This window comes from Ananas comosus, linkage group 10 (genome assembly GCF_001540865.1).
Source record: "Ananas comosus cultivar F153 linkage group 10, ASM154086v1, whole genome shotgun sequence".
NCBI lineage: Eukaryota > Viridiplantae > Streptophyta > Magnoliopsida > Poales > Bromeliaceae > Ananas > Ananas comosus.
In genome coordinates, this window is record NC_033630.1 from 2096219 (window position 1) to 2167539 (window position 71321).

The window sequence follows — 71321 nt, forward strand, 5'->3', positions numbered from 1 at the left end:
AGTGAATATTCGATAAACGTAAGTGGGTATCTGAATTTTTTTGTATATAATTTAACGAAATGTTAACTGAGGAGTTGACGAAAAGAAAAAAATGAAACCACATGGTGCTAAATTGACACACTTTAAACTATAGAGTACTAAAGCGAGAAAGTACGAAACAATAGAAATAATATTTAAAGTTTACTCTAAAATGATATTTAAAGATTGCCCTAAACATAAATATTAAAAATTAAATTTATAAAATTTATATATATATTTATAGGGAACTATAATGCAATTAACACATTTTCCCCAACAAGCGTACAAGTGCAAAACGATCGAAAGTTGTGACTGTAAGGCTCTGTTTAGTTCGGAAATTAGTAAGAACTAGTTATACCGAAAATAGATACCAGGATGGATTTTTGTAAGAACAAATGTATTTTTTTTGGATAAAAATGTGAGTATAAGCTGGAACTAGAAAAATTATGTTTGAATGAAAATGTGAGTATAAGGTGGAATAGTTGATAGTTATAAATAAAAAATAATGATATTATCCCTATAATTGAATTTAAATTTTTAAACTTATAAATTTAAATTGAAAATTTTAACTTTTAAATTTTAAAATTTGAAATTAAAATTTAAAATTTTAATTTTCAAAATTTTAATTTTAAATATTAAATTTTAAATTTAAGATCAAATTTAAATTTGAAAAATATAAAATATCAAATTTAAAATTTAAAAACTAAAAATATTAAATTTAAAATTTAAAAATTAAAAATATCAAATTTAAAATTTAAACTTTAAACTTTAAAATTATAAATTTAAATTTTAGAAATTTAAATTTTTTAAAAAATATTTCTCTCTCTCGTGGGGGGTTGGGAACAAGTTTTTCCCACTAACCCTCCCCTTCTTGTTTGGGTACAAGAGGGGGTATAACTTCCTTAACCCCCTTGTACCCAATCCAAACGCAACGTAAGGGTAGGAGTGTAAATTCACGCCCCGCTCCCAAGGTCCAGCTGGGGTCTGATGGGAGGTGCGCTCGGCCGCGGTTTGGGCCGACAACGGACGGCAGGGATTTTGAGGCGCGACGCGGTCTTTCACGCAAAAGGACATGCTCTCTCTCTCTCTCTCTCTCTCTCTCTCCACTTTTACCGAGAAATTATTGTGCGTACACCCAACTCATCCTTATACTTCAAGGAAAAAAATTGTAGAACGCACTAAATATATTTCTCATTTTAATTAATAAAAATATTTTTATTATAATTTAAAAAATATATAATTAATTTATTATTAATGCAAATTAATAATACTTTAGTAAAAAAAATTAATAAGACTTTAGTAAATTTTTTTTTTGATGTATGTAAGATTTATATCTACTTTTTAAGTGCTCTTTTGATTTGAAAGTAATAAATTTTACCTCACTATTCTTAAATAGTCAATAATAAAAATGAAAATATATTTATTTTATAATACTGCTATTTTTAAAAATTATTAAAATGATAAGTTATTAATTTTATAAAATAGTAAAGAATAGTAAAAAGGAAAGTTAAATTTGATATAAAATATAATTTATATAAATAATTTAATATAATATTCATTAAAAAATATTAAACACCCCCTTTACTCTACTGGAGGGCGATCCGTAGTTTATATTCACGTTATTAATTATCGTGAATCGTGAAATGATGGGAAGGACCTGTGTTTTCCAGGAGAGCATTTATTCTCCTTTTTACCAATTGTAAAGACTTTTTACCCGCCTAATCAGCTGTAAAAGTTATTATTCCTCCATGCATTGAATTGTTTGATATGCAATGACACGGTGAAAAACTTTAGAATAAAGCACTTACATTGTTGATATAGTGTCTCGAATCAATCAAAAAATTATCATAAGATTTACCTATTTCATCATTTTTTTAAAAAAAATATATGATTGACTGAAAATAAATGATCTGATGTAAATATTTGTAAATATTATAATGGAACCCTTCATAATATCTTCTAAAATAATGAAAACTAAATCTCACAAAAGAAGAAAAGAAAAAAAAAAGTATACTAAAGAATACACCTATTCTAGAATAAGCGTAAATCTTAAATCTCAGTACTTGAATGATTATATTTCACTTTTCTATCGTATCAAAAAAAAAAAAAAAAATTTCTAATGCACTGAAGTCCGAAGTATTTTTCAGAGGAAAAAAATTGAAGCCTGATCTGACTACAACCTCTTATCTATAAATGTAAAAAATTTACTAACATATTTCAAAATTTTACTACAAAAAGGAGTGATAATACTTATGAAAAAAAATATCTTTAAATAAGATTCTTGTAGAATTACAAATAGTAAATTTAGTAATGCTCTGATTATATTATAGCTTATATGATATATGATAATAAAGAATCTTGCCGAGACAATGAACTAATTTCATATTAAAATGATGTTTTAAATTATTATTATTTTTTTTTTAACTTGTGCTCAATATGGGAATTTAATTGACTACCCTCACCAACGAATGAAGAAACTGAAACAGATTGTGATACACATTTCAATTCTCTAGGCTCTTGAATCCATTTACTTAAAATAGTGTGATAAAAAATTTATTCATTTCGTAAATAATAATAACATGTGCAAATCACATAAGTATCCAGATATCTGTTCTGTGATTTCATAAAAAACACAAAAATTATATTTCCATATACTCTTTTTTCTAATATATATACATTTTTAATCTACATCGAAGGTGTACATATATGTTTTTGTTCTAATAAAGTTAGACCAATATAAACATGCCCTAGATGGAAGCAGCAAATTCTCCATGATTTCTCCTTCAGCTAAGGGGCCATTTATTTTGATGTACGTGGAGGAGTGAAACTCAAATTTCATTACTCATGATATTTATTTTAATATAAGTAAAAAATATAATGTAACTCAAGTTACGTTAAACCTCCACTTTATCTACTATCGACTTCCTCCTCTAAAATACCGAACTCGACTTTCTCTACACTCAACTTTTTCTAAAAAATTTATTAAATAGTAAAATCTAAACTCTACTTTCTTTATAATGAACTAAAATTACCTTATTTATCATAAATTAAAATTATTTTTAAATAATAATAAAAAATTTAATTACTTAATAGATTAAATTTTATAGAGATATATTTACTACTATATTTAGGAGATAACGGAAACCACTTACTTACATCAAAACAAATAATGAAACTAAAAATATTAATTTTATCAATATCAAGTTACATCAAAACAAACTAATTAAATTTAACTTTCAGGCTGTACAAATTAAATTAAAATAAGTAATAAAAAAATAATTATATTTTAGAAAAATTTAAATACTACTACAGTTGAATTAAGTTGGATTTATAAATTCTATCCAAAACCCCCTAAATGGAATGGGCATAGTGTCAAATCAAAAGATGTACCGAATCCAGGGCCAATTGATAAGCAACGGCTATCATGCGTTATTATCTTTTTTCGAGATCCCCGGGCCCCACGTCTGACCTGGGGCCCACAACAAGAGTACTCTGTTGGGAAAAATTGGACGATCGTAACCGTCCATTTGCATTAGGTCAAACGGGCGGTGATTAAGCGGCCCAGTGTTTTGACGGTATAAAACACTGTCGCCCAAGGGTACCAAATTTTAACGCCTTGTTTTAATTTTGGTAACTTTGAGCCAAAGCGAACATGACTAGTGAGTTTGTGAGTTGCGATTGTGACCAGTGCCTTTACCTCTAATGGATGCGACAAAGTCTAATAAACAAATTACTGTTATGAGGCAAGGGATTAATAGGAGAGTTCTAAATTGTAGTTGCAAAATGTCGCTAATAACCAAATAAGACGAAATGATACCATAAACCACGACAAAAAATTATGTTATGAATCGAAATCAAACCTGAAAATGGGTTAAACCAGAGATAAACTGCGAGTTAAACCAGGTTGTGCTTCATCAGGCTTTGTGCTCAAGCAAAATTTGTGGCAGACACGGTCACCGAACAAACATCTCTTTATAAGCCAATTAGGGTAGCAAGATTTACCTCAAACAACCTGGCCTATTTGCGACATATCCTATACTAATCTTGCGATGGAAATTGAATGTTGATAAGTTGAACAAAGAGAGGCGATAGGCCTGGTTAGCATGATCTGAAATGTTAGGGCATGGGCTATAGTGCCACTTGCATATGTGGGTCTAGTTAGTTTTGGAGTGGGCTCGGCTCAGATTAGGTGTTTCAACAAGAGCCCGGCCCCATCTAGCCCATCACAATTTCATACGCATGGTTGGAGAATGGAAACTAAATGGACTAGTCACACCAAATGAACGAAAATTTGAAGTAGACCTCAAAAGTACAAACACCATTATGCAAAAATTAAATGAAAAAGAACAGTTGAAGATCAAATTTGTACTTTAATTGCCGTCATCGTACTCACAAACATTGCAACTCTTCCATTGTTCCATAAAGCCTTACCTATACAGATCACAGAGGAAAAACAAATATGTGAGGAGTGCCAATATGCCACAAAGAGGAGAAACTTTTGTTGTGTATGGAAACCTTCGATGGCAAATTTAGGAAGAGCCATACACACCTTTTGGATATATGCTGTTATAGAAAAGAGTCACAAAGATTACCCTTCCCAAGGGTAATAGTGAATCATAATCTCCCCTAAATCTTACTAAATCTCCATACAATAATCTCATAACATTTCTCACATGGATTCCAAATGCAGCACCCGTTCTTTCTCATTAGAATACAGTTTTCATCTAAACCCGAGAACTTTAGAAGGTCTAGTCCCTATTAACTTCAGGGCTCCAAATAGCCAATTTAAGTTCTAGCAAGAACTAGAAGTTAAATTTCCACCTATGCTGTTTTGATTACTCCAATGAGCTCATTAGGTAATCACCTCTCACACTATTGCATCAAATAAAATTTCATCGTGTTCAACCGCCTCGATCATAATCTGTGCCCGTTTGGCCTGGCCTAGCAGATAGTAAGCAGATGCTTTGAAGTACCAAACAATTGGTTAACAAAGTCTGGTATTTCAACTGCGTTGAAAAGCTAAGATGAGCTATCGAGCCTCTATTGCCGCAAAGAGAAGCTGTAGAGAAGGTTTTAATCGAAAAGCCAGCTAGCAATGATTCTTTATATAACTCTGCTTAAACAACATTTCTACATAAGCTCCAAAGAGGCGAAATAGAAAGCATTCAATCCGAGCTTAGAGAATCCACTAGCTCTACTAGTTTGAACTGTTGAAAATCCTTCAAAACACCACAAATTGCCTTCTCCCACCCACTCAAATCCAAAGCGTTCACCTTACTCAATCGCCACAAACTCGACTCGACCAAGACCCAATCGCATTTCTCTACAACTCCCTCCACGAATGTCTTCACATTCTCTGCTCTCGGAGCATACCCTCTGAATACCATCTCATCCAAAACCCGCCCAGCCTCCATAAACTCCTCAGCACCACACATACCCTCAAATAAGATCCGGTAGGTCACCACATCAGGCCGGCATTCTCTCCGCGGCATATCTTCGAACAACTCTCTTGCTTCCCTCCACCGCCCCTGCTTACAAAATCCGGTAATGATCGTATTGTAGCTCACCACGTCCGCCCTACACTTCTTCCTCTCCATCTCATTGAGCACCTCAAATGCAGCTTCAAAGTCCTTTTCATCTTCACAAAACCCTGCTAGCATAGCATTGTATGTTACTGTATCCGGCTCTATTCCTTTCCCCTTCATCTCTTCCAATATCCCAACCACCTCCCCTTTCCGGCCCGCTCGAAATAACGCCCGTATCAAAGTAGAATACACCGCGGAATCTAACGTTAACTCTTTGTCCAACAACATCTCTTCTTTTAGCTTAAGAGCCAAACCCATCTGAGTGTTCTTACAAAGCGCTTTGATGAGAGTAGTATATACATAAACATTAGGCTTCATATTATAAGATTCAAGCATTAATTCCTTAAGCCTAAAAGCATCATGTAGCATCGAATTATCGCAAAGTGCAGTGATCAGAGTCCCAAAGGTTACGACACTCGGTTTAATACCTCTCTCGCGCATTTCGTCGAACAGGTCTCGTGCGTTACCTATCGACCCCGACGCGGCCGCGGCCCGGATGAGGATGTTGTACGTGCACGCGTCCGGAGCAAACTCGCCCGTGTTGAATTCGACAAGAAGGGATCGCACCGCACCGAGGTCGCCGCATTGGAGGAGCGCGTGGAGGAGCGAGTTGAGGGAGCGCACCGTTCTGCGGCAGCGGAAGGAGGGGATCCGGTCGAAGGCGCGGCGCGCGCGCGTCGCCATGCGGGCGCGGCCGTAGAAGGCGATGACGCCGCAGAAGAGGGCCTCGTCGGGGACGACGCGCGCGTCGGCGAGGAGCCTGTCGAGGACCGACTCCATCTCCGGGAACATGCGCGCCTTGCCGAGCTTGCGCACGACGAGGTCGTAGGAGCGCGCGGTGTAGCGGAAGGGTTTGGTGGGAGGAGGGCTAGATGGTGGGGCGGGATTACGGTTAGGGTTAGGGTTGAGGAAGAGGGTGAGGGCGAGGGAGGGGTCCTTCTCGAGGCGGAGGAGGGAGGTGAGGCGGAAGGGGGAGATGGTGGTGAGTTTCGCCATTGGTGCGAGGGGAAAAAGCGTGGGGAGTACAATATGTAAGGAGGAAGATAATAATGGGCCGGGCTTGTAATAACGGGCTCAGAATCTGAGCCCAAGCTTCGAATGGGTGCTCGAAATAAAAATTTTCATAACTTGTCAAATCGCATCCCAGCCCACTAGCTATGTAAATAGTATTGAGTGAAATCTTGGATTATTAGGCTAAAAAGGTCGGAGAGGAAAAAATATAAAATTAATTCTTTTTATTTTTAATTAAAGCGTAGAAATTGTTTTTTAATTGCAATTTAGAAAACATATTATTTTTTATAGAAACAAACAAAATATTTTCACATCGCACTTTCCCACTGTGGATAATACATGCTTTGTGAAATTTCAAATGCAGCCGTAATATCATAAAAAATCAATACAGAGTTAACAAGCTACCTCTGAAAAGAATATTATAAAAAAAAAAAACTGCACCCCTTTCAGTTTCAACTTGCAAGAGATGGTTTACAACCTCACATCCACCGGTTAAGGCATGTTCGTTTTATCAGAGTTGAAAAAAGAATAAAATTATTTTTGACCGTACATACTCACTTTTGTTGTTTAGTTAGTCATAAATTTAATTTATCTGTAGCTTTATTATTTTTAAATGCTGTAATTAACTTTGCCCTGAATAACAAAATTATTTACAAAAAAGAAAGAAAAATTGATAAACAATTAACTACTATGTTAGTGCGGAAATTTTTAGTAAAACAGACATTAAAAGTGAGATAAGTACAGTTTGGAAGTCATTAATTTTCTATCAGGAAACTGCGGTGAGAAAATATTTTTCATCTGAACTTAAGTTAAACTAAAAAATTGTTTTCAACATAAAAATCAGTTAGGGCAAACAAACAAACAGGTCTCTAATAAATTTTTTCACCCTTTTATCTCTCTATTGCCTTATTGCTTTTCATCCCTAATCTCCCCCTTTTAGGGTGCGTTTGGTTCGCATTATTAAAAATTACTAGCAATGAAAAGATATCCGAGAATCTTATTCCTATTCATCCTATTACTAAGAATGTGAAATTCCTATATTTGATTCACACGGTCATATTATTTAGCTATATTATTTAAGATTATAAAAAATATACAATTAATTAATTTATTTTTTAATTAGTTTTAGATAATGCTATCAAAAATGTCGACATCTTTTTAGAAAAAGGAAGAGAAAGTATAGGATAGAGAGAGAGCATAATTAAAAAAAATAGAAAGAGACAGTCGAAATTAGAGGGAGTGAGAGAGTTGAGATTTTAGAAAAAGAGGAAGAGAGAAAAAGAGTTAAATTTTAGAGAGAAAGATAAATTTAGAAAAAGATATGAGATTGGAGTGTAAAAAAAAAATACCAATTAGCCGGCGGGTAGGGAGAAAAAAAGATATTAAACATATTATGATTACCCCAATCTATTAATATGAGAATATCCACCCTTCCTCAAGAAAATGAGATTAGTATTTTGAGATGAATCTTATTCCCAAATAAATTCAATATTACCAACTAGATTACTTAGTACGTTTAGCCAAACACCGTCATTTTTTTTTATTCCTATTCGATTACTAGGAATCGTTAAAAGATAGCGCGAACCAAACGCACCCTTAGTGTCATAAACCCATCCATGTTGGTTTTTTGACTAAGGCAACTACAAGCATCGAGCAGTAAAACCTCGAAACTTTGATCAAAGACTGAGGCAACTACAAGTACCATTATTGGGACATAAAACCCTATTAAACAGAAGCAATCAAGCAAACAACACGAAGAAAAAGGGGACTGACCGATTGCCGGTGCTCCACCACCGTGCCACATGCCAACGACCATCGCAGTTAAAACTCTGACCGCGAGGGAAACAGATGGAAGAGAATTCTTTTATACTAGCTGCGCTGCCACATTGAACCCTTGAAACTTTGATCAAAGACTACAACAAGATAGAAAAGATGAAAGAGTTGGGACCAACATTGTACACCTTAAAGATTCGCATGCTAATCAGTAATCTCATGCTTTAGGATCTCTTTGCTGTAGGAATAGAATTGGAGATTCATTATTATGTTTTCCCCAACTACTTTCAACAAGAAGTGTTGTTTAAAGCTCAAGTCCTACAAGTAGATATCATTAGCAGCACATATATAAGAACAGCAAACTATCCGTGTGCATAATAGTCGAGGACATAAATACCTCTGTGATCAATGATCAGCAAACTATCCGTGTGCATAATAGTTGACGACATAAATACCTCTGTGATCAATGATCAATGAGTTGCATACATACCCATATCTATGCTTGTTAATAAATATCATACAAAGAAAAGAAGTGATTGTGGGGTAGAATAGCAGGGCAATTCTCCTTTGGCAGGGACTGCTAAGCAAAGTTTTGAGTTTAAAGTGCTTTGCTTTGCCTCCATGCCAGAGGAGAGCTGCACTGTTATTCTCATACCACGCATTTTGCAGTAGTCATCTCCTTCACTTGTTTCTTTACCCATGCTTGAGTCTACAATCCCACACTTGCTGAGGATTTATAGTGAAGCTGCTCACATAGCACATTTGGATATGCTACAGGATATGCTGCTTTTACCAAGAACAATTCTCAGGGACCTTCCACCCTCTTTTAACCTGTCATATATACTTTTCCTCTTTTCGCATATATAGCACCAAAGCATGGTCCTCATTCTCTCGCCATTTTGAACAAAAAGCAATCACTCTTAATCATCGATAAGACTTGCTTTCCATTATCTCTATTTAATAATGCCACAAACTAGTTGGAAATGCCTATTAACTAGCATAAATCAATATTGTAATGTTTACTAATCAACGTGTGCATGGTTTTTGCATATATTCAGACATCTCATGCATGAATATATACATGATGTTGCGCATACAAAAGACATTCTATGGACCACAAGCGAATCACCTTTTTATTCCTGTCATGGCAGCCAGAAAGGGTTGATATGCTTTCCACCCGAGATCGCGATTGTTATGGGATATCCTCATGGATCTTCTCATTCGATGATCTTGATGATCGCACTAAATGAGGAGGATATCAGCTTTTTTATTGGAGAAAGAAAACATTTTATTGAAGAGACAGCCATTGTGCCTTCGAAAGGCCGCGTAACATATCTAGAAGCATCAAATCAGGAATCAAGTTCAAAGCATTGAAAGATAAAGCAAACACATACAATTGCTAAGATTACTTTTTCTTCGATCACTAAAAGAAATAGGGTACAAATTTTTGCATGGTACCCCTTCGACAAGAAAAGAAATACCCCAAGTCCCAGACCTCTGTAGTATTAGAAACAAAGCGACAGAACAACATTCAAACACAGAAACAATTGTATGTCTTATTTTTAAAATTTTCAAAAGAGATGACACAATCTTCAAATACAAGCTTTCAGAGAGCATGGTTACACTTTTACTATTTTCTGTATAGTATTAAGAAATTCAGATGCCACCAGAAATGTTAGTTAAGCCACAACATATATTGTGGCATTCTTTAGATTATACTGAAGCAATTCTCTACATGTTTATATGCCTTCTTTCGAGACATTCTGAATCTGTTCTAGACTACCACAATAGCATAGAGACAATACAGTGTTTATGTAGGAGGAAACCATTATGATGCTCTGGTGGAAAGGAATCATCACCTTTTGGTTCTAACATATAATAACCATAGATACACAAACAGTATATATAAGATAATTAATATCTCTTATAAAAAAAAAGAACCGGGGGACCTAAAACAAAGGGAACATTCAATCCAAATCTCCACAAAAGCCCTTCTTATGCTAACTTTCATTCGATCAGGATTGCTTTTTATCTGCAAATGGATCTGCCATCGGATATGCCGCAGAGAGGGGCTTTCAAGACCCAGCTCTCCCCTCAAGGCTTGACACATATATATATATATATCGACGGCATGGTGCTTCATTCTGTGGGCTCAAAACAAGCCCTTCGAGACAAAAAAAAAAACAGCAAATGAGAAAGCACTAAAGCACCGATGTGGAGCTGCATTGCGGGGCAATTACTTCCTTGGCAGTTGGATGTAGCGCAGAGCGCAGCTTACTGCCAAAGGAGATTTGCCCAGCAATTCACCTTCACTTTGCTAAATTTACCAGTCATGAAGTGTTGCACTAGCCATGAGGTAAGCTTAATTGCCCACTAGGTTGCGATTCTTTCTACATGGAGGAAATGGGTCTAGAGCATGAAAAAGGCCCTAATATTGCCTATGGGGCTGAGCTTGATGTTTGTATCTTAATACTGATTCTTGATGACATCACAGCTTGTCTGCTCAAGTAAGATGATTAGATTGTGAATTCATATAGATCAACTTCAAACTAAAAGTATCAGTGTTTCTCCTCTTCAGAGGTTACTTATTTCAGTTTTCTACTATTACCAACCTCCAATTTCGCTTCCACTACTTGTTTAAGCACTCTTTTATAAGCTCTACAGCAGACATTGCAGTCATCTCAGAAGAAAAGTAACAACCATTCATATAAATAAGCTCAACTAGATAACATTGCTTGTTCTGAGAATCTGTAAGTAACTATAACAACAATTTCAAAGTACCAAAAAAACCCACCAAAAACAGCCAAATTGTTTGCAATTCAGGGAATGATCAGCTTCTTCCCTGCATAAATTGTATCGCCCGTGATCCCATTCACCTCCCTGATTGAATCTATTGATACCTGAAGGAGACAACCCATGACTCATTTCTCAGCATATAAGTCGCACAAAGTTGCTTTTTTCAGGAAAAAAGCATCGGAACCTCCCGCCCAGTTACAAATGGCCATCGCAGATTTAAAAAGTTATTAACTCTAGCGACCTTAAGAATCAGCCACCAACCCCTATATTTCGTTCGCTTTTGCAAAGTCCATTATTATGTGATAATCATACGAATCGACAAAAAAGATTCAATTTTTACCCCTCTTGTTTAAGTGCACAGATCAGTAGAAAGGCATTAGTGGCATTTTGCTAAAGAATGGGTGATTGATTAAACAGAAAGATTATTCGCATTTTTCTTTGAATGCTCAGGTGCATTTATCTCTTTTTCGATGTGAAACTTAATTTGAAAAAAAAAAAGAAATTCATGTGGAAAAAAAGAAACAAGCTTACTCCATATCGTCGAGAGAGGCCCCAAAGTGTATCTCCCCTCGCAATCTCCACAACCCGGCTCTTAGGCGCCTCGACTCGGGGTCCCTCTTCCACCACGAGCTTCTAAGAAGTAAGCGGAGTGTAAAACTTAGTCAGAGCTACTATTCCGCTGAATCCAAGAGAAAATCCATTGTGATCGAAACGGGGGAGAAGGAGAAGCACAAAGAGAGGAGACCTCTTGAGGAGAGGGCGATGGCGATGGATATGGAGATGGAGATGGTGGGGAATGGGGTTGAGGGGGCTTAAAGGCAAGGGCTTTGACGATGCTCATGGCGATCCCGGAGAAGACGACGAACCCCGCAGCCTTCGCTTCCTCTCCTCCTCCATCTCCTCCTCCGTCTCCGGCGGAGGGCGGCGGTGGCGGCGACATCGCAGCGGAGGAGGGGGCTCCGGCGAGGGGGGAGTGAGGCCGTGTCGCTTTGCGTGCGCGTACAGAGCGGAGCATATACTTTGTCGTGTTCTGTTTTTTTTTTTTTTTTTTTTTTTTTTTTTTTTTTTNTTTTTTTTTAGGCTTTTTGACTTGTCAGTGTCGAGAGCAGGTGTTTTGGTTGTGTAATTGGGCCAAAGCGAGATCACAGCCCAATAAAAATTATTGGTCTTGGGCCTAAATAATCACTTTAAGAAGTACAATATCCTTGTTCGTTTTTTTCTTTTTTCTTTTCTTTTTTTTTTTTTTTTTTTTTTGAGCTCAGTACAAGGCCTTTGTTTGTTGGAAAGGTACTGATATATCTTTTTTTTAATCCTATTAAAATCTAGGCGACCTTAGAGGATCTACTTGGCTAGAGAAGTCAACTGATACAAATACCCGATACAAATACCCGAAATTTTTATGTGAATTCGAAATCTGTATTAATTTTATTATTATATAATAAAAAAATATTTGATATTATATTTGACTCTATATTTTTTAAATTAAATTTCATATAAAATATTTTGAAATATGGTACAAAAAATAAGTGGTTTGGACACGGATTCAATTTCAGATTTTTTTTTTTTTGTTGGATTTGAATTTGTATATTAATTTTTAAAATTCGTGGGCTTCGGATTTAAAGTTTTATAGCCGGATTCGAATTCGGATTTTTGAAAACCCGCTACGGTTCCGATCTTACACTTGAGTCGCTCGTACTGGGTTGGTTTAAACCCCTACGGGCGCACAGATTCGAGCCCCAACCACAGCTCGCAAAACCGGGAGATCATCCTCAGCGTGTTCCCGGGAGGTCGAGCGCGAAGGATGAAGCCGAGGCGATTGAAAGGCCATAACGGAGCGGTCACCTACTGCGTCGCCTCGCGCGCCCGCCCCGGCTTCGTCGCTTCTTCCGCCGAGGTCTCTCTCTCTCTCTAGAATCTCTCTCTCTCTCTCGAACTTCTAGAACTCCTTCTCATGGTTTTACCTCTAATAATACTACTACATCTAATTACAGCAGTTGATTTTCATAGGTTAAGTAGTTTATGGATGAATCATTCATTATCAACCTATTTACGGCCGTGGTTTGCGTTGCGCAGGACAAAGCTATATATGATATGAACTCCTAGTCACATTGTGAAGAACTCAGTTTTAAAAGATATAACTTGTTGTTTTCTTGGCTGCAGGATGGTTGTATTTGCGGGTTCGACTTGCGCTGCAAAGATGTTCTTCTTTTTACTATCAAAGTCGGGGAGGACCCTATCTCTTCTCTATGCTTCAAAGAAGGTTAGGCTTAGGCTTAGGATCAAGTTTGTTTACTTTAATTTGCTTAGATAGTAAACTGCTAATACCATTGGTCGAAAGTTTTAGGAAAGGGTTACACTACTGAGTATGTTCTTTATCACTCAGGAAATGAAGATGTTGTCTATGTCTCCTCTGGAACCGGAATTTCGTGCTTTGATATCCGTATGGTAAGCTTCCGGGTTCCACTGTCCTGTATATGCCGCTTCTTGTCTTTCTCAAATGGACTTCGCAATCAATTTCGTGCAAGTTTTTGGAGTGTCTCTGATCCGTAAAATTTCTTCTGTAGGGATCTCCTTGGACGCCGTTGGAGACTTACAATTATAACAAGGATGAAATAAATCAGGTGTCGTATTGCTCTTTAAAGTCATTCTTGATCGGTTATCGTTTGTCCTTCAACGGTATATCTGAATATCCTTCTGAGAAACTGTCACTTCTTAGATTTACATGTTAAATTTCGGGTCACATCACATGGAAAGTTGGAAAAATCATCTAATTCGACTAAAAGTTTATTTATTTTTTTTTTTAGAGAAGACATTATTCTCACTATATTACATTTCTTCAGGGATAACAGAGAATAATTGCTGTTCGAATTTGGTTGGTAAAAAGTGACAGAACCCTTCCAGTGAAAACTGGATGGAAAGTTATAAAAGCTCGGATATTTATTATTTCTCACCTAGAATTAGCCACATTGTGGTCATTTTCTTTCTGCGGAGAGCACTTGTCTTATTTAAGTTAAACTGTAGCCAGTGTATTTGGTTGGCATGCGACTCGTTATAAAATATGTGTTGGCACTACTATTGGGATCTAATGTCTATTCTTTTCACGCAGATTGCTTTCAGCTCTAAGTTAGGTTTTCTTGCTGCTGCAGATGATAGTGGTGATGTCAAGGTACCACTTATGTTCCGAATGGTGGTGTAATTAACAATTAGTTCCTTAATCCTTATATATATCATGTTGTTCAGTCTATATCATTAAATATGATAGTATTAGTAGAATTCACGTAACATTTTCAATTTTGTTTCAGCCTTCTGGGTTGTTTCCTTTCTCATTCAAGAGAATTCATCTCTAAGTTCTGTCATTTTCTTTTAGGATTTTCACATTAGCAAAGATCTGGTTTGGATTGTTGATGTTATTTCAGCTATTTATGGTCATTTTTGCTCTCAATTGCAGATTGTTGACACGAGCCAGAAATGCCTGTATAAATCGCTAAGAGCAGCTCATACAAGTGTATCCTGATGATGCTTAATCCCTCAAAAGTTTTGCATTTTTATTCATGTAATCATAGCATTATGACACATGAACAACCACATGTTCATGCACACATTCATATGCTTATGTGGCGCGGATGTGAACGGACATGCACATGCACCGGGCATGGATACACTCTCACACTGTAGTTCTGTTATTTATGTATATTTGTTAATGCAAGGGTGAATCTCTATGACATTTTACGACCTTTATACTGTTGACTGTTTGTTTGCTCATACAGCATGCTTCTACTTGTTATTGCACCTTAGCTGATTTTCTCTACAGATCTGCAGCAGTGTGCAGTACATTCCTTGGAAACCTTGGACGGGTAGGTTCCTGAGAAAGTAAAGCAACTTTGAATAATTCTCTCTCCCGCAGTGATGCTTTTGTAGTTCTCCGCTTGCAATAGTCACGTTGCTTTATTTTACTAACCAAGTAATTCACATGAGAATATCTCATAATATTCCACAGTAATATTCGCTTCATTTTCTGGACAATGTTACCAACAGTTCTCAGCACACCATCGCAAGCAAATTTTCCCTGCGTCACTTCTTCATATTTGTAGAAATCCTTGCCTTTGCAGCTTTACTTCACCTCTGTCTTCTAGACTTGACATTTTCAGTCATGTTAGCATTATGTAAATTGTTTTCTGACTATATCTTTTGTGATGGGATAACTTTCAATAGTATTTCAACATTGGGTATTAATGTGAAATGATTAACATAATAAATATATAAATAACAAGACGTACATTTGGCAAGTATCACTTGGTGACTTGATAATTATCAGAATGCCTCTTGCTATATATATCCTATTTGCTGATTTACTTGGAATTGCAGTATTCGTTATTCCGTTAATGGTGTTTTTCAGCGTGGCAACCTTGTTTACAGTCACTCTTTACTTTTGTCCTTTTATTATTATGATGTTTTCCCTTTTACCAATCGATTTTGATTTGCTACATTTTGACAGTTGTTACTGGTGGTCTCGACTCAAAGCTTGCTATATGGGACTTTTCTAAAGGTCGACTGCTTTATTCTATTGATTATGGTATGTATACAACTGATCACTTTGTAATTTCTTACATGACACTACAAGTCATTATGATTAAGAGGAAAAGGAAAAAAAACAAAGAATCTGTTTTTGGGTTTTGATGGGATCTTGTGAAAGCATGTGATTTTTCTGCCAGGGACGCCTGAAATGGACAACAATGTTTCTCCTGGCAATGCGGGGCAATGTTTCAATCCTGCCTTTGTTCACTCAGTAGCAGTACCTGGAGTGGATATGTTGAGTGGCTTGTACAAAGTTTGCGCTGTTGCGAGGGGAGATGGAGTTGTTGATGTAATCGATTTGGAATCCGAACTTGCACCTAAGAAATCAAAGAGTTCGGTGGGTTCTCAATTAAGATCTAAAAGAAGTGATATCCCAGATGCAAACAGTCACCCCACTGGTCAAAGTCGAGGGAAGAGGTTACATCTCGATTACACCTTGGGAGGCCATACTGCCGCTGTATCCTGTGTGTGAGTTAGTTGAATCTAGCGCTTTTATTTGTGCCGTGTATTTCAATTAGCTAATACTTTGCTTATTAACAGGACATTCTCAGCGTTTGGTGAGAGAGGGAAATTTCTCATTTCAGGTGGCAATGATGCAACAGTGAAGCTCTGGGATTGGTCGAAACGCTTTTCTTCTCTACAAACAAGCTGTGATGGTGATGTAACATTAAATATTAACTTGAAGAAAAAGGTACTAGCTACACTTAGTATAAATTCTCTTGCGCTCTTCACTATTTGTGAGCATATACTTTAGCCTGTTTACCAAATTTTAATTAAACTACATTACGTTAGCCTTAACATGCTGATAAGAACATGTAAAATTTCCAATTCTGCTTGCTTGCTTGATTTTTTTTTTTTTTTTACTTTGTTTCTGTTGGCAGGTTAATTGGATTTGTACTTCTCCAACTGATTCAGAAAACCTAATTGTGTGCGACACATCAAAAGTGCTAAAAGTTTACACTGTTCAATAGACCGAAGAATGCGCAGAGATGCTCGTAAGCTTGAAGGAAAAGTTTTGACACACTGATTTATGGTGATTTTCTCGGAGAGTTGAGCTACAACTGCTTCCTCCTGCAACTTGAGAAAAACACCAAGCTTCTTTCCAAGCTGAACAAATACTTTTTGGTTCCTTCATCGAAAGTTCACGCATCGGAAGCAACCTGCTTGTTCTAAGTTGGCTTTTGAGTGAAAAATGCCAATTTTATTAGTTTCTTTCAGTTAAGAGATTTATGTATAATCTGTAATTTAGCCACAAACTGCCATATTGGATCTTGCATTGCTTTGAAGCACTATTGATGTATAATTATCATCATCCAAAACAAGTGTTATTGTGCACATTACTTGCCGCATTGAGACTATTAAATTAATTTCTGGATGCAGATGAAAAACTCTACATATTATCAAGATATATTTGAAAGTTCCAAGCTTGTTGACAAGCACTACTACAATGGCTAGGTTGCTAGGGAATAATCTCTTTTGATAATTCACCATTGTCCTCTACAAGAACACCTCCCTTCTTTGAAATGGTGAAACCGGTTTGAGTCCCTCAAGATGATCTCTCGACCCACCATCTTGGATATAAACTTCGCAACCTCATGGCAATCGCCGCACACTCTTAAGTTCTTTGCAACTCGAATGGGCTTTCCTGTCGGCGAGTTCAAGATAACGAAAGCAATCGCGAGCCTCTCGCTGTGCCCGCATAAAGCCTCCTCCTTCGCTGAATCATCCCCATTTATCAACGCATACCTTGTCTTTGGTACATAGGCCTCATCCTTCATCCTTCTAGTCACTTCTTCGAGGAAATCCATTATCTTCTTTGATTGCGAATGCGATTTGTCACCTGAAACAAAGATGTGAACTTTGCCCTTCATCTCTATCCAACTGCAACCTGGGTTTTTCTTAAGTCCACGGCGACTGACTTTTTCTCTAAGTTTCTTCACAGCCTCCCACTTTTCGGCTTCAGCATAAATATTTGCTAGAAGTACATAATATCCGGTATTCTGCGGTTCTAGTTCGAAAACTTTCTCAGCAACTGTCTCTGCAAGCTTCACATCTCTATGTATTCGACACCCACAAAGCAATGCGCCCCAAATAGTCGAATCAGGCTCTATCGGCATCGCTTCGATAAACTTGTATGCTTTATTTAAGCGCCCAGCACGACTAAGTAGATCGACCATACAGGCATAATGCTCCAATTTTGGCTCTATTTTGTACTCGTTTCTCATTATGTTGAAGAACCTCCATCCTTCGTCTATTAAACCCGAATGGCTACAAGCGTACAATATGGCGATAAAAGAAACATCATCCGGTACAATCCCTTTACATCTCATCTCCTTGAAGAGAGCAATGGCATCTTGTCCATGGCCATGCATGCCATACCCAGCTATCATCATAGTCCACGAGATGAGGTTTTTTCCGAACATCCGATTGAAGTGCATCCGAGCAAGCAATAGTGCACCACATTTGGCATACATGTCGACGAGGGCATTAGCAACATAACTATCTCCAAAACAGTTTGTTCTTAAAATGTAGCCATGGATCTCTCTTCCTCTCTCTAGAGACGAAAGACTAGCACAAGCAGGAAGGATACATGCCATGGTCACCGAATTGGGTCGAAAGTGGGATTGCATTTCGCCGAATAAGTGAAGTGCTTCGTTAGGAAGATTATTCTTCGAGTAGCCTCCTATTAACGTATTCCACGAAATAAGATCCTTCTTAACGGTTTGATCGAAAACTGACCTAGCATTCTCCATATCTCCACACTTTGCATACATGTCCATTAGTGCATTTGCAACAAATAGATTCTTCTTCATTCCGCTCTTCACAATAGAGTCATGAACAAACTTACCGTGGTTGAGCGACCCTTTACATGAACAAGCATGGAGAACACTTGTGACCGCGAATTGATCTGGTTTAACACCTCTCGATTCCATTTCTTCAAATAACGAGATCGCTTCATCATACTGTCCATCTCGGGTGTAAGCCGTAATCATTGCAGTCCATGACACGACGCTTCTTTGATCCATTTTCTCAAATAACTGAACTGCACTACCCAAGTTTGAACATTTTGAGTACATATCAATTAGAGAGTTACTGAGAGATAACTCATTAGCTAATCCGGCTTTTGTTGAGTACCCATGAATAACTCTACCTATCAAAAGATAACCCAATTCAGCACACGCAGGAAGTACACTAACTAGCGTCGCCAAATCCATATCCACCCCCTCAAACCACATACTCGTAAATAGCTCAACACCCTTAGTGGAAAATCCGTTCGACGCACACCCACTAATAATCGAATTCCAAGATATCACATCCCTTTGAGGCATTTCGTCGAACAATGAGATCGCGCTTTCAATTCTATTATTCTTACAGTAGAAAGCAATAAGCGCGTTACCAACTGTGATAGAAGCTTCAAAACCCAACTTCATGAGATGCCCATGAACCACCTCGCCTCCACGAACACGGCCGGAAACCGCGAAACATTTTAAGATGCAAGAGAAGGTATGCGAATCAGGCGCGATACACGAACCGTGCATCTCTTTGAAAAGAAAGATGCTCCCTTTGAAATCACCAGCCTTTGCATGCTCATTCAGTAATAGATTCCAAGGAAATGGGTTTGCATTAAACGCAATCTCATCAAGTACTCCTCTTCCTCCTCTCAAGTCGCCGCATTTAACATACATGAACACCAATTTCGACCCCAAAACAGAGTCTATTGGGACATTAGAAGAGGATATTACCAAATGGGCTCTCCTCCCATCATCTAAAGATCCGAGCTTGGCGCAGAGCTCCAAAACGGAGCAATAAGTCTCCGAATCGATGCCGGAATGCTTCGAATCGGATCCAGTGATCATTTCCATGGCCTCTTTTAGATTACCCAGTTGGCAAAACCTTCGGATTTGGGCATTAAGATCGAAACTACGATTCTCCGAGATCGAAACAGAGGCGTTTCCAATGGTTTCGGAGACCTCTGCGTGCAAAACCCCAAGGCGGGATTTTGGAGAGAAGAGAATGCGAGGGTGGTGGGTTCGACTCTTAAGCTTGGAGCGGTTGATGGGTGGAGGAGAGAGGGAGTGGTAGAGATTGGAGATCGAAGAGAGAGGCGCCGCCGCCATTAATGGAGCTCGTCGTACGGGTTAGAGAGAGAAAGAGAGAGAGAGAGAGAGGAGAAGGGGAAAAGGTTTAAACTTTGCCGGGAAAATAAGGGGAATAATTAGATAATATATTTTAAGAATTTTCATGTTTTATAAATATGAATCCGTTGTAGTCTAGTTGGTCAGGATATTCGGCTCTCACCCGAAAGACCCGGGTTCAAGTCCCGGCAACGGAATCATAGTTTTTAAATTTTTATTTTGTTTTTTATTTAGGGAATACAACAAGGGAAAATTAACTTTATTTTTTTGTTTTTTATTTTTAATACAATAAGGGGAAATGAATCCATTTACACATACAAACAAAAATTGTAAAACAAAAAGGAAAATGATTCTTGTACACCGAAAAAAGGGGTGTAGATCTACATCTTTTATTCTAGAATTGATAAAAATTTAAATAATTTTTAGTAAATATAAAAGAAGTTGATGTGATAAGTAGAGTATTAATGATTTGGAATGGAGTAGGTATAAGATGTATATTCTATTTTAGAGCGTATCACTAGTATTTCTCATCTATATTTTGCTTATTTAAAATTTCAAAAAAAAGGGTGTAGATCTACATCCTTTATTCTAGAATTGATAAAAATTTAAATATTTTTTAGTAAAAATAAAAGAAGTTGATGTGATAAGTAGAGTATTAATGATTTGGAATGAAGAGGGTATAAGATGTATATCCTACTTTAGAGTGTATCACCAGTACTGCTCATCTATATTTTACTTTTTTAAAATTTTAAAAATATTTTTAGAAGAATACAGCGTTAATAAAAAGCGCAAAATAACTAAATTATCCTTATTTCTTCTATAAAAAAATTAATTATTTTTTAAATATATTTTTATTATTTTAAAAAATATTTTTAATTTAAATTATAAAAAATGAACAGAATAATAATGAAACCTGACATAGGGGGAGACTAAACTCAATACCTTAAAATGTTGAGCGGATTAAATATAAATTATTAAAAGTTTGAGAGAAAAAGTGAAAAAAATGGATATTTATAAAAAAAAAATTCTATAATTTAGCCGAAAAGAAAAGGACTAAAATTCTTTTCTTTTGGAGAAAAAAATTGATAGCTCAAACTTAAAAGAAAAAAGAAAAGAAAAGAAAACAACTTTCCTGTGCAAGCAAATTAACCTAGACCCTTTTTCACATTAAATTTTAGTACAAATGTGATTTGTATTCTGATGAAACAACAAAAAATCTCTATTTTTGGGAATATTACCCCTGTAGTAAATGGAGAAGCACCAACTTAATTTCTCATATTAATTTTATTTTACATGAAAGAACAAAGCAAGTATGAAAACGACCACAAAACACACCAACAAAAAATTACAAAATGTTTGGCCTCTCAGGCAACAAACCCATTCTGATGAGTTACTGTTGTTGTAGCTCCCCACCATTCTCCTCTCACTCCATTCTTGGATGAAGCTGTGGTCTACCTCGCCAACTATGTTCTTCGCGATTACACCGCAAATTTCACAACACCTGTACCGCAAAAGTTCTAATCAAAAGAAATAGTAACTAAGATGTTAGGAAACAGTAAAAGACATTATTTTTCGTAATAGAAGGAAACTAATATTAAGTAAAATCCATAGAAAACAAGGCTATACTAACTGTTTCAAGGTAAAAAGAAAGGTGACCAATAAGGAACAAATTAATTAAATTTATTCTACTTAACAATGAAAAAACATACATTTTGATTCAATCAATAATGCACTCATAAACAGAGATAGTTTGAATAATTAAGAAGTGCATTATAAGAAATTATAAACTATGACCTACATAAGCACATGGCCTTGCTAGTGGCCCACTCACCACACAAGAGAATTAAAAAAAAAAAAAGAAAAAAAAAAAAAACTAAATAGGCTAAGGTATATGTGTCTGATTAATTCCAGTGGCCATGATATATATTATAATTATAATACACAATAAGAAATGAATATGCTTGTTAATTTAATTGTTAGCTGTGTATAAGGAAATTTTTTATGTTTGCCATTTAATTTTTTTATTTTCCAATTTAATACTTAATTCCTTCTCCCCCATGGATTTAACTGGAACAGGCTCATTCCTCAAATGTCAGAAGGAAAAGTTCAACCCTTCATTAGAATATGAGTAGGATTCCGAATGTTAGGGCTACCTAAATTTATAGTTCAAAAGCCACTTTTAACATTTAACAAGTAATTTTATTTTATTTTTTGTTTTAGGTAACAAAATTGACTTATGAATATCAATTCTGAATGTTTCGACCACTTGTTCATGAATACATGACAAGCTGATTTATAAACTATATTTTGCAATATATTCTCGGATACCCACATGCTTTACCAATGTCGAAAATGATGAACGCAATATTAGCAGTAGTCCTTGTTTATAAAACATGAAAGCTCAATTCAAGGAGAAACTAACGCACAAAAATTGAAATCAAAGAAGATCAAGAACAGATGATTTGCCCTACTTACTCTTATGTCTTCAAAGTGAACAACACTACAATTACATAACACTATTTAATTCCCAGGCATGTTCAAAATTCCAGTAAAATGGAATCCAAGGAACAAATAAAATCTCACGCACGAGTAGATAATTAATGCAAGAGAATACCTATCACCCTTCACCATGAACCACGCCTCGGCGCAGTGGCGGTGCGCAGCTCCGAGCTCGCCCTTGCACCCGCAGCCGAGCTGGATCAAATCGGAGCCTTCGCACTGCTCCGAGCTGAGATGGCAGATCCTGCACACCTTTTCTTTGATCTCATCCACGAACCGTTCACCGCCTTCGTCTCTGCGAGAACTCAGGTCGACCGCCGCAACCACACTCTCCGGTAAGCCCAACCCTGCATCCGTCTCCACCGTGATCACAACACTGACGCTGGTTTCGGTGGCAGCGTTATGAATATCGATCTCTGTCATGATAGAAAATTTTGGAGTTATATAAATTATCTATAACGAAGGGAGGGAACAGTTTTGGTTTCAGCATGTGAGAGAGAGAGAGAGAGAGAATGACTGTGTAGAGGGTGGTTGACCAATGCAAAAGGTGGAAACGACACAGGTTAGGAAAAGGAATGGGGAATGGTTCTGAACACATAATTCACACGTCGTAAATACATTTTTTTACTGGTTCTCATGCTTACTATAGCTTAAACATAAAATTGCGGAGAAAACTTTTCCTCCAAATTTTCTTTCAGATACATGAAGTTGTCGTTTCATAATACTTACTTATCATTGTTTGGCCTAACTTCTGAAATAGCTTCACAACTTTGATAAAGTCGAGTCGAGCTCCAGATTCAAGTACTCTCCTATGATCTCATTTCTTTCATATGCTCATTTAATATACTCAATACAAAGAACAAGCCATCCCCCTCAGGATACTGTGCTCCTCCCTTGGCCACAAAAGAATGAACTACACCATCTAATTCTATCCAACTAAATCCAACACACTTCTTCACTCCCTTCTCCTTCATCATCTCCCTCATCACCTCCACATCCTGCCACCTCCCACACTCTGCAAGCATGTTCGATAACAGCACGTAATACCCTGAACTAACACTCTTCGATTCGAGTATCTGAGCTCCCGTATATACTCCGATGTCCAAATTATTGTGTACTTTGCTTGCTCCAAGCAACACTCCCCATATCTCAACACTAGGCTTCGTCGGCATTGTCCCTATTAAGTCGAGAGCTTCTTCTAATCTCCCCGCGCGTGCAAGCAAGTCCATAATTAAAGCATAATGCCCTTCTCTAGGGCTAACTGTGAAGTTCTTCAAGCTGTTGAATATCTCCATGCCTTCGTTAACCAATCCCCCATGGCTACAAGCCGACAAGGCCGCGATGAAACTGACGTGGTCGGGCTCTTCTAAAGTTCTAAACATTTCAAGTGCATTTTCTCCTTGACCATGGAAAGCATAAGCTCCAATCATCACATTATAAGCAACCACGTTCTTGTCTTTTACTAGATCAAACATTCTTCTAGACTCCACTATCCTTCCGCATTTCGCATACATGTCTATCAAAGCAGCCCCTACAAAGGAGTGGTCTTCAAATATGTTCTTTATCGCCCACAAGTGGAGTTCTTTCCCTAGCCTTAGCCCAGAGACACCTGCACAGGCTGAAAGAACACTTGTGATCGTAATTGAGTTCGGCTCAGTTTTAGCCCTTACCATTTCCCTGAAGGTATTAAGGGCTTCAACAAAATATTGGTTCTGTGCATAACCCACAACCATTGAGCTCCACGAAATCACATCTCTATCTCCAGTTGCCTTAAACACTTGTTCGGCACATTGGATTTCACCATGTTTGCTGTAGACTGAAACGAGAGCATTTTGAACCCTTCGATCAGGTTCTAACTTATGCCTGAGAGAGTGAGCATGGATTTCTTTGCAGTAATTTAAACAAGAAAGACCAGAAATTGCTGGAAGAACACTCGCAATTGCTACAACATCCGGCTTCAATCCAGTGCTTAACAATTCCGCAAAGACCGTAATTGCTTTATCAGATAAATCATTCTGAGAAAAGGAAGATATGATCCCACTATAGGTTACTACATCAACATCAAAACCATGCAGCTTCATGTCTCTAAGAAGCTGCATACTCTCTTCAAATAACAAATTCTGAGCATAGACAGAGATCATTGCATTCCATGTAACTCGATCCTTTAAGCTCGAGCTATCAAAAGTTCTACGAGCTTCAATAACTCTACTGCACGTCCCGTAAGCAGAAATTAGTCCGTTTTGAACCACGGAGGTGTTCTCAAATCCCATTCTCAAAACATATCCATGCACTTCCCTAACAACTATAGTAGTAGAACAGGATGATAAGATGCTAATGATAGTAACCTGATCCGGCTTTAAACCAGACCGAAACATCATCTTCACTTTCTGCACAGCCTCCAATTCAAACCCATAAGCCGAAATAATAGAGTTCCACGACACAACATCTCGTTGGGGCATTTCATCAAACACTTTGCTACTATCCTCCAAACTCCCACATTTAGCATACGCACAAATCAATGCGTTACAAACAAACAAATCTGAACCAAACCCACATTCGACAGCCAATTCATGGAGCTCTTTCGCTTGTGAAAGGTCCGAAATTGAAGCGCACGCCTTGAGAACGCACGAAAAAGTATACGAATCGGGTTTAATTCCTTGTTTCCTCTTACGATGAAACAAATCGACGGCTTCGTGATACAACCCATTGGAGGAGTAACCTCTGATCATGGCGTTGAGGAGGAACACGTTGCAACTGGGGAACTCATCAAAGATGGAAACAGAGGTCTTAAGATCACCACAAAGAGAGTACAAGGCGATGAGCTTCGCGGAGAGGAAGGAGTCGTCGCGAAGGCCCGAGATGAGGATTCGGGTGTGGATCTGTGAGCCGAGGATGAGGTGTTCGGTGTCGATGCACGAGTCGAGGAGGTGAAGGTATTGTTGGGGTGCGAAGCGGGAGGTGTGTGAGAGTGGCGCGAGAGAGGAGATGGTGCGGAGATAGGGTTTGGGTGGGGAGGAGGAGAGAGATTTGAAGAGGGTGGTGGTTAGAGATGGGAAGAAGGGTTTCATGGCGTGCTACGTGAGGAGACATGGGAGGGGATTTGGGGGAAGCGTAGAGCGCGGGGAAGAAGACGCCTTTGGAGTTTGGATGGCTAAACAAGGAAACGGCTCTTTGATTCTACTCATGCGGAGCATACATTATGGAAACTGTCCCCATAAAATTTGTCCCCTCAATTACCCCATTAAGCTTTAACAGGCCTCTTCCTCTTCATGCCCGCCCAGGCAGGTGTGACTTGTGTGCGCTTCCGAGCCACTTACGGAAAAATCAGTTCAAAATGAATGAAAGTGTTGCTCCATTCCACACATCAGAAGATATTTGATATGATCTCATTGACAAAACAAACCATACTACAAAGAAATCAAATGAAACAGAGTAGGTCTAAAATACAAGGGGGGTAAAGTTTAGTAAAAAGAAACCACGTAAACAGATACAAAAAGAAACAGGATACATCATACACACTGACATCTCAGTGGTCCAGCTACAGCTAGGAACTCAAGCATTAGGGGCATTTCTCGGATACTGAACAAGTATTGATACAGATAGGCCGAAAAAGAGAAAATAATAAGTAGATTGACTTCGAAAATAAACATAAACATAATATTGCCACAAAATCACCCAAAACCCAATTTCTACGATAATAAATAATAGACCTCTGGACACCAAAGTTGCATTTACACCTTAGACGATTCAAAATACGTACGAACTACGCTACCACTGGCATACAGTAGAAGTAATAGTTCAAAAAACATTAAAGCAAAGCAAATTAGGAACCTACATTACAGATTCATCGGTCCCGTAACAGAACACCCCCCCCTTAAAACTCCAGCAATACTTCCATTTCCTGCAGTAATACTTCCATTCCTACTAAACACTACGCATAATGAGGTTTCCTTCATGGTCAAGACAATATACAGGTTGCGACAAAAGCTGCGAGGAATTTGGCACCTCTCTGATTCACCAGAAGCACTAGTTCTACCCCCAACTAAAGAGAAAAACTTGGTGATGGTACAATTTAGGAGCACCAGAACTTGTACCCTGCTATGCTTCAGGTGGTGCACTTTGACAAAAAGGAGCAAAACTATTTAAACCATTTATGTTCCACTAGGGTGAAGAAAGTTGAGGCCGGTTTGTCGCCTCACATGTTCTGGTATCAACCTGGTGATAAGCTCTGGTGAAACACCTGCTAACTGCAAACCAACAGAAAGGGAAAAATCATAAGCATAGTTATGGCATCGAGATTTATATATTTTTATACCAGTTAATTAAAACATAAAATTTGCAGTTTCTTGTTGATAAAATTGTTCTTGTGGCCACCTAATGCAACACGCTTTTATATTCCAAGCTACAATGAAAGCAGATGGATGGCAAGAGGAAATTTGAGCTGTTTATGGAGTCAAGGGTGCGATTTTGGCAACCACAGTAATATGATCAGGATAGTGGATCCTATTATGTGCACACTTAAACAGTTGAACATCCGGTTAGGTTTACAGCACAGCATTTCATTGTTGCATAGAGAAAAAAAACAAAAGAAAGAGAGAAATCTGCAAGTAATGCAGCTCCAGGTCAAGCCACCTGCAACTAATGATAAAAATAGAACTACTGCCATGCCACAATTCAAAGCTTATTCACACAAACAGTAGGCTGATAAGCTATATAGAACTTCCACTGTTAAATGTTACACTACAATTTATAACCAAAGAAAAAAGAGCTGTAAATAAAAGAACAACAAAAATTTAAAGAGTGTATAAAAAACTTACTTCTTGCTTGAAGTTGAAAAGGGGAGGAAAAGGACGGCCGTTTGGCAACCGAGCATTAGGTTCTCTGAGCTCATCAAAGAAGGGATGTGCACAAGCTTCAAGCTGTAATTTAAATTTAAAAAACTTGATTAAAAAAGCACATTGAAACCAATCTATAAATGTTGCAAAGAAGCTATCAAAATAACAAGCAAAAAAAAAAGGCAAGAAAACTCACAGCAGTACAGCGAAGACTTGGCGAATATTGAAGAAGTCTTGAAGCAAGATCTATCGCTTCTGGAGGCATTCTCTTGTGGAAAATCTGAAACAAGCAACACATTCAATACTGGTAGGCAATGTATGCATTATGCCAGCATCATCATCAGAATTAGTTGGGAACAAGTACAAATTCTCAAGGAAAAGATCTACATCATCAGATATAGACAATAGCTCAGATCCATATGGTGCAATACAAATTTCATGTTAATGTTGGCAATCAACTAAGAGAACCAAAATTTGTTCAAGAGAGGGGAGGGGGGGGTTATGGAATGAAAAGTATAATTCCCATTTTATTTTTTCTGGAAAGAAAGAAATAATCTCACCTTTCTGGACAAGCAACAAATTATAATTGCCCTATTTATGAAGTATTTGTCTAGTGCAAGACAATAATTGCTATCTCTAACGCTAGAATTTTAATGATCAGAAGCCAAACTCTGGAGATTAAGGAAAGCTACTTATTTCATGCCTACCTTGTGCCATGGATGAGCTTTTATCTGTGGAAATCTAAATTCTGTGTAGTTCGGGTTCATACACCGAATTTCTTCACGTGTTGGAGTACCAAGAACCTGTAGGTGAATCTATAATTACACTTTCTCTTCTCCCATCAGGAAAATTAGAAAAAAAAAAAAGGGCATATTATTCTATACCTTGATTATCTCAACAAGCTGATCAACAGCACTTTCTCCAGGAAAGAGTGGCTGATGAATGTAAAACAAACAAAGTAACATACATGTAAGCTCCAAAAACCAAACTTGCATAGTCAAGAAGATAAGCTAAGAACAGAATGAGCAAAAACTCAAACCTGTCCAAGAAGTAACTCAGCAAGAACACATCCAGCTGACCATATATCAATAGATGTAGTATATTCAGTTGCACCAAATATGAGTTCAGGTGCACGATAATAGCGAGAGCATATGTATGATATGTTTGCCTCACCCTTAACCTGCAATGGAAGAACAACACAGGCACAAAGATTGTGCGTAGACAGACAAAGTGAGATGCACAATTGAAATATAACAAATTGAACTTTTGCAAAACAAGGAAATTCCAATTCCCAATATCTGATGACGAGAGCCATCCTATCTATACTTAAATCATTACGTCAGAAAAACTATGCAACTGTGTGTCCAAAGCAAACAACAGCTTAAACATGGATATTAATGTTGTTAAGAAAAAGCAGACAAGTTGCTATTAAACTGTCAACATAACACAAATAGAAGGCATCTCAAGAATTCGCTACAACTCACAAATACAAAGCAGAATTTGAAATAAATCTCAGTAACAGGAATTAATGTGATTATGTAGTAGCAATGGCATATAGAGGTAGCCGACTACAAATTTGGCAGGCAAATCTGACTGTCATAGACATGATAGGATAATATTATAGTGGCACTGATGTGAGAACTTATCGCTAAGCAATAAGGTAAGCCTTGCAAGGATGAAAGCTCATTAGTATAGCATAGCATATATAATATCATGCACACTTACAACCAACATACCAGAATTTTTGCGCTCCCAAAATCACAGAGCTTGACTTGGTGAGTGAGAGGATCAACCTATAAGGAACAAGAGGGAATAAATAAGGACCTAGCTGCCAAATGTAATGAACAATGGCATTATAAAACTCGTTAAAACATACCAACAGATTTTGTGGCTTCACATCTCGATGACAAACTCCCAGAGCCGTGTGGATATAAGCTAGCCCCCTAAATATCTACATCCAAATGATCAAAATTACAATCTTAACCCAAAAGAACATTCCTTCTATCTGACACTTCGAACAAATAAAGGGCTGTGAGGGCCCACCTGATACATATAAAGCTTCACATAAATAAGAGGCATCCTTTGATTCGCATTGCTGTAATGCTTTAGGACACGATACAAATTTTCAGGCACATATTCCATGACTAAGTTAAGGAAAAGCTCATCCCTGCTAGTGGTAGAGAAGAAGCAGTGCTTCAAAGATATAACGTTGGAATGATCCATTGAGCGCATCAGTTGTAACTCGCGATTCTTGTACCGTCTGTCCTGCAAGACCTTCTTGATGGCAACAGTCTCCCCGGTTTCCAAGCACTTTGCCTGCAAAAGAGCAAGCAAGTATAAAACCACAGTCCAAAAGATATATCGTATTCTCAGCAATGGCAAATATTAAATATACAAGAGATATCATCTCATATACCTGGAAAACGATTCCAAAAGACCCAGTTCCCACAACACGCTCCGCCATGTAACTAATGGTCTGAAGGAATGTGAATACCACCCAAGTTAGAGACAAATTTATATGAAATTTCAACTTATTATCGATCCACCGAGCAAAATTACTTTCAAAATTCCAATACCCGTTTAGGTTCGCCATTCTTTCCTCCGATAGTAGTGGAGATAATGTGACCAGTGACCGGATCATTGCCCTCTATTGTAGATGCTTCATGCTGTTTATTTCATTCACAATTTCAATATCAGCATGAAGAAAAAAACAAAATAAGCACCATAGTGAGTAATACTGTAACATACAAAGGATTAGTCACTAGATAAACACAGATTTATACTACCAGACACTAGATCAGACGAAAACCCTAAAATAGATTCAAAAAATCAGACCCTAAATAACCTAATTAAGGCGATCGGAGATCTAACATTACCGAAAATGGCAAAATAACACATGAAAACACTTGGGGAAACAAGATTTCTACTTACCAAAACCAGAAACGAAAACTCGAAACTGGCCACATGAACAGCAACCAGGGCAACATACTAAACCAAAAAAGAAAACAAAAAGGAGATCCTCGGATCTACAAGCGGACCTAAGAATCTCCCAACTAGGGATCAACAAGTACAAAAAGAAGATCGATTCGAAGCGATTCGATCTACAAAAAGAAGAGACCAAAACCCTAATCGCGTCGGAACCCTAAGAGATCGCCGTAAAACTACCTTCTTCTCCGCCGCCTCCGGCGGCCGCGGATCGACGATCATCGGCTCCGGCTCCGGCTCCGGCGCACGGTTGGGTCCCATCGGAAGCGACGCCATGGGGAACGACACCACCTACAACAACCTCCTCCCTCCCTCCCTCTCTCTCTCTCTCTCTCTCTCTCTCTATTTTCTTCTCTCTCTCATCCGCACCCTTTCACCCATGGTGCGAACCGCGCATGCGAAATACCTAAAATACCACTGATTCAACCGTACAACACTTTCGTTAATAATGGTTTTAATTTGGGTTTAGTCTATTTTCTTCTCTTTTTTTTGGGGTGAAAATGTATGGAGTACCCCTCAACCATTAGTTCATTTGAACACGAGGCTTAAACTGTTTTTTTAATTATTTCATCAAATTTAATATTTTTAATTACTTTATAGTAAATAATATTAAGCTATCCGATTTAATAACTTCTTAAAATTAAACAACTATAATAACTTAAATTCGAAAAAATAAAAGTCCAATTGGTCTATGGTTGAGGAGGTCTCTATACACATCGAAATAAGGTGTATGAATAGTTTTTTTTTTTATTTATAAAATCCTAAGCTTTGAAGTAGAGTAGTTAGGGATAATAAACTGAAAAGCAATGGAGATTACCAAAATGGTCCTTAAACAGGTGCGAATTTTAGACAAGGGAAGTGTATATAAAATAGTGGGAGGTGAAGGGTGATGGGCCCAGTCACATGTTCTTATTACCTGTATCACTGACCACTATCTTGGGCTTGGACTACAGAGGGGGCATTGTTTGAACCGTGGCCATTTTGCATTGAGGTTCAATTTATTTTATAATTTTACACCTTGTTCTTTTTTGTCACCTTCTAGCTATTTTTCGTTTATTAATTAATAGTCTTATCTTGTGAATAGGATTTTCTCGTTCTTCTTCTCTATCCGCAGGCCATGACCGCTTGGAGATATGCAATGGCAAGGAGAACAGAACGTCTTTCTCGACTTCTTCTTTTCCTATTGTATTCATCTTCAGCGAGAGGCAACTTTACCATGCAAGGACCGAAGGTAATCCAGTTTACTGTTTGCAGGCACGCTCGGATTCAAATCGAAATGAGCTCAAAATCAATTGCTTATTTAATAAATTAGTCGAACACGAGCTCATTTCAGCTCAGTCGTATTCAACTTAATATAGCTCAAATATATATATATATATATATATATATATATATATATATATATATATTATAAATTTTTACCATTTAGATTTTACGCTAAGCCATTTGAGAATTTCAATTATTGTATTGAGATTATAATTTTTTAAAATTTTTTTCAAATTTTTTACCTAGTAATAAGGTTGACAATCTAATTTATTAATAAACATACCGAAGACAAGCAAAATTTTTTAGCTCGATATTTTAATAAGTCGAACACGAGCTGGTCCAGCTTGCTTATGTTCGGTTCGTTGACTGCCCTAGCTCCTGATAGGAGCAGTACTGCTCTTCTCCAACATTCATAAGCGTCGTGCAATATTTACTACCTGGGCTCCACATGGGCCGAATGATTAGTTTCCAAAAATGAATGATGGGTTGTTGCAGCCCAAGTTACTACAAAGCTTTACCCTGTACTGATTAGGCCTATGTGTCTCCTCTTAAGAAAAATATTGTATGTACCTGGTCTATAAAAATCGGGTCACATGGGCAAAGAGTTTCGTGTTAACTCGTATTTAATATCGAGAACTGCCTAAACATATTTGGCCATGAGTAGAACAAAAAAAAATATATCATAATCAAACTAGCAAATTTAGAACTATGCTGGAATACTGTTAATAGCACAAAGTTATTAGTTTTTTAGTCTTTGGATTGAGAAATATATGGTTAGGATGATGTGTGCCCCCTAGGATTAAGTGGGTGGTTCGTTAAATAGTATGATCTAACCGATAAAAATAATCAAAGAGTTAAATCTAACAGTGAAAACTCGATAGCATCAAATTCTTGGTGCTATCGATAGTATTCCAGCCAGACTCCAAACTCAAGTAATTTTCTATCACACTTTCTCACTACACGTAACGCCTGCTTCGTACGAATACATAAACAAAGTCGACGTGCTATTAAAATATAGCAAAAATTGCATACTTTTGCTGATTGTCAAGTACTTCATAACAGATAGCTGCAGCTAAAAGAACGATCTATCTATTTATATTTATATATTATTTCTCATAAAATTTACTACGTGACGGTTCCTTCTTTACCTTTTCCTTCTTCTTTTTCCCATGCTTTCCCTTCCCGCCTACCATCTTCGTCTGATGCTTTTGTTACGGTGGTAGGCCTCCAATAAATACATTGTATATAATTGTTATGGTATATAGAGATTTTTACAAAAAGTAATTTTCACCTGATGCTTCTGTTACGGCGGCGGGTCTCCAACAAATACGTTATATATACTTATTATGATATATAGAGATCTCCACAAAAAGTAAAATAGAAAAGAGAAGAGAGAAAGAAAAGAAATCAAAGAATTTGATACATTATCGTGGAAGCAAAACAAAATAACTTTATTGAAGAAAAGTTAACCACCACACGAGGATGCATACGGCCATAAGATGGTGACCACTAATTAATTAGCGCCCAGCTAAGGCTTCAACTTAATTAATGCCGGCTTTATTAGCCATAATGATTCTGGCCTTTTTATTTATAACTAATTATACGAAATTCTAGTATGATTCGATTTCATCTTAATTATAATTTAAATAACAAATCTAATAATATATAAAATCAAATAATCTAATATTAATCTAATTATTAATTAGCATTATCTCTAACAGCTTCGTATTCCCAACCGCCCACCAATCAATTATCATGTTTGTACGATTCATTATCATCTAAATAAATCATCTTCACAAAAAAAAAAAAATTTCTTCATACTTTTTTTGTTCATAATTTTATTTTTTCTTTTACGTATAAGAAGGGTTCATATTTTGTAATTTTTTTAATTTTTTCTCTGATTTTTCTTAAATTTGTGGGGATTGAAATTAGAATTTTAAAAATCATAACACGGGATGACAAAGGAAAGCGGTGATGGATTTGGAGCCGGCCAGGAAGAAGAAGCAACGGGGTTAGAAGAATCCGTATGAATCAACGGCCGTGACCAAGAAGTAGCTCAATGCTGACAAGGCGGTGGAGGCGACGTAGAGATCAGAATTCGCTTTAAAAAAAAAAAAAACAAGTAAAACAAGATTTTTTTATACCTTTTTTTCTCAGGTTTTTTTTTCCTTTTTTTTAGGCACAAGAAAGGATTATATTTTGTAATTTTCTTAATTTTTTATTTTTTAAATTGTGTGAGTATTGAAATTAGGGGTTCGAGAATTGCCCCGCGGCACAGCAGGGGAAAACGATAATAAATTTAGAGTTAGTGAGGGGAAGAAGCGGTGAGCCTGAAGGGATCCGTACGGAATCGATGTGGCCATGACCAGGAAGAACTCGATGCCAACAATAAAAGCGGAGGCGACGTAGAGATCGCGATTCACCTCCCCGATGTCGGCAACGCGACGAAGGTGTGTATAGAATAATAACTCTATTGCTGCCTCTATTTTTTATTATTATATGTAATTTATTTGTTAAAATTATAAATTTGCTATATCTGTATTTGTATCTATTTCATCTTTTTTATTTTTATAAATATTGATATATTATTTTTATTTATCGATGTCTTATGATAGGTCAAAAAATTATAAATTTTTTTATTTTGTCAATTTTTTGTCTTCTATAGTATCAACCTGTCGCAACGTGCGAATACGTAACTTCATTAGCATTATGTAATTTCTTCATTTGGCTTCACATCAACGATGACTCTACTTATTTAATTTGATTTATTAATTTTAGGTTGCATTTTATAGTACTTTCTTAACTATGAGTCATTTTTGTTTTCGGAAACTGTAAACATCTCGTCTACAATTTCGTGTTTAAATTTTCTTAACTATGAGACATTTTTATTTTACGCAACTGTTGCTGCTATTACTATTATTATTATTTTTACTTGAATGATTGGATTACGTATTTATGAGTACTATCTATCATAGTTATCATGTTCTTAAAATATTAGCAAAATTGTCAAACATCATCTTTCCACAATTATTGGGCCCTCTCCTAATTTTTCCAGCACCGGTTGAGCGTTGCATCACCTCACAATTGGATTAATTCCACTCCATCAATGTGACCTTCAACTAAAGTAGTCATAAGCATATATATATACAAATGTTCTGTGAAATATCGTTTAATTAGTAATTAACCTCATTACTCTACAAACAATTCTATAAATTTCATATATCACAACAATAAAACAGCTCAATATAATTTCTAAGTGATTTAAGCTTAAAAAAAAGGAAAAAGAACTTGCTAGGTGGATTAAGAAGCGGTAAATTGGTGTTAAGTATACATCCTATATATGAAATCTTTTTAATTACGTGCTAATTAAAATGATAGCTTTGCCACACCAACTTTCATCAATTCTCGGAATAGACAATGACTGTTTTTTTTTTTTTTTTTAATTTGAAGAGGAGATAAAGTACACATCCAATTCTCTGTGTTGACACTGTCGAAGTGATGTGGGTTGATTTGATTAGATACAGTGCTATTGATATGTCGAAAAATTTATTTGCTATTTTAAACTGTGGACACACATTTATTAAAATCCTCTGTATCATATTACGTACATGCATAATCAATAATGTTTTAGACCGATCGACATTTAAAAAACATCCTCTAATAGTTATATAAGACCAACATATTAATCCACAACTAATACATAGCACAAATACAATCTACACATTATGCGTAACTAGAATGAGACACGAGCAACTTCGCATGTTAGACATATATATATTACTAGCACACACCATCACTGGACTGCCCAAAAATTAGGAAATATCAAACTTTAATATATGTCATGTTAAAAAGAGACGAATAAATTCAAAATTGTTGGAAGCGTGATTTGCTCTGATACTATTTATTGGAAGCATATTTTGCTCTGATACCGATTATATAACCCAGGATCTAAAATAGAATAAAATAATATAGAAAAGAGATATTATGGGAGGAAGAAGATAATTAAACTAATAAGTAATTAATTATATTATAGGCAATACCTATGCAGCCATGTCTACTATGGCTTCTTCATCTAATAAATTTATGTCTAACTATATATAGCCATCAAATTATAATAGATGATAAATCTAATTTTACTTTGGATAAATACAAATCCTACTCAATGTATAATTTGGATATACTTTATCTCTAACTAAATTTTAGATAAAGTTTAGATTATTATTTCCAACAAAAATCTTAAGCTGTGGCTCCGTTTACATCGGGAATTAGTAGGAACTAGTTATACCGGGGGATAGGTACAAGTATGGATTTTTGTAGGAATAAGGGTATTTTTTTGTTTGGATAAAATTGTGAGTATAAGCTGGAACTAGAAAAATTATGTTTGGATGGTTTTTGAAAATAAAAGGAATAGTTGGTAGTTATAAATAGAAAATAATAATATTATCCCTATAATTGAATTTAAAATTTTAAATTTATAAATTTTAAAATTTAAATTTAAGGCCAAATTTAAATTTGAAATATAAAATATCAAGTTTAAAATTTAAAAATTATTAATATCAAATTTAAATTTTAAACTTTAAAATTTACTATTTATAATTTACAATTTTAATTTTAAAATTACAAAATTTTAATTCTAAATTTTAAAACAAAACTCTCTCTCTCTCTACCCAAGTGGGTGGGAACAAGCTTGTTCCACCACTCCCACCTTACCGGGTTATACCTATAACCCGGTAAGGTGGAAACAATAGTTCCCACCATACTCAATTTTTGTTTGGGTATAAAAGAGGGAATAACCCCCTTATCCTCCTTTATATCCAATCCAAACGGGGTCTTAAGGAAGAGTTGGGGGGGGGGGAAAGAAAAAAATAAAAAAGTTTTTATTTTTTGGGAAATAGGGGTGGTTTTGTGCCTCTCGTACTATCGAGGTCTTTGGCCTAGCTTTTAAAAAGCACTTTTGGGCTGAAAAGTTATTTTCAGCTCAATAGAGCGTTTTGCAACATACTTTTAAAATCCGATTCTACTTTTTAGAATCAGAAAACTGATTAAAAGCCCCACAATCAGAAGCAAAAAAAAGCTGCTTCTTGAAATCTGATTCTGATTTTGGATTTAAACTTCAAATTTTTATTTTTATTTTAATTTCAACATTTAAATNTAAAAAAATCTCTCTCTCTCTCTCTCTCTCTCTCTCTCACAAATGGGTTGGAACAAGCTTGAAAAGCTTGTTCCAACCCCGGATGGGAACAAGTGTTCCCACCATAACGGGTTGTATTGTACAGGTACAACCCGTTATGGTGGGAACACTTGTTCCCACCATCACTATTTTTTGTTTGGGTATAAAGGTTGGATATTCCTCTTATCCCCTTCTTTATATCCGAGCGGAGTGGTAGGTAAAGATAATATATGTCCCATTACATTCAAAATATATATCCAACAACTATTATTCTTTACAACTATTAGGTTCCAGTGATGTGTTCACCTTCCCAAAAAGAAAAGAAAAGAGAAGTAGTTTTCCTGGTGTAAAATGAAATGACACACACACATTTAAAAGCACACAAGAGACATGCCACGATCAACGTACAACTTTTTGTTGGTTTGGACAACAACAATTAATCACCGTTAAATAGGTTAAACAGGGCTTTGAAGCATAACTAGCCAAGAAATAATGTCAAGTACTAGAATTAGATTGAAGTGGTTGGTCTTAACAAGTGATGCGTTGAGTCCACCATCTGCGTGTAATTTTAATAATTTATTTGTCACCGACCGTTCCTAGAGCAAATGGCAAAGGGCTTAGTGGTTGGTACCCGAGCCCCAAGTTCGAATTCTAGTTGATTCACATTTTTAGCTAAGTTTATTTCTAAATGAAATAAACGAAACGGGTAACGTGCTATCTATCTCTCTCAAAAAAAAAAAAATATTTGTCTTTTGGTGTAGTTTCACTATCCAGATTCTAATCCCATTTTAATTACTTTTTATAAATAGATTTAGGATTTATTCTTAGTGACGATATGTAGTCGCAAAATATATTTATTTATTCCAAGCTTTCGAAATAGAGCTAGCAATCTACTGCAGGATCCATGTTTTGCGTAAATACCTGCGGAAATTGAAGAGAATTTTGAAGTTACTATTGCATTTGTGTCCCTAAGAAACTTACATTTTGCATTTATGCCACTGAAAATTATACCACTTGTATGTTTTCCTGAACAATGTTTGACAAGTGCTTTAGAAGAAGAATTGTATTATAAATTCTTCACCAAATTTCCTTTGTAGGAACATCAAATCAGAGCTTTTATTTTTTAGCTTTAAAATTTTATTTATGATCCCTACTGTAGCAGAAGTATCCTTTTTTAATCTTTTTCTAATACATGCAAATACTTTATTGAAGATGATAAAGCGCAGCAAAAGAGGCAGTTTAAGGCTTAGTTTGGTATTGAGGTTTATCTACCGCTATTAGATAAAATAGAGTTGAGAAAAAAATATATAGGAATATGCTTTTGCGTTCTCCGGTGGAATCGCAGAAAATATATCATAACCGACTCATCGCGATATGCGGGACGTAATATTACATACGAAAACAAACATATTACTTTCTCACCGTACATAACGCAATCTCTCTGTAATCCCAAACGAAGCCTAACTTCTCTTCTTCTTCTATTTCTTATATTTTTTTATTTTTTATTTTTTTTGTTCAGGGAAACCATGCAAAGAGGCAGCTCATCCTTTGATCACCATCACAAAGAATTTTGTTATGCCCGTATAATTATGTGCACGTAAAATCATGGCATCATTAAAAGATTCACGCGCATAAAAATAAATGCTGCACTGGTGTGTGTTTTACAACATCAACGAAAAAATTTTCAATTCTCCGCACGATTTGGGAGACATATGCATAAATTTTTTTTTCTTAAAAAAATATTAATATTTATATTAGAACTCATAATAATGAGAATGATTTCGCCGCTGCTTAATTAGTTGGCATTGTACTTCTAAAGTGCAAATTGACAGTGATGAGGATTAATTGCACTACAGCCCAACTAACAAAGAGAAAATGACACGAGGATTACGGAAGTGATGATTCCAGTTTTCTCTGTCGCTTTGCACCTCATATTAATTATTGGTTGCATTATATTGCTAAAAATGCGCCTTGTTGTTAGTTGATCCATATTTATTCTTACAAATTGTTGATGTATAGATACAAAAAAATGTAGATTTTATAAAGAGATTTCGACGACGAAATTTAAGAGATTTTAGATTCATGTCCGGGGATGCTTAAAAAATCTGGGGCTTAAGACTCTAACAATTGCTAATATTTTTTCTCTTGCGTGCATCTCCTAGTCATAGTTGTTACCCAAAAGATTAATTAATTAATTTGATCGAAAATAATTCAGAAATAATATTGACAATTTCACTAAACATGTATAATGGTATTGACTTTGTCCGTCTATGTACTAATAGAGAGGAGAAAGTTTTATCTGCACCATTAATATATTTTATTTATTGGATTTATATCAAACCAACCATCCCAATGATGACATGTTATCTTAAAGAAATTAAGTAAATATTACACACTATATAGTCTCCCTCATCTAATATATATAGCTGAGATATGGAACAAATTAAGAACCCATGAACTTCTTAAGTTTAATTATAACTATTAAAGAACTATTTCTGACAAACAGTTCTAATTATTTCATGTTTAAAAACTTAAAATTTTAGAGACAAACTATTGTTTCATATTTATTTTAACATCACTAACTATACGTACCTAGTGCACCTTGAATAATTATAACATTTCTTTTTTTTCAGTTTTTTTGCGACAACAAATATACTATACCTCGTGGATCGTACGAAGAAATTAATGAAAGCCTAAAGCTAACCAAACGAAGTTTTCTAGTAAGCGGCTCCTTTCGTTGGTATTATTATGCCTTTCACTATGCATGTCATAAACACGGTTCCTTTCTTAGGTATTGTTTTGTCATTGTGCATGGCATTGATAATAGAGGACCCTCTATCTCTCTCTCTCTATATATATATATATTATGTACAAGAACATGTCTCACTATTCCTATGCTCGTGTGCTTTAATTTAGTACATTTTGTGTAGCAGTGGTTTGTATAGCCCATGGACTTCTCCAAGAGTTTCCTCTTCTTTGCCGTGCTCTCTCTAATGTCGTCCGCCGCAGACGAGCAGTTGTCGATTGCGTACTACGCCACAAGCTGCCCGAGCCTTCATGAGATTGTGCGCTCGGTCATGACCCAGGCCGTCGCCGTTGAGCCGAGGATGGGCGCTTCCATTCTTCGCCTCTTCTTCCACGATTGCTTCGTACATGTAGTTTCCTTCATTAATTTGCATCATTGAACGTATATATACCATTTCGAATGCGCACAAAGGATATCTAGATCCCTATGTTCAAATTTTGATTAGTAAGTAATACGTAGCACGCGCCAGCAGTTAACACTCAATTTTTTCGAGATGTATCTCAGTTTTAAGTTATTGTGATTACAGTGTCCTACATTTTTTGAGGCTCCAAGATAATGCATGAAACATTTCGTTAGATGTTTCGCCACAGTACCATTTCATGTTGGTTTTTATTAGTCACTAACTAACACATAACTTTCAAATAGTTACTAGCTTTTAAGGAAAGAAAAAAAATCAAGATAAAATAAAAAACCAGCTTTTTAAAATTATAGGAATGATGCATTTTCAAATGATTTGTTGGTTGCTTTTCTTTTTTTTTTTAAAAAAAGAAACCTAAAAAAGAAATGAAAACTAATCACATTTATACGGATCATTACTTTTATTATGAATTTTGAGCTCTTATCCAATTCTAAACTTTTTTTATTGATGTAGCCAAATTTATAAGTAATATATAATTCATTTTACATATTTCTTTTTTTTTTTTATTCCGCTAACGCAAGTGCACATCAATTTTTCTCCTCCTGTGCATTGATATTTCACAAGCAAAAAGTAATAAATTAAAAAAGTAGAATGTGGAAACAGTAGTAATAAAAGGCTTTACACTTTTTGATTTTTAAACATAAATTTACCATTATTTCTATCTCAAATTTTGTTGAATATTGTTGTAATTAAATTTCACATTCCAATTTAGTTGACATGATATTGTTATTTCACTAATGTGTTTAGTGATGCAAAATTATGATTATTGTCACATTATCGATTACAATATTGTAACATTGACAACACATTAACTATATGTTACTATTCGATCATTTGAGAATCAAAGTACCGTACATCTCAAAGTTTGATGACCAAGGTATGATTTAGCCTAAATCGAAACACAACATATATAAACAGTTGTTAGCGCAGATTTTAAGTTACTAAACACACATTAATTGTGCTAATGTTTGTTCTACGCACAGGGCTGCGATGGCTCGGTATTGCTGGACGACACGCCGACCTTTCGTGGCGAGAAGGGAGCGAAGGGGAATGCAAACTCGCTTCGCGGTTTCAAAGTCATCGACACCATCAAAGCCAGTGTCGAAGCCACTTGCAAAGCCGTCGTTTCCTGCGCCGACATTCTCGCCTTAGCCGCGCACGATGGAGTCCAGTTGGTCAGTATTCATTTTGTTTAACTTAAAAATCACAAGTTTTGAAAATCTATTATCTAAACATTAGACGGTTCTAAAACTCTGTTACGTAAAGATACGTGTCCGTAAAATTTTTGTTTACTATTTAAAGTCTATGCTGAGCTCCGAATAGAATTTTTGTTTCCATAAGGATTCATTTATTGACTCTATCAAACTGCAGCTAGGAGGACCATGTTGGCCTGTACTGTTAGGCCGCCGCGACTCGCGAAAGGCGAGCCTGAGTCGGGCCAACAAAGACCTTCCCAAGCCCAACTCCAACCTCAGCACTCTGGTTGACGCATTCGCGGCGAAGGGCCTCAGCGCGAGCGCCATGACCGTGCTCTCGGGTGCGCACACGATCGGCCAAGCACGCTGCACCAACTTCCGCAACCACATCTACAATGACAGCAACATCACCCCACTCTTTGGACTGTTTCTACAGCAGGCGTGCCCGCGGGCGGGCAGCGACGACTTCAACTCCCCTCTCGACTTTCAAACCCCTAACCAGTTCGACAATGCGTATTTCCAAAACCTCATGGTCCAGACCGGCCTGCTCCACTCCGACCAGGAGCTCTTCAACGGCGGGCCGATGGATCAGCTGGTGGAATTCTATGCGAACAATGCGGTGGCGTTCGCCGACCACTTCGCGGAGGCTATGATCGAGATGGGGAATATCGGGCCGTTGACCGGCGAAAAAGGAGAGATTAGACTCAACTGCAGGAGAGTGAACTGAGGTTAGTTTGCTGTATTCTTCCGAGGTTGGATAAATGGACCTACGTATGCGTCGATTATGGTTTGATGTGAACAAATTAAGTTTTATTACGTTCGTTTTTCTTTAGGTATAATTCAAGTTGCCCACAATTCGCAGGGAATTGTTTTGCTGTTTTCTTTTATTACACAAAATGCATGCTTTTTGTTGTCTTGAAAAGTGAACAAAAATAAGGTGAAATGTTTACATCATGGACAACCACGCATGTCTCAAAGAAAAAAGTGTTTATCATGGTTTTTTTTTTTTTCTTTTTTTCTTTTGGAGAATTTTATCATGTAAACGCTCATGAGTCGCATCACCATATGAATGTTTTCTTTTTCTTTGTTATCTTTCTTATGATCTCTCTAGGTTAGAGAGTTTTTTTTTTTTTTAACTTTTGTATAGAGTGAAATTCAAACATGTACAGAATTCAACGTTATTTGAAAAGCGTGCAAAATAAGTGTATTAAGTACCGATAGTAAAAATTCTCTATCGAAACGCTTGGTACGTATAAACTATGTATGCACCCGTTCATTTATCTTCCATATAATCTTAGATTCATACTATATTAGCTATGAACCAATTAAATCGTTAGCAATATCCAACATCTTTAGATTTTTTGTCTGAATTAAAACATTAATTATTGAGTCATTGATAGAGCAATATTCGTTAACTAACACACCAGATATGTGGGTGAGAGTTTAAGTTGGTGGTTCGAACATACAAATCGGCGCAAACATCTCTTTCATTCCCGTGCTATGCATTGAAAGATGCATTGCACCAACCATACGGCCAAATCCACAAAGTAGAGGAGATCATCCTCAATTATCACGCGTGTAGACCCATGACTCAACCCCATATGGTTGTAATTTACGAATCAACTTCAAATTAGCAATTCATTATTGGCACATGATAGCTCATTCGATAGGCCATACGAGTGACATGAGACTCATCCTAAATGAACCGCTCAGTTTGGCCCTTCGAAGGTAGTTTGATTAGTGCGTTTTTCATCTAACTCAAATTGTATTTTTGTTTTAGCACGACCATTTTTTGGTTTAGTGTGACCAAGCCTAAATTGAAACCATGTTAAGGTACGTAGCATTAATTTGTCTGAGATCTGGTCCAGCGAAATCTTACACAGATCCAATCATGTTAAGTGTAGACCGTCGATTACAACGATTAGCGCGTAAGCGAAACAAAGATTAATTGTACGAGAAGCTTCTCCATAAAGAGTCAGTATAATTAATCATTCATCATTGTTTTAATGTTCGCGTATTAAACGAGATGGACAATTAATCAACTGTATTTCACTGCTCAGCCATCCATACAGCGAATTGGTAGTATAAATTACCAGCAACAATATGGTACTAAGATCGTACAGAAATAATTTATAATTAACAGTTCACTTTTAAAGTAGCTTAATTCATCTTTCCAATGAATGAAAACACGCTATCTTTTTCTCAAAGAAAAAAAAAAAAACTTTTAAAGCATTTAACTTGCCTTAGCACAAACTAAATGATTGTCACGGGTAGAGCAAGTTGACCAATAATTAACTCAGTGGCAAACTCGGTTATCAGTATAAATCCAACAAAACGCTTTCAATACACCTCATCTGTTTCTATCAAAAACAACTCAATTAGCACAATAAAATCGAGCAAAACAGGAGCATGTCTAAATCAAGGTCATTTGACCTCTCTCTCTAGGGTGAGAGAGGATATATATATATATATATATATATATATATATATATATCCTTATCATTTTAAATTTAATAAGAGATAAGTAAATATAAATTTGGGAAATGGGTACAAACATGTTACTATCTAAGAGAGCCGAAAAAAAAGAAAGAAAAGGATAGAAGCAATAAGCTTTTTGTAGATCAAATTGCAAATGCGCATCTTAGTTGTCTCGGTCAAAGCAAATTGTCAATTAAAGAATAAAATTTAATTCGCAGGTGAAAAATAGGACGTACAGTATGGGCGAAACTAATTTGAAAATTCTAAACTAATTAAGCCAAATGAGAACTGAATGAATTAAATTTTGTCTAAACTCGAGCCAAACCCAAAAACTTTAATTGACAAGTTTGAAAAGTAGGCCAGCATGAAATAAATTGAGCCATAAGAAAGGCTGAATCAAGTTGTTCTATCCTATATTAGAGGACTCAGATCCAAATCAAAAATCAAATTTAAAAAATATTCCTTCATATCATATATATGTATTGACCAAAATTTTAGTTTTTAGTTAATACGCAAGTAATATTTTTAACAAAAATTATCATTAAAATTTATAGATCACAATTAATTAGAACACAACCCTTACTGTAAATTGCAATGGCCCTGTTTGTGCATGTTCTCTGGATCTATAACACTGGTCACATGGAACCTATACTTACATGGGTAGCAGGGCTACCTAATTTTGTCAGAAGAAATTTTTTTTAAGAAAACTGTGAACATCCAAAGGTATTCAATTAATTTACCTTAAAAATAAACTAAGTAACATTTTTATCTTTTGAATTAAATAGTTCGTATTAGAGTGAATATATATTTTTCTTGAGAAAATATAGCAAATTATCCACTTCATTCATAAAAAAAAGAAGATAAGCTTAGCAATAGGGTTGAGGTAGCAGGGTCTTGAACCCATTAAACAAAATCTAAAATATTAAAGTAAGATAATATTGGAGGAGAACTAATAAGAAGTACAAAATATTAACATCAATCAACCTATTCTATCTACTTAAAACTTAAATAAGTTTGGATTACTACTTCTAACATTATCGACATCACCATCCTAATTAATGAATACCATATAACGCCGAAACCTCTCTATGTGAGATTACTCACAATTTTCAAACTTAACGGCCACAACTCTTATCCTGATGCATAATCGATTTCGTCAAATTATAATATCCAAAATGAATCAAAGAGGCCCAACATTTTTCAAAAGAATTAATTGGACCTCAAGTGAAAAGTCAAATTAAGCCTAAACAAGTTGAGTTTGATTACAAAAAATATTTAAAGAGAAATGAATTGCCCATTTGTATCCCCACAACTGTTTCCAACCCAGTTGATACAAAAGGACAGTATAATGCAAGCGAAGGTTCCCTTCGCGTCCCATACTCTGTTACTCGATGTGGGGGTCGTCAAAAGCGTGTGTCCGTATACCCACAACTTGTTGTGTATTTAATTCCTATAAAACGAAGCATCTCTCTCCTTTTTTTTATTATTATATAGTTTTTAATAAAAAGTTCAAAAAAGCCCCCCTTACTAAGATGAATTGGCAACTCCATGATATAATTATTGTATTTTATATTTTATAAGGAAATACGTTTACTATTGATCGAGTCGTAAAAAAAACTATGTTTCATAAGGAGTAAATAAGATATATGGATATTTCTGTATATTATTATGTCAACATATAATGCTACTTAGGACCTGTGTAAAAAAAAATATGTATATTTTTATAAAAAATAATTCATACCTTTATATTCTAAATTTATTAATTTTGGTTTATTTCAAGCATGATAAATATTATTATACGGTAAATATTTTTGTGTAAGAATACAGGATTAATTAAAGCCGCTACAACAAATCTTGCACTTAAGAATATTTTAAACAGTAATTAGCGACACTTTAAAACGTCGTAAGAATAACCATGATATTTGTAAAAGCGCCGAGTAAAGAGTCATTAAAGTAAATATATCAGGATAAGTATACCGACGCTTTAATATAACATCGAAAGATTTTTATCAGTATTTGATAAAAATATATTTATTGGCGATACTTCATCATGGTGTCGGCACATTGCAAATATTGAAGACATTAGAATATAGTATCGTTTAAAATATATTTTATTGCAGTGAGCATAACACATGTGAAAGTTCAGAAACTAAAGTATTGAGATAAAAAAAAAGAAAAAAAAAGAAAAAAAAAAAACAAGCATCCAGCATTGTATACTTTATTATCATGCGATTTACTTAACCATTTACTACTTTTATTTAATGGGTACGCATAGAAAAAAAATATAAAAATAAAGAATAATTGCCTATATACCCCTCATACGTTTGAAAATATCTGATTTATCCCTACTTTTTTCTTTCTTTCTAAAATACCCCTCATATATTCCACCGTTATTGTAAAATACCCTGGCAGTTATCTCCTGTTAAGTTAATTTGGGTTAAACGCGAGTTAAATATGTACCACAGTTAAAAAAAAATTAAAATGTCAATTTTGCCTTTAACTTAAAGAGCAAATAAGAATGTTGGTGACGATAAAGGGGTATATTGGAAAAGATCAAAAGTCAAAATACTTTTTGTGTCCCTGACTTTAAGGACAAATAAGAAAGTCAGTGATGGTGGAAGTGTATATTTGAAAGGACAAAATAGTAATTTTATAGAGATAACAGAGTTCATTTACAGCTTTTAACTTTAGGAATATATTAGAAATAGGTTGGAACGTAGAAAGAATATTTTCAATATTAGCCATCTAAGAGAGATAAATCGAAAAGTCGGAAACTTTTCAGAAAAATATAAGCAATTGCCGAAAAAAAAAAAAAAAAAAAAGCATCCAGCATTTTATACTTTATTATCATGCGATTTACTTAACCATTTATTACTTTTATTTAATGGATACGTACGCATAGAAAAAAATATATAAAAATAAAGAGATGAGCTTGAAATGTTTGCAAGATAACTTGTGAAGGCAAATACATAATACCATAGGGGGCTATATGAAAAGTATGTCAAAATTTGACGCACCATTTCCGGTCGCCGTCAAAGGCTCAACGCAGCAGCTGCAGTTGGGGCGCGCAAATTAGTCAAAAAAAGAATGCGCTAGTTCGGACGATCGAGCTTCCGATTTTAGCATGTGGCCATGCATGCAACCACGCCACTATAAATAGCATCCCCCCTCCACACGCTCTCTTCATTCACCCAAATATATCCAAGCTCAATTAACTAAACTCTCTTTTCAATCACCAACCACTATTAATTTCCGTGTGTTCTAAAGCTATGGCTTCTTCCTCCCATCGATTCCTAATCCTTTGTGTTCTCTCGCTGCTCGCTCTCGCGGCCCGTGCGCAGCTTTCGCCGAATTTCTACGCGAAGACGTGCCCCAATCTGCAAACCGTCGTGCGGTCGGCGATGTCGCAGGCCGTCGCCAAGGAGGCGCGCATGGGCGCGTCCATCCTTCGCCTCTTCTTCCACGACTGCTTTGTTAATGTAAGCTTCGTTGTTGGTTTTTTTTTTTTTTTTTTTTTTTTTTTTTTTTTATCTCTAATCATCCATTCACATAGTATGTGTATATATATATACTTGGTAGTAGCTGATTATACAAGAGATTTTTGTTTATCAGGGTTGCGACGGCTCGATTCTGTTGGATGACACTGCAACATTCACCGGAGAGAAGAACGCGGGGCCGAACGCAAACTCTGCTCGCGGGTTCGATGTGATCGACACCATCAAGACCCAGGTCGAAGCGGCTTGCAAGGCCACTGTCTCGTGCGCCGACATCCTCGCACTCGCAGCCCGTGATGGTGTGAACTTGGTTAGTATTAAACGCTCCCTGAATCTTTTTTTATTATTTCTAGTTTAATTTGATATGAACGTAAAAATTTAAGTTATTAGAGAATGGTGTTTTAATTTTTTTTATTTATTTATAATCTTGGCAGCTTGGGGGGCCAAGTTGGACAGTACAGCTGGGCCGCCGCGATGCGCAGACTGCGAGCCAGAGCGCGGCGAACACCAACCTGCCAGGCCCCGGGTCGAGCCTCGCGACGCTCATCTCGATGTTCTCCGCCAAGGGACTGACGGCCCGCGACATGACGGCGCTCTCCGGCGCCCACACCATCGGGCAGGCGCGGTGCACCACCTTCCGCGGCCACATCTACAACGACGCCAACGTCAACGCCTCCTTCGCCACGCTCCGCAAGCAGACGTGCCCGCAGTCGGGCGGCGACGGCAACCTCGCCCCGCTCGACATCCAGACCCCGACAAAGTTCGACAACGCATACTACCAGAACCTGGTGTCGCAGCGCGGCCTCCTCCACTCCGACCAGGAACTGTTCAACGGCGGGTCGCAGGACTCGCTGGTGCGCACATACAGCACGAGCGCCTCGACCTTCACCGCCGACTTCGTCTCGGCGATGATCAAGATGGGGAACATCAGCCCGTTGACCGGAACCAGCGGCGAGGTCAGATTGAATTGCCGGAAAGTGAACTAAGATGCTGAAACATACGTACGTACGTACGTACATACTACGTACGTGATTGATCAGTAAAAGGCTCAAAGTGACGCGATTGGATTGGGTGAAATTTATTTGTTTGGTTTTGGATTCGTACTACACTGAGGTTGGCTTGGGTCCGTGTGAATGTGTCGATCATTTCATTTTTTTTGAATAATAATATAACTAGGCACCGACAACGGTCCGAAGGGACCGTGGTGAATTTGTAATTGATTTTGTCATGTTGTTCATTATTTATATACATTTCAGATGTGAAGCAGATAAATTATTAGTGAAAATACTATGATTTGATTAATTTTCGTGCCAAGAGTAACGTGTTAATTTACAAAGATGCTTGTAACATGATGAACCCATCAATCCATGATGGAATACCACCTCTCAGTCACTTGCGAGTGCCCATCCCACGTGGTTGCACATGGAAGTGTTTTACCCAATTATTAAAGTTCAAAGATAACCCACTAAATTGGTACATTACACTAGTAATTAAATATTTCAATTAAAATTACAAATTTAAGAAGGCAAATCTGTGTACCCACTAATTAAATTGGTACATTACCCAATTCTTTTTTTATTTTTTTTAAATAAAGAGTATTTGTTGAGATGGGGGTGTTTAGGTCCTTTAGGATGTGCCCTCACTTGTGCATTCCAACGCAGGAAATGTAATAGAGATAAAGTTGGCAGGGGATAAGCTTCCTTGTTGCAGTATATGCTTGTCTCTCCTTTTTCTTACTTACTAAATGACAACATGTATCTGATGAGTTGAAACACTTTTTCTTTTTTATTGAAAAGTTTCAGGGAGTAAATTTAGAAAAAGATTAAAAAATCAAGAGAGAGGAGGCATTAAACTTTACTATCAATATATGATCTCTCTAATGTAAAACTTAAATCCAATCACATCATAAAAGAGTATACTTTTCCGAATAAAAGCGTACAAAATTTACCTAAACTATAGATTATTTTGAGTTCTTTCAAAATTTAAATCTATCGTTTATCTTTATAAATTTAATTAGTATACTTTATGCAATTCTTATACTATAAATTTATTAAGATAAATAGTTAGCTTATATATGTTCTAAAGTTAAAGTATCATTGACTGTTTGAGATCAAACGAATTAAAAAGTTAGAAGAATTAATATTCAATTTAAAATGCATGATGTATAATTCAGATAAATTCTGAACAATTAATTTTACTAGCCAATATCTTGTTCGATCCGAATCACATGAGGCGGAAAATAAACCATTTCGGACCCACTTTTGAAACCAGCAATGAAAGGGATAGACCACATAATCATAACGCCGTAGACATGTTTGCGATAATGATCGATATATTTTGGGCGAAGGCAAAGTCATTTTCAGTGATAGTTGTTAACCATTTGTTGTTTTCTCAATGCGTGCCAAGCTGTATAATTGTTTAGATTTGGTTGACATTTTACACTAGTCAGAGCGACAAGAACCACAAAATTTTACATTTTCATATGTTGTTGGGGAATGCTGTTATACATGAAGTGGACACTATTAATTAGCTCATGCAGATAAAAATCTAACAAATCTGACAAATCTGACAAATCTAACAAATCTGACATAATATATATATGTTGTTAGATTTGTTAGATTTGTTAGACAAAATTATCTGATAATATCAGTCATTAGATTTGTTAGACATAATATATATATTATCAGAAGTACCTAAAAACTAAAATTATTTAGTTTTTAACATTATTTGTTTAATGGCCAAAAAGTCTCAAATTTTAATGACCGATATTACGTGTTTGTAAGTTTAATGATGTTGAATGATCTATCTTAGGAAAAAAATTGGTAGAAATTTTTTTACATTATTAAGAATACAATCAGTATTTCTGATCTAAAATTTAAATCTTCTATTATTTTTTTAAAATTTTATTTTTAACTATTTATTTTGAAATTATTTATTCACTAGGCCTCTATATTTTCAAAAGTATTCTAGCTCGATCCCATACATACTTGACAGTATGTTAATAGGTTATAAACTAACGATAAACCAAAAGCTATTTTCATAGATATGCTTAGAATGATAGTTTAAGGGTCCAAATTTTAGGTATTGACTTATTGTAACAAAGTTAATGGTATTGACTTATTGTAACAAAATTTAAGTTTAGGAGTACAAAAATGAAATTGAAGTTAGCATTGAATCTTCTTTGACTAATTAACACAGCTCGACAGACCCAAAGTCATTTTCATAGAAAATGCTTAGGATGAAAGTTTGAGAGTACAAAATTAAAAATATCGACTTATTATAACAAAATTAGAGTGAAAAATGGAATTGAGAAGTTAAAATTGATAAAGTTTTATAGTCGAGAAATTAATATAGATTGGATGACAGCTGTTACATGCCTATATCCTTTTGGGAATCTTTTTGAGAAGCTAACCAAGAAGGTACCCAAAGTCCACACAAAACAAAAAAATTTAAAATTAACTTTAATATTAGGAATAATTTTAATTGTATTTATACAAAATTTAAAATTATAAAATTTTCGACACAAAGTTAAATTATCAAATAAAGCTTAGAATATGCAAATTTATCTCTACAGGTTATCTATTACTTGTTAGCTGTTAAAGTTCACTGTTAAAACTGTTATACCCTTATAAAAATATTATTTTTTTTTAATAAACTGTTGTAAAATTCATGACTTATGTTTCAAATAGAATGAAAGAAATGCTAGAATTAATAAAAATACTAGAGCTCATAAATGATGTTAACTATAATAAAAAGTGTTTATTTATAGGCAGAATATTGCCAAAATGGTTATATATTGTGTACTTAGAAGAAAATTTAGTTATAACCGATTGATAAACTAGAGATATATATTTCAATCTATACAATTTTGAAGAGATATATTTGTTAATTACTAAAAGTTTGTAGAGATAAATATGCAATTTCATTAGTTTAGAGATATAAATACAACTAGTATTTAGTAGGATATTACCTACTAAGTTAATCTAATTAAAAAATATCCAAAGATACATTTAACAGGCATGTATATTGAGTTATCCAATTTCGGATGGCCACAATACCATGATTATTAGAACTTGATTGGCACTTTTCTTAATTCTAGGTGAAAAAGTATTATTATTATTATTATTATTATTTTGGTCCAAATTGGAGAGTTGAGTAGGCTATGCAACTTTGGAGAGCTTTTGAATGGGGGCCACGATGCATTATGTGGGCCCCATCCAATCAAAGAGAGCGACACGGTTCATTTTAATTGACTATGTATGTTGTGTTAATTAGTTACCAATTATATATGCATAGTAACTTCTATTTGCAATAGTTTGTACTTAAAGTCTTGTTTTGATGGGGATGATAAGCCATTAAAAATCCGCTAACAAAAATTGCATCGACCATGCTTGCAGAGAGTGGCTTCTTCTGTACTAGTCTGTATGTCAATCATTCAATAACCACTACAACAAAAACGATGTATAGCGACACTTTTAAGTATTGGTACATATTAAAAAAAGTATTGCTGGCTAAATTACCGTCACTTTTTAAAAGTGTTGTTATATATGGTGTCGCTGTAGGTAGTGCCGCATTAATATTTGGCATCCACTCCTCCAGCGACCTAGGATTGAGAGATATATGGCGATCGTAGCTTTCTACAATTCCTGCGAGATTCTCGCAGTCGAACTCCAGCCGCCAGAACCCTAACTTGTCGGCTGTGGTGGCGGTGGAGGAGGAGAAGGGAAGATGGTGATCAATTTTTTTTTTCTTTTTTTTATATATAATTGGGCTGAGTGGATTGGGTGTAGTTGGCTGAGTAGAGAAACTTTTTGTTTTTAATTAGATTGGACTTTATATTTAGGTCTTACTAGATTTTTTTAAAAAATTTGGCAGGATACTTATATAAAAATATCTCAAAAATGTGTTTCTATAACTTAATTCTGTTATAGTAAATAACTATAGAGAGCGTGCCACATATATGAAAAAAAAGAAAAACAGCCAAAGTGATAAAGACAAAATAATAAAAAAAAAAGCTTACCGCTTTGACTGCAATTTGGTGGGCATCTTGACTAGGGAAAAATAATGTCATTTTTCGAAATATTTGTTCAAAAGTCTCTTGAATTTGTGGGACGAGACATGTCATTACCGCAGCGCTCCTTTCCTCCTTCTGTCTCTATCTCTTTTTCTATTTTTTTTTCCTATTTTTGTTCTAACGAGGCTCTTACTACTCTACAAATTACAGCTAAATTTATTTAACTTAATAAATAAAGTGAATAGTTTACTATTTTTTTTAAAAAAAAGCATTGACCAAAGAAAAAAGTAATCAGTGGATAAGGTTGACAACTGATTAAAAAAAGTCCACAAATTCCCAACAAGCTTGTAAAAGCATGAGAACGAAAAGGCCGTTGCATAAAGTTGCTTTCGCTCTCGATCCCCACCATTCAATATCGGCTTCTGCATGCGTGATGCAATTTTCTACGCGTACGTACGTACGTATCCCAGTTGTATATAGTGTATATACTCCCCGGGTGAACTCTCTCTCAGTTCACCTTTGTATGTATTTTCTTGGTTTTTGATGTCTTGAAATTAAATAATTTAAGTCAAATAAATTAGAAATTATATCATGGTGATCATATATCTATAGATGGTTATACTAAATTTAATGGTTGAAACCTAGATATATAGTTAATTGCCAGTAACTACTAAATCATTAGATTTAATATAACTTTTAATTTAATTAATTGACATTTAGAGGAAATAAATTTAAAGGAACCGTTTTAAAAATCGCCTATGGTCGAGGGGGGTTTATGTACATTTTTACCTTTTGTTGTCTCTTTCGTCCTCCTTATTTGAAGCACGCTGTGTACGTAGCAGCAATGTTTGAAAAGTCAACACTGGACTATATATCCTTTGCATGGATGATGCATGCAAAGGACAGTAGATATGTAAATACCACTATATATTGATTCTCATATCCCACATTTTGCATTCAATCTAACAAAAAAGATCAGTTTAGCTATGGCAAGATTCTCTACTAAGCTAGTTGTATTTTTTCCTCTTCTCTCTCTCCTTGCTTTCTCGGCCCACGGGCAGCTGTCGTCGAACTTCTACGCAACCAGCTGCCCGAACCTACATAGNCGCGACCCACGGATGGGCGCGTCAATCCTTCGGCTCTTTTTCCATGATTGCTTTGTAAATGTGAGATACCAATCTCTTGTACAACTCTTTTTTATTATTGTTTTATGCATGCGCACAATCATCTGAACTTTGTCCGAATTCAACCAGGGCTGCGATGGCTCCATCCTTCTCGATGACACCGCGGCCTTCACCGGGGAGCAAAATGCCTTCCCGAACAAGAACTCGATTCGGGGACTCGAAGTCATCGACTCGATTAAAGCCCAGGTGGAAGCATCTTGTAGAGCTACTGTCTCGTGCGCTGATATCCTCGCCCTTGCTGCTCGAGATGGCGTCGTCATGGTATCTATCGCGCTCGTTGTACATACACTCTTTAGATGGACCTCGTCACAAATTGAACTAGACCGCAAAGGCTCAATCAGAGTTGTACATCTCGCTCTAAAATTTAACTAAGTTTGGATAGCTACGAAGTCAATAGTGCAACAAGTTTGCGCTTCTAAGCTGAGCTCGCTTTATACATGCACCCGTGTACTTTAAATTCGATACTTCGGGGTTCAAGTTAAGTTAGAAACGTTACTATCATGGCTACTATCTCAGTTATCTGTTAAGGCTATCACTGTTCAACGGGCTACTAAATTTAGGAATAAGATAATTAATTATATAACTTATCCAACTAAATAAGAACGTTCCATGGGATTGTACAATAAAATAATTATTCACAATAGTTAATGAGTAATTTACTAAAGAGTATGCATATGAAATTTCTCCTTACATTCGTGTATAACAATTTAAGCTTTTAGAGACAATAATAGTAATACGTTGCGAATACTGTAGTTGGGAGGACCAACATGGACCGTAGATCTCGGCCGCCGTGATGCGCGGACGGCGAGCCAGACCGCAGCGAACAGTGACCTCCCAGGCCCGAGCTCCAGCCTCTCCACCCTCGTCGCCAAATTTGCCGCCAAGGGCCTCGACGCCCGCGACATGACGGCGCTCTCCGGCGCCCACACTATTGGCCAGGCGCGCTGCGCCACTTTCCGCAGCCGCATCTACAACGACACCGACATCGACGCCGGCTTCGCGGCCCTGCGCCGCCAGAGCTGCCCCTCCATCGGCGGCGACGACAATTTGGCACCGCTCGACTCGCAGACGCCGAACCGGTTCGGCAACAACTACTACCAGGACCTCGTGGCGCGGTTCGGGCTGCTGCACTCCGACCAGGAGCTGTTCAGCGGCGGGCCGCAGGACGCGCTGGTCCGGCAGTACAGCTCGGAAGAGTCGGCGTTCGCTCGCGACTTCGCGACGGCGATGGCGAAGATGGCAACCATCAGCCCCCTCACCGGCACGGCTGAGGAGATCAGATTGAACTGCAGGAGCGTGAACTAGCTAGTGAAGACCATCAATTAATCCATGAGTTTGCTACAATTTTATCAATATATGATCGATTTAATAAGAAACGAATTCAAAAATATATTTAAGAGTGTTTTCTATTGAGAAAAAAAAGAGAAAATAATTAATTGAAAAGATATGGGTTTTGAAAGTTAAATTTGTTTCGGTATTTTTGGTGAAGTGGAGTTTATTTATGGACGAAGTTGCTTATTGAAGTTATTGTTGTTTTGTTTGAAATGACGAATTATTTAAAAATATTTGGTTAGTTACTGAAATGAAAATCAGAATAAACAACTAAAATATTTAGAATTTCAAAAGAATGTTTGGTTAAGACAAAGAAATGTGATGAAAGGAAAAAAGAGTAATGAACAGTAGGAGGAGATCGAAGGTGTTTATGAAAGAAGACTTTGAGTAGGTTTTATTAGAATGGGTTGATCTAGAATTATAAGCCTAATTAGGTCGTAAAAGGATTGGGTCATTCCCATTTCAAGTAGAATAAATCCGATTTCTCTAAAACACACAACAATTATTGGAATAGGTGAATCTCATTTCGATTCCAGAGTTTAAAGTTTGATGAACCAAACAAGCTCTTAGAATATTAGTATTTTTTGTGAAAAATATGTTAGCTAAAAGTTTTTATAATAGGTTGTTAATGGCTATGAAAAATGCAAGCTCCAAATCAAAACTTATGCTTTTCATGTTCTTTTTAGTAATTGGCTTTCTCATTGGATTTAAGAGCTTGTTTTGTCCATTTATTTTATATTATAGAATCAGAGTAGGATTCATTAATTTCAATAGTTAATATTTATTTTACAGAAATCATATTTTGATCCCCATTTTACTCTAGAGTGAAAATGATTCAATTCATTTGTGGTTCAATCTAACTATGAATTTTAAATTGGTGCATTTTAAAGCAAATCATTCAAAACTCTCTCTTGCAAACATCTTCGTTTTTGGTCTATTTTGACTTCCATTTCAATAATAAATAACATATTTTTTGAATGATTCATCATTCTATTTTCAATTCTAATATAATCTAACTCTATTTTTTATTTTTATTGCAATCTTGAACCAAGCATCCTCTAATAAAACTACAAAGATATCATTCCCACGTTGAACTAAAATAAGAGCCATGCATGCCAGCTTGCATATACTGTTACGTGAGCAGGATCGATGTTGTCTTTTCTCACCAAATTTTGCTAGAAAACTTACAAATTCTTTTATCGGACTCTATTATATATAAATTACATAATATATTTGATAAAATAATGAGAACTTATGTTAAATTGGAGGGATTAATTCATATGCAAAAAAAAAAAGTTAGCCTCCATTTATAGGCGAGCATTTTTTTTTTTAGAGATAGATAGCATGTTATCCACTTTGTTTGTTATATTTAAAAATAAATCTAACTAAAAATATAAATTAACTGAATTTCGAACTTTAAACTTCGAGTATCAATGACCAAATCGATTGGTTATAGGTTGGGGTGGCAATCCAGCTCGCTGTTCGCGAGCCAGCTCGTGTTCAGCTCGAAATGAGCTCGAGATCGAATCACTTGTTTAGTAAACGAGCCGAACACGAGCTGAATTTTTCAGCTCGTTTAATCGATTTGGTGATTGATACTCGAAGTTTAATAAACGAGCCGTGAGCTTTGTTTGTTATATTTATTATTCGTTGGCTAGCTCGTGAGTCAGCTCGTGTTCGGCTCGTTAATAAACGAGCCGAACATGAGCTGAATTTTTTGACTCGATACTTTAACAAGCTAGTTCGTTTTCGGCTCGTTTAAAAAATAAGCCAAATACACTGAACACGAGTCGACCCCAGCTCACTCGTGTTCGGCTCGTTTACACCCCTAGTTATAGGCGAGCACTTTACGCTTCTACTTTTCGTGAACTTATTTTCTTTTCTCTAGTGTTGTTACCCCCCTACGTCACATTCCCTTTTTTTGTGGGGGGCTTAATATGCCGTTTCGTGTAACAACCACATGTGTCAAACTCTTTGCAAAGATACTTAGCACGTGGTGTTGATAGGCGAGTTCGGTCCGTGGGCGACAAAGCCACGCAACTTCCCATTCATTGCGTGGGACCCATAAATGGCTCAAAACAAAATATTACAACAAATATATATATATATATAGAGAGAGAGAGAGAGAGTCTAGCTGTAGTGCTTGTAAAAACACCAAGCATTTGGTACTTGTAAGTTTTTTACCGTTAGATCTACTTCTCGGATGATTTTCAACCATTAGATTATACTATTCAACCAACCACCCACTCAACCGTAGGGGGTCCACATCATCCTAATCGCATATCTCTTAATCCAATGGCTAAAAATCTACAAGTACCAATAACTTAGTACTTTTAAAAACATAGGAGCTCAATTTTATATATATATATATATATATAGAGAGAGAGAGAGAGAGAGAGAGAGAGAGAGAGAGAGTCTCCTATACTATCTAAAGTATCGGGGCTCCGGTACTATAGTCCCGTTTTCAATCTTAGAGTGTTCAAATCAACGATCCACACCGTTAAAACTGATCTAGAGTATTTAAAGTTTTTCAAAATAAAATTTTATATTTTTTTGACATAGTTTACTTTATGATCAAATAATTTCAAAATTGTCAATTTTCAATGGCTACTATGGCGAGTTTGGAGTTTAACGGTGTAGAAGAATCTAAATTTTTTCAAATTTTGATAGAAAATACTTTAAACTATCTAAATTAAGGTTAATATTTTTAATCTTGAATTTAAAAATCCTATGCTCAAATTTTAAAGATTATTCAATTTTCACCGTCCATTTTGATATAATTTATTTACTAAGTAAACGATATCGAAAAAAACTAAAATTTTATTTTTAAAAACTCCATATACCCTAGATCATATTTAACGGTGTGGATCGTTAATTTGAACACCCTAAGATCGAAAACAATACTATAATACCGGAGCTCGGGTACTATAGATAGTATAGTAGCCTAGCTCTATATATATATATATATTGCTCCCTAGGTTTTGTTTCTTCATAATGTGCTTGTGAAGGTCTATGGTCGATCATGAGTTCTGTCACTCCAAGTGTAACATCAACATCAAGCAGCATCATAGCATATCACATAGTGGTCAGATTTGCATAAGCTACTTATCTACACTGAGCAAAAAAGATAAGACACATTAACCATACGTGAGTGAATCAAGAGAATACGCATACTACTACCCTATCTCTCAAAGTAAAATATTATAATTCATTCTTAACAATCTGTTGCTTGCTTTTCGACTTCACATCTCAAACTAGAGCTGAAAAACCTCGTGCTTGAACACTTGTTCTATATGTCATTAGAATCAACTTAAAAGTACAGGCTCTCTGTGGCATGAGGAGTTTCCTACTACATTTTTCATGCTCAATTATTCAAGTTGCAAATCTCTTTAAAAATAACATAAAGAAGCTGATAGATCATAATCCTAAAATCTAACTGGTTTTCTATCTAAGATTTTTCTCCTTTTTTTTCTCTTTTGGCAAGTAACAAATAAACTGTCACAGTAAGCAGTAGGAAGACATAAGATCATAGCAAGAAAGTCAGTGAGCACCTGTCGCTGGTCCTGAACACAGCTCCAGCATTCTCTAACAAGATCTTGAGCAATTCCAAAGCCACAATCTTCCCTTTCATCAGCGCAGGATCTGCTGCCGCATCCTTGGGAGGGGTCTTCATCGAGAGCTTACACAAAGCCCGGAACACCAAGAACGCATCTCTCCTCAGCTTATTCCCGATCTGCACCTCCGCATCGTCCTCCCTCTCCACCGCCACCCCGTCCACCCCCAACTCATCCTTCCTCCCTTCCAGTGCCGTCTTGTACATGCTGATCTCCCAATACTTGGCGTCCAACATATCCTTGTCAGTCGAATCCAGCAGATCTGCCGGATTCGTGCTCTCCACCGCTGTAGNTAAAGATATCCAAATCAATTGAATTTTTGTTAGAAAATTCTTTAAACTATTTAAAACAAGATCTATACTCTTGATCTTGATTACAAGACTCCTATCATCATTTTTTAAAGAATATTCATTTTCAGCCATTCGTTTTTTGTTCACTAGATGGATAAAAGAACAATATCGAAAGTGCGTGAAATTTGATTTCTAGGTAGTTTAAATGGTTTAGATCATATTTAACGGAGCCGATCGTCAATTTGGAAGCTCTATCATCAAAAACAACTCGATAGTAAAATGCCCCGTTTACTATTGAGAGTATTCTAGCTCAACTCTATATATATATATATACACCAGATAAAATATATAACATTTTAAGTTGAATATTCTAGTATTTTAAAATAGAAGAGAAAAAGGCCACCGAACTCACAAACGGTGCTCGGATGCGTATGGTTAAAGCACGTCTCTTATCCTCCATATTATAAAGTAAAATGAAAAGAGAAAAGAAAGAAAAGTAGAGGGTCCAAACACCGATTATTATTGTTATTAATAGTGAGTGGTGACAAATACCTACACTGATCGAGTAGTTTGAGCGTATCCGATTTTTGGCCGCCCTTATAAATATAAATTTGTCTGATAATTGTAAAGAGCGTTATAATGAATCATGATCACACGATTTTCAACATGCCCTAAACGTTTAATTTACAAGTGTGCGCTCTAAATTATAATGTTTAGGTTATCTTATTTGGCTTTAGCTACGATTAGGTGTGATTTTGTTAGATTGAATATTATTTGAAAAGAGCATGTTTTTACAAAAAGCATCAATTAGGAGCTTCTGCTTTTTAAGCCATGATCTTATTCTCTATTTTCTTTTACAAGCGAAGTATTGGTTATTTATTTATTTATTTATCTGCTATGCGCTCTATTAAGTATGTGAGTTTTGTGAAAAAGAAAGGTAAAGGTGGGACTAATTAAAGAAAGCAAAGTGGGAGATGACCTCATAGCAAGTTGAGAAGAAGCACACAACAAATTGTCAATCAACGTTGAAAAGAATGTCGATAATCAAGAAAAATATAGACAACAGATCAGGATCCAAATCCTACCTTACACCTAAAAATAGAAAGAAAATATATGATATTAATCTAAGTGGGAGGTGCACAATGTACATAACGACTTGGTTATATGTATATATATGTCCATTATTTAACCAGCAACTTTTTCTACAAAGATAACATGAACCATACGTGCTCATCTCATCTACACAACCCACCACTTATTCCATAATAGCCCTAACTTTCCGTAGAAGAACACATGCATAAATATATAATCTAAAAGTAAATTAAGTGAAACATGACATGGACAGCAAACATATATATATGTTTCTATTTCAATCAAATAGTTGGTAGATTTATCACTGTTAAAAATTATCCACCAACGTCTCCTTTTCACATGTACCCAACAAATTATTATATTTATATCCATTGAAATTGCCTAATCCATGTGATGGGATGGCCATGAATCGTGCTAGATTTAGCAATCGCGTTAAGAGTCAAAAAGAGTTGACCATTGCGAAAGCCTAACTCAATAAGTCCACACTAAACCACTCTACTTAATGAAACAACTCCTAGAAGAAGACGAAACTATTTAGTGTTTATTGGCGCTTCTATGTATCCCTAGTCAATATCGTCTCCTGCGTTTCGCGTTTGCATGCATCCACTTGTGTGTGTGTGTGTATATATATATATATATATTACCCAAATTGAACTAATTCTTGGAGTTTTATTGGTCGACTCTTTATACACCGAAAATAAAAAGAACTAATTTTGCAAACTATTGTCATTCATTCTATCTCATATATACTTGTATCCCGTGCTCAATGCCCTGCACACTTTTAATGTATGTAAAATAAGTCAATTTTTTAGATATTCGAATAGTTTGATTCAAAATACACGGTCAATGTATATTTAGATTAGTTAGTTGGTATCTTTATTGTCCAAATAAAAGACTCCAGTTCAAGTTATGCTTTGCGCGTGTGGTGCATATGCTTCTGACACGGCGCACCCGATTTAGAGAATATTTTCTCCACAAAAGTATTTGTTCAGTGTTTTTAATACCAAATTGCTTAATAATTATATTGCCCGTGTTGCATGGCCATTCCAATTTTATAATTTCTTAGCCACGTTACAGCAGCAAAGCAGCAAAGTTTGACAATTTAAGATCACCCCATTTGCATGCATGCATGCAAATGACACTATAAATAGTGCTTCACTCAAAAGCACTTGTATCACCTCAAACTCAACCATCTCTATCTACTGGCAACTTAGAGAGAGTTTAGAGCCATGGCCTCCTCCCAGAGCTTGTTCTCACTGTGCCTTCTTTCTCTCTTCGCTTGCGCCACATACGCGCAGCTCTCGTCGTCTTTCTACGACCACACTTGCCCGAAACTGCCGCGCATTGTGCGCACCGCCATGATCCAGGCCGTGAGGAATGAGCGGAGGATGGGCGCGTCGATTCTTCGGCTCTTCTTCCATGACTGCTTCGTCAATGTGAGGATCTGATCATAAAATGCTCTTAGTACTCTTCCTCACGCAGCCTTTTACTGATGGGAAGCGGTTGTGAATTTTGATTTACTTGTACTGCACTGTTTTTACAGGGCTGCGACGGTTCGATCCTTTTGGATGACACGGCGACCTTCACCGGAGAGAAGAATGCCTTCCCGAACCGAAACTCAGTTCGCGGCTTCGAAGTCATCGATACCATCAAATCGAATGTCGAAGCCGCCTGCAATGCGACTGTCTCGTGTGCCGACATCCTCGCCCTCGCAGCACGCGACGGCGTCTTCTTGGTAATACTAGCGAAAAGTTCTATTGAGTTATATTGCAAGTGAGATAAAGTCGGTAAATAGTGACCAAATTTAATAAATATGCTACTTCTTGCAATTCCTTTTCAGCTTGGTGGACCATTCTGGAACGTTCTGCTGGGCCGCCTCGACGCGACAACCGCGAGCCAGAGCACGGCAAACTCCGACCTCCCCGGTCCGAGCTCTGACCTCTCCACCCTCATCTCCAAATTTGCCGCCAAGGGCCTGACGGCCCGCGACATGACCGCGCTCTCCGGCGCCCACACCATCGGCCAGGCGCGGTGCGCTACGTTCCGCACGCGCATCTACAACGACACCGACGTGGACCCGAACTTCGCAGCGCTACGGAAGCCGAACTGCCCGGCGTCGGGGGGCGACGACAACTTGGCGCCGCTCGACGTGCAGAGCCCGAACCGGTTCGGCAGCGAACCTGCTGGTGCAGCGTGGTCTACTGCACTCGGACCAGGAGCTCTTCAATGGGGGGTCGCAGGATCAATTGGTGAGGCTATATAGCTTCAATGAGGGGCTCTTCGCGGGGGACTTTGTTACGGCTATGTTGAAGATGGGGAACATTAGCCCGTTGACTGGGTCAAATGGTCAAATCAGGTTGAATTGTAGGAAGGTGAACTAGTAGTAGTAGTAAAGGGAGATTTTGATGAAAAAGAAGTATTGATAATAATAAGAAGAATTAATTGTTTGTTAAAGTTTGGTGGTGTTTGGCTCTTAATGTGGCGGGGGTTAATTTGCGCTTGTAACTCTCATTGTACTCTGTTAATGTTGATTTATGAAGCAATTAATTCAAGATAATTGAGTTCCATTAATAGCTGATTGTTCTACAAAAAAAAAAAAAAGAAAAAAGAAAAAAAAAAAAGAGGCTTCTATGTTCGTTTCTTGGTGCTAGTTTTGTCTTACTCCTGCTAATTTTTTCTTTAAACTACAGCTTCTAGTAGAGTGCTTGATGACCAAACAGCATGTAGTCTTTACAGTGGTGTAAAGCAAAAAAAGAAAAAAGAAAAAAAAAAAGTTCTTAAGATCTAAAATAAAATCGCCAATTTACAGTTTTAAATTTTGTTGTAGGAAAAAAAAAAACTGCTAAAATGAACAACATATTAGATACCAACTCAGACGCTTAAAAAAATTAATATTTTACATGATATCAAGGCAGAAGATTGAAGATTCTATATTTATTTTTAACCATGGACTTATGTCTCCTTTGGAAGATGCCTCACACTGGTCTCTCAACCAATAAAAAGCTGCTTTTTTTAACCCTGTACACTAGACTTGGATCTGGTGAACTTAAACATGTCAAATTTAGCTCGACCTTTTTCTCCTATCAAGAGAAGAACCGGGTACAGGGAATTGATCACCAACCCTCAAGCCATTGCTTTGAATCTCCCAGTATAATTATAACCCAAAATTTTGGGCCTTTGACTTCTCAACCAATTCAAATTTCAAACCGTTGAGGAGGTAATTAATTAACAGTAATCTCTGTTCACTTAATAGAAACTTAAAAGGGCTCTTTTCAAGTCCACATTAAAGCTCATTGAAGTCGATATCAAACACTTCATACTTTGCGGAAATTAGATGGGGACTGCATGCAAATAAATGCAGATATACAGCCTCGGAGGTTGGAGTTTCAAATCCCCGTATGTACACACCAAAGTCAGAGTCTTTGACTCTCAGATTCAGATAGTATACATATACTATATTGATTTTGGTTAGGAATAGGAATAGGGATAGGCCTTATCCCCCATTTGTATCTAAATATTAATTTTTTATCCGAGAACAGCAGTTCTCGGTTATCTATAATAACCGATTATAACTATCCCTATCATCACCTCTATTTTCTATATAAAACTATCTAATATTTTTCTTATTTCATATTATCTATCCAAACGCTATTTTTCTTATCCCAGAAACAATTCAATTTTCATCCAAATATTTTTTTTCTTATCCCCATACTTATACCTATTCCTATAATAGCTAGTTCTTATTTATACCTAAACCAAACGGTACCTTACAAACAACTTCAGACAGAGAGAGAGAAAGAGTCCGGTAAAAGCATCTTGAATCTTCAATACACCATTATCTTCTTTTCGCTATGATGGCACATAAACGTCACATTTGGTCTCACTGAAAAGTTGGATCACTGTACATCATGTGAACTCAGAATAGACGTTGATGACACGTGTGCCTAAGTATAGAACCTTTTAGGTCCATTTGAATTTACCATACAAGGAGAAGATGTTGCACAATTGTTAATGATGTACAGTCGATGAACGCTTTACCGTAGTTAAAACTTAAAAACTTCGTGTTTAGGTATCAAATTATCTATCTTTAGAAGTGTTTTTCTTGGTATTGATTTAGTACTATAAACTCTAGTTGCTGAAAAAGCTGTCACAAAAATCAGTTCAACTAGAGTTTCTTCTCTGGAGACCAATAACAGAGAGTCGATGAACAATTACCGAAAAAATGAAATGCATATAAGCAAATCAAGAGAACCAATGATTTAGGCTAGCGAATGGTGCCAATTAAACTGAGATATAATGTTATCAGCATCAGAAAAGTACTCATTAAAAGCACTGGTAAGCAAATGAAACAAAAAAAACACAAATCCATATGTTACAATTCAGCCTAATGCTCTCTTCTAATCAGATACTGATAATTCATTATAATAATAAATTAAGATACTGAGAAACTGTCCAGGGTTCTAATAAGAAAGAGTACACCATTTATATCTACACCACCATCCCAAGCAATTAGAGCTTCATATAATAAGCCAAACTTAATGTCCAATTAATTCATTCAACTACAAAAGTTGAAGGCAGCGAAAATGACTAACACATTACCGTTGCCACCTTACATTCTAAACCGAAAGTTCAAAAAAGAAAGGGGAAATAAAAAACATTACAAATTCAAGAACCGGTTTTACCACAGTCCAGCGACGCAAGAGGCCTGGAGGCATGAAAACTAGAGCTGCAACCCTTCGCGATCGACCTGTTCTTGACAAGAGGGACCAGCGATTGGACCACATCAGCCATGAGAGGCCTGTAATCACCCTCCGGTTGCACGCACATGGCGGCAATGGCGGCCACTTGAACGGCATCCTTCATGCTATACTGGCCTTCCAATGCTGGATCCATAATCTGCACTACTTTCTCTCTGTCCGTGAGCAAAGGCAGAGCCTGTTGTAACAAAGAAACGTAGCCATGTCAGATTACTAGGGAGGTAAGAGCAACAGAATAAGTTTTGTACTTCTTTATTAGGACACGATTTATAATACAATAGTTTCCTATAAAGTGGCAGCAGCATAACGATGAAGTTGTGTAAATTTTTAACGGAGTCGAGCAAAAACCGTACCCAGGTGACTAGAACGCCTTCTCCAGCAGGCCTGTTTGTGTCCACAGGAACTCTGCCAGTAAGCAGCTCCAAGAGAACAACTCCGTAGCTGTACACATCTGATTTAGTTGTCAAATGCCCTGTTAACGCATATCTGTACAGGTACGAATGGAAAAACCACTTACATATGTTCAAGATTTATGACAAAGAGTATATTTATGATGATTAGGAGGGATTCGTGTTTACTCAGGAGCAACATATCCTTGAGTGCCTAAAACTCGAGTAGAAACATGCCCACCAGCTCTATCAGATCCAAGCTTAGCCAAACCAAAATCAGAGACTTTGGCGTGGAAGTTTTTGTCCAAGAGGATATTGCTGCTCTTGAAATCTCTATGAATGACGGGTGGACTAACATGCTCATGGAGGTACTCTAAACCTCTCGCAGCTTCCAGAGCTATTCTCATTCTCGTGTCCCAATCCAGCTTAGAAATGCCACCACACGAACCTGTAATAAAAATATTAACAGAGAAAACAGCCTCTTGTAGAACTATCCCACAACTCGGGAAAAAAAAAAGTTTTCTCCACATTAGGAGCATATCCATGTAAAATAATTTCGTGCGCAAGCCCAAAAAAAACATTTGCCATCTACAAGGTGTCAAAACTAGCTATTAATATATATTGTGGTTTGTTCACTTACCATAAGAATTTTGAGATATTTGTGCTGTGAACGTCATAATTTTCAACTGGATAAATTATTGACTGATGTTTAATGCTTCTACTACACAAATAAGAGATCAGCACAATCAGTTGGCAGAGGTTGAAACAGACATGTATGTTTACGCATACATATTTAAATACGTGTATTATAGTCACCTGTATTATATTCTCACTTGATAACAACCTTTCCTACTTCCCTATTAAAACTTGCAAAGTGCAATTCTACGGTTTAAACTTTGGCATGGGCTGAAGACCTTTGTTTAGGTTTGGACGATTTCACCCTCCAGCCGAAGCTGCTTCTCGTAGGATTGGCGACTTTACTTTAGGTTTTGGCAGTTTCAGTATTGAGTTGCAACACTTTCTCGCTGATTTTGACTCATTTGGCACAAAAGTTCAAACTAATAATAAAAAATCAAAGAAAAAACAAATAATGATACTAAAAATTTGACATCTGCCATCTATTAAGAATGGTGGTTTTCAAATCAGAGAGCCGAGGGAGTCGTTGCGACAAAGCTCAAATTCCAGTGTGATAATTTGCAGATTTTTTACCCAGTACTAATACATTAATAATGTACTAGATTATATAAATGCTCCAAAGTCCTATGCAATACTATTTTCGTATTTTGCTCCTCGCACAACAAAGTTTCCAACTTCCTTAACAATGTGGTCCAGACATCAACTGCTGTAATGGAGCCAAGCATCAAACATTTCAAACTCTGTCCTGCAGATTCCCCAACCCCTCCCTTTTTCTCTTAAATCTGAACCCTATAAACCCCACAAACAAAAATATCAAACAGAGTATAAAAGAGGGAGCAAACCTCCATTTGGGTAAAGATGCTCTTGCAAACCCCCGTTGGCCATGAACTCGTACACCAACAGCCGGTGTCCGTTTTCCGAGCAGTGCCCGATCAACCCCAGCAGATACGGCGACCGGAGCCGCGTCAGCAACTCCACCTAAAAAGAGACCTCCATCTTGAACTCCTCCTCGCCCTGCATCCCGGGCCGGTCCATGAGCTTCACGGCGATCTTGCGCCCGTCGGGGAGCAACCCTCGGTACACCGACCCGAAGCTTCCGTGGCCCACCACGTGGCCCTTCCCGAACCCACCCGTCGCCACGTGGAGCTGCTTGTAGCTGAACAGCTGTACCTGTATCCCTCTCTCGCTCACCACCACCGTACCCTCTCCTCCTCCTCCTCCTCCTCCTCCAACGCCGCCGCCGCCGCCTCCTAAATGGTTCTCAATGTCCTTCGCCTCCTCCTCCTCCGCCTCCTCCTTCTTCGTCTCCTCCTCTGTATGCGCAAAAACAGGAAAACCCAGTTAGCCGCTAGAGATGGGAGATGGGGGAATGGGGGATGGGGGGACGGGGTGGGGGACTCACTGTTGAGGGATTTGAGGTGCTTGGAGACCTTGTTGCTGATGTAGCAGTAGTAGGTAAAGGCGACGAGGAGGGAGACCAAGGAGAGCCCCGCTAAGACCACGATCACGAGGAGCGCGACTCCCTCCTCTCTTCGATACTCCCCCCCCATTGATCCTCAGAGCTTTCTACGTACACGGCAATGGCGATGCGTGAGTGAGAGACACAGAAAGAGAGAGAGAGAGAGGCATTAAAGTGGAGTACAGGGAGGTTGACTAAGATGGAACATAAAGAGAGCGGGGAGTATCAGTATATTTATTACTCTTTTTCAATAAAGGGGGAGAGACGGGGAGAGAATATGCAAAGTCGAAGGAAACAAACAAAAAAAAGGTTTCAGACTTCAGAGGCTCCGTGCAGAGACGCAGTGACAGTACTTCCTTGTGAACTTCATGTATTAAAGAGGATGACGCAAAGACTGAATGTATACGTTTGTTAAAACTTTGAACTCATTTAAATTCATGTTCTGCAAAATAAAATTTTATTTAAAATATTTGTGTTTGCATATAAAAATATTAAATGTATACATATATTATTTTTTTTTAGTATTCCGCCCGCCCCCTGAAGAGGAAGATTTTCGAACGTTTCTGCGTAGCTTAATCGTTACCTCTTTTGAACTTTGAATAACACACTTGATTAAGGCACCTTACTAGAGTTTTCTAACGAGTTAAACAACTACATCGTTTTATCTCTTTTGATAATATAGAATATTTTTTTTGATTTTGTGACTATTAACATAGAATCAAGTTTAACAAAAATATATATACATACACATAAAACCAAAAATAAACTATATTATCTGTCTTATTTGGACCTGTCTGATCTTTCAATCCGCCATCATCCGATCAGTCAGCAAGCAAAAAACCAACAGAATAAACAGAAGCACAAACTTGGGTTACAAATTTATTGGTAAACCAGAATCTGGTTCTGAGTGATAAATTACAGCAACAACATTCAAGATGAGCTTACTGCAGAACGAATTTGCCAATTAGCCAAATAAGCAGGCATTGCCATAGAGCAACATCCATCACTGGTAAGGAATGAGCACCTAAAGAACTTGGCCCTGCATGCCTCAGGAGTTCCCAAAGTGTATGTTGGAAGTAACAACAGAAGAAAAAAGATCATAGTGCCGATACCTCAGAAGAATACAGGAGCATCATTTTGTGTTACTCATTCGGCGACCTATTTAAATAGGTTCCGTTAACATTTAATTTCAGGTACCAAAATTGCATCCGAGTCCGCCTGATAACTCTACTCCAATGCCGTAATCTTGTGTTATTACTACTTGACTTGAAGTGTATTGTAGTGATCGGCGGCAACAGATAGTGACTGAATTGAAACAGGAAATCCAGGTCCCATCTGCAGGAAAAAGATTAGTTAAGAAGCAGCACAAAGGCACAAAGATGAGGAAAGCCTAAGGATTAAAATAAATTAAATAAAAAAGGAAATGCAGGGTGTAGCATTTATTGGCATGAAAACCAATCAAATTGATCACATTATGACTGGTTTCTGGCAAACAGAATGATATAAATCAGACAAACGTTTGTCGCCAATAACATATAGCCAAAAAGTACTGAATGTTAGGACCATGTGAATACTCCACCGAAGCACCCTATTTTGGTACCACAAATTAGTTGATGGCTATTTCCTATGACCTTTAATATCTAAATAGCAAGGAATTTATATCTGCTTAGCGGCTGTCATTAAACTTACTGTGCTACACAAGGTGAAGTTCTTTACATATCCAGCATACTTGGAAGCTGTCATCAAGAAACAGAAACCAGATCATTTAATTTAAATGTACAAAAACTATTCAACACAACGAAATAGCTAAAAAGAACAAGTTCAATATAAGTATCAAAAGAACTGGTGACTATACAACGAAACCATGTGGATAGTGAAATGCACATTCATTTGAATAACAACTTGCACCCTGCAAGCTAAATTAAGTGGGCCATATTTAAGTCATAATTGGAGGATCACATAGAATCACTATGCGTCCTCTTAGTGTATGTGGTAGTGACATATTATGAAGGGACTTACTTTTCTTTAGCCCCACAGGCTTTGCAAGCAAAAGGGCATGTACAAACGCTCCAATATTTTCACGCAAATACTCCTCAGAGAAGTTAACCTGTAAGACAAAAATAGAAGAGCCGCATATTTCTTTATTTCTGATCCCATGTGTAACTACAATAATATATCTATTTTTACCCCAACGAAAAGTAATACAATAAGAAAATAGACGTGCCTACTGCTATAAAAGATATATCAAATATATCTCAGGTGAGCAGACAAACACTGAAGAAGAAGAATATATATGCTATCATTTCACTTATTAATGTCGCCTGATGGAGCACTGTTTGTTAAATAACTTGCAGATCTTCTCTTCTTTTTTTTATCCTTCCTCTACTAGGTTGATAGAGTTGTCAAATGGAAAAGGCCAAACAATCAGATACATAAATTAAAGAAATACAAATTTCAAATATTACGAAAAGGAATACAACTAAACTGTCTCAAAACCTTGTGGAGACAATTAGAGAACGGAAAACAACCGCTACAAATGCCAAGCCTACTAGGCCTCAGATCATTTCCAACATCCGTCTTTGCATGATTTTTCTATTATAAGCTACATCTGTGTTAAAGCTGTGAATTTCTCCAAGTCTTTCCATATAGAGATTTAACGTTAAACCTAACAGCCCTTTGTCAACATTATGTGCATATTGTGCCCATAGCTTCAATCTTGCATGTGCCAGATGGGAAGAATTTTCACAGTTTGATCAATTACATAAAAGAGGATTCCGCCCCTGGAAATGCATTAGAATGGTAGAACAGGCATGGTAGCTAGCTTGACAAAAGTGTGTGTGTGTATATTCGAGATAGGAAATAAATGCTTAACTGAACAATTGATTTCACGTGTTTCTATATTTCACAGATGCAGCTTCAGGTTTACGATAGGTTATGGCTGTGGGTAGTATTTCCCTGATTTCACCTGAGGACAATAGAAGTAGGATAATCATACCTTTCCAAGGCCTGCATGCACTATAGCAGTTTTGTCGATTTTGAAATCAATTCGACCGCATTTTGCCTGTTTAACTGCCCCAGAAACGTCACTTGTCACAGATCCTAGCTATATTAAAACAGGAAGGTGTTAGAGTAGCATTTTGGATGCAAGCCTCATATTGCTAGATGAACGAAACTCACTTTGGGATTCGGCATCAGACCACGGGGACCAAGGATCCTAGCAATCTGAGGAAGCAAAACTGTGAATTACGAGATACAAAGATATGCATAGAAACTAAAACATACAAAGAGATGCTCAGTCTACGAACCTTGGAAAGGCGTGGCATGTACATTGGCGTTGCAATGCACTTGTCAAAATTGAGTTTACCGCCTCCTGCAGACAAAATTTAACCGGCTGTTAGTGTCACAATAATGCACCAAAGTACCAAGAAAATAATATGTCAAATATCAAAAATTCTAATTATTGGTTCTTCTCTTGATTTTAATCAACTTTTGAGCCTTATTTCAGCAGTAAAGCAATATCTTATACCTTTTCTATGGTAAGTATAATTACTTTCTTGTTACGTAAACTTCAAGAAATGGCTATAGAAGTAGAAGATGCCCAGCATGCTGGTGGTCCATCCACTTCGGCTGATACTCTAAACTTAGCTCATTTTTCCAACAGACTCCATATTAAAATTTGCATCAACCGCATGCAATTATCTTCTGGAGTTTCCATCAAACTTTCTCAAAAAAAAAAAAAAAAAAAAGGAAGAAAGATCTAGAGATCTTACAATGCAAACTAACAAAATTCAGAAACTATGCCAGAAAAGGAAGCAAATTAGTACCAGTTCTTATTTCCTCAATAAGTTCATCACCACCTACTACATCAGCTCCTGCAGCCCTCGCTTCATCAGCTGCAACCCCTTCAGCAAATACAGCTACCCTAACAGTCTTCAAAACAATGTTGACCATCAGCATCAAACTTCAATGCACAAGCTACATAAACGAAAGCTGAAAGGTCTCTAGTATGGTGTTCAGGAGTACCTTTCCAGTGCCATGAGGCAGTGTCAAAGCACCACGCACCATCTGCATCATCATAAGGAGAATACTGTAAGCAACAAAATAAAGAAGCAAACAAGTTAAAATGTTAAACATCTGCCAAGTTCCAAGCAATATGTCATAAATTAACTGATATAAGAAGTGGGCTTCCGTATTTGAAAGTTAAAATGCTTCCAAGGTAAGAAATTTGGAGAATGTAGAAATGACACGAGACCTTATTATTGTGTAAATAAATATAACAGAGATTTTTTCCTACAACATCTGTTCTGACTTATGACAGACTAGCAATGTTGCATTGCATGAGCATAATAAGCATAATAAATCTAAGCGTAACAAGTTCTATATATCAGCTTAAATACCTGATCGCCGCGACGTGGATCGACACCCAAAACAACATGAGCTTCAAGAGTTTCGATGAAGTTACGTTTTGCATTGGCCTGAAAACAGTTAGCATCATTAAGAACTACTCTTTGTA

General features: G+C 36.6%; 9 protein-coding genes, 1 non-coding gene and 1 pseudogene across 11 annotated transcripts in view; 4 read left to right on the forward strand and 7 right to left on the reverse strand.

Moving 5' to 3' along the window:
- On the reverse strand, positions 4329-7659 carry LOC109716833 (putative pentatricopeptide repeat-containing protein At1g53330). The gene has a single exon (XM_020242430.1). The coding sequence runs from the start codon at positions 6597-6599 to the stop codon at positions 5184-5186; it is 1416 nt and encodes a 471-aa protein (XP_020098019.1). The 5' UTR covers positions 6600-7659; the 3' UTR covers positions 4329-5183.
- On the reverse strand, positions 8774-12231 carry LOC109715998 (uncharacterized protein CPn_0593/CP_0155/CPj0593/CpB0616-like). Its single transcript, XM_020241261.1, has 4 exons — positions 11929-12231; positions 11715-11816; positions 11182-11287; positions 8774-9629 (listed from the first exon to the last, which is right to left on the reverse strand). Exons 1-3 carry the CDS (start codon positions 12196-12198, stop codon positions 11207-11209), a joined length of 453 nt encoding a protein of 150 aa, XP_020096850.1. The 5' UTR covers positions 12199-12231; the 3' UTR covers positions 8774-9629; positions 11182-11206.
- Positions 12911-17098, forward strand: LOC109716489 (WD repeat-containing protein 53). Its single transcript, XM_020241969.1, has 11 exons — positions 12911-13077; positions 13344-13443; positions 13567-13628; positions 13748-13804; positions 14290-14349; positions 14632-14688; positions 14995-15037; positions 15679-15756; positions 15896-16226; positions 16299-16449; positions 16640-17098. The coding sequence occupies exons 1-11, from the start codon at positions 12985-12987 to the stop codon at positions 16727-16729; spliced, it is 1122 nt and encodes a 373-aa protein (XP_020097558.1). The 5' UTR covers positions 12911-12984; the 3' UTR covers positions 16730-17098.
- On the reverse strand, positions 17122-19933 carry LOC109716488 (pentatricopeptide repeat-containing protein DOT4, chloroplastic). The gene has a single exon (XM_020241968.1). The coding sequence runs from the start codon at positions 19874-19876 to the stop codon at positions 17243-17245; it is 2634 nt and encodes an 877-aa protein (XP_020097557.1). The 5' UTR covers positions 19877-19933; the 3' UTR covers positions 17122-17242.
- Positions 20019-20091, forward strand: TRNAE-CUC. The gene has a single exon. It is a non-coding gene; the product is annotated as a tRNA-Glu (tRNA).
- LOC109716168 (pentatricopeptide repeat-containing protein At5g16860-like) lies at positions 22672-25715 on the reverse strand. Its single transcript, XM_020241491.1, has 2 exons — positions 23123-25715; positions 22672-22809 (listed from the first exon to the last, which is right to left on the reverse strand). Exon 1 carries the CDS (start codon positions 25459-25461, stop codon positions 23203-23205), a length of 2259 nt encoding a protein of 752 aa, XP_020097080.1. The 5' UTR covers positions 25462-25715; the 3' UTR covers positions 22672-22809; positions 23123-23202.
- Positions 26003-30593, reverse strand: LOC109716169 (shaggy-related protein kinase eta). Of its 2 annotated transcripts, XM_020241492.1 has the most exons (12): positions 30394-30593; positions 29805-29894; positions 29645-29704; positions 29272-29544; positions 29105-29179; positions 28965-29021; positions 28268-28408; positions 28113-28163; positions 27936-28031; positions 27425-27508; positions 27211-27312; positions 26003-26640 (listed from the first exon to the last, which is right to left on the reverse strand). In XM_020241492.1, exons 1-12 carry the CDS (start codon positions 30487-30489, stop codon positions 26545-26547), a joined length of 1221 nt encoding a protein of 406 aa, XP_020097081.1. In that variant the 5' UTR covers positions 30490-30593; the 3' UTR covers positions 26003-26544. The 2 variants fall into 2 exon arrangements, with proteins under 2 accessions (XP_020097081.1, XP_020097082.1); XM_020241493.1 differs by lacking the exon at positions 27936-28031.
- Positions 39451-48347, forward strand: LOC109716722 (annotated as a pseudogene).
- On the forward strand, positions 53159-62098 carry LOC109716032 (peroxidase P7-like). Its single transcript, XM_020241304.1, has 6 exons — positions 53159-53221; positions 53309-53500; positions 53993-54533; positions 60795-61003; positions 61111-61302; positions 61784-62098. The coding sequence occupies exons 1-6, from the start codon at positions 53174-53176 to the stop codon at positions 61946-61948; spliced, it is 1347 nt and encodes a 448-aa protein (XP_020096893.1). The 5' UTR covers positions 53159-53173; the 3' UTR covers positions 61949-62098.
- Positions 64057-67084, reverse strand: LOC109716543 (probable serine/threonine-protein kinase PBL23). The gene is given in 5 exon segments (XM_020242052.1): positions 64057-64502; positions 64678-64810; positions 64903-65161; positions 66192-66662; positions 66752-67084. Coding segments are annotated over 5 exon segments (1281 nt in total). The 5' UTR covers positions 66900-67084; the 3' UTR covers positions 64057-64232.
- LOC109716613 (50S ribosomal protein L1) overlaps positions 67559-71321 on the reverse strand; it is a gene marked incomplete at its 5' end in the record, with an annotated part of 4886 nt that continues 1123 nt past the window's right edge. Inside the window, 9 exon segments of the mRNA XM_020242149.1 lie at positions 67559-68143; positions 68498-68544; positions 68828-68915; positions 69804-69911; positions 69986-70030; positions 70114-70178; positions 70633-70738; positions 70832-70873; positions 71206-71283. Of these exon segments, the coding sequence (XP_020097738.1) occupies positions 68066-68143; positions 68498-68544; positions 68828-68915; positions 69804-69911; positions 69986-70030; positions 70114-70178; positions 70633-70738; positions 70832-70873; positions 71206-71283 (657 nt within the window).

Coding starts and splice junctions, on each gene's coding strand:
- LOC109716833 (XM_020242430.1), bottom strand. CDS start 6,599: ATGGCGAAACTCACCACCATCTCCCCCTTCCGCCTCACCTCCCTCCTC.
- LOC109715998 (XM_020241261.1), bottom strand. CDS start 12,198: ATGCTCCGCTCTGTACGCGCACGCAAAGCGACACGGCCTCACTCCCCC. Junction 11,817..11,928: donor CATCGCCCTCTCCTCAAGAG/GTCTCCTCTCTT, acceptor CTTACTTCTTAG/AAGCTCGTGGTGGAAGAGGG. Junction 11,288..11,714: donor GCCTCTCTCGACGATATGGA/GTAAGCTTGTTT, acceptor TGTCTCCTTCAG/GTATCAATAGATTCAATCAG.
- LOC109716489 (XM_020241969.1), top strand. CDS start 12,985: ATGAAGCCGAGGCGATTGAAAGGCCATAACGGAGCGGTCACCTACTGC. Junction 13,078..13,343: donor TCGTCGCTTCTTCCGCCGAG/GTCTCTCTCTCT, acceptor TCTTGGCTGCAG/GATGGTTGTATTTGCGGGTT. Junction 14,689..14,994: donor TAAGAGCAGCTCATACAAGT/GTATCCTGATGA, acceptor TTTTCTCTACAG/ATCTGCAGCAGTGTGCAGTA.
- LOC109716488 (XM_020241968.1), bottom strand. CDS start 19,876: ATGGCGGCGGCGCCTCTCTCTTCGATCTCCAATCTCTACCACTCCCTC.
- LOC109716168 (XM_020241491.1), bottom strand. CDS start 25,461: ATGAAACCCTTCTTCCCATCTCTAACCACCACCCTCTTCAAATCTCTC.
- LOC109716169 (XM_020241492.1), bottom strand. CDS start 30,489: ATGGCGTCGCTTCCGATGGGACCCAACCGTGCGCCGGAGCCGGAGCCG. Junction 29,545..29,644: donor CTTTTGGAATCGTTTTCCAG/GTATATGAGATG, acceptor GCTCTTTTGCAG/GCAAAGTGCTTGGAAACCGG. Junction 29,022..29,104: donor TGAAGCCACAAAATCTGTTG/GTATGTTTTAAC, acceptor TGTTCCTTATAG/GTTGATCCTCTCACTCACCA.
- LOC109716032 (XM_020241304.1), top strand. CDS start 53,174: ATGGGCGCGTCAATCCTTCGGCTCTTTTTCCATGATTGCTTTGTAAAT. Junction 54,534..60,794: donor GATCAGATTGAACTGCAGGA/GCGTGAACTAGC, acceptor GAGAGTTTAGAG/CCATGGCCTCCTCCCAGAGC. Junction 61,004..61,110: donor TCCATGACTGCTTCGTCAAT/GTGAGGATCTGA, acceptor CTGTTTTTACAG/GGCTGCGACGGTTCGATCCT.